Below are 72089 nucleotides of genomic sequence, written 5' to 3'. Positions count from 1 at the left end.
TGTAAACTTCTATGATTCTATGATTCTAAGAGAGTCCAAGATGGATATTTGTGGGACTCCCAAGGTGATGTTGTGGGGATGGGAAAAGAAGCCTTGGTGAGAAGAAAGGTGTGAGAGAGAAACCAGGAAATTATATTCCTTTACCCTATCACAGACCTTCCCTTTTGTTATTTCCTCCCCTCCCCTCCCTTCCCACCACCCTCCTTTCCCTGGCCCTGTACTTGCTTGAAAACTTTAAATCTTTTAACATCTTCTAGTTCTGATGAAAGGTCTTCGACCTGAAACATTAACTCTGTTTCTTTCTCCACAGATGCTGCCTCAATTGCTGAGCTTCTCCAACATTTTCTGTTTTTATTTCAGATTTCCAGCATCCGCAGTATTTTGCTTTTGAAATTATAGACCTGTTAGTCCAACATCTGTTGTGGGGATGTTATTGGAATTTATAATTAAGGACAGTGACTGAGGACATAGAGAAATTTGAGTTGATTAGACAGAGTCAACATGGATTTGTAAAGGGTAGGTCATGTCTAACGAACCTAGTTGAATTTTTGGAGGAAGTAACTAAAGTAGTAGACAGGGGATGTAGTTTATATGGACTTCCAGAAGGTATTTGATAAGGTTCCACATAAGAGACTGCTAGCTAAAATTAATGCTCATGGAATTGAAGACAAATTATTGACCTGGTTAGGAGATTGGTTAGGTGGTGGAAGACAGAGAGTGGGGATAATGGTTATGTTCCTGAATTGGAAGAGAGTGACTAGTGGTGTCCCACAAGGATCTATGCTGGAGCCTCAACTGTTCACTATATTTATTAATGACTTAGATAACACAATAAAGAGCCACACATCCAAGTTTGCTGACGAAACAAAGATTGGTGACATAGTAAGTATTGTAGGCCGGCGCATAAAATTACGGAGACATTGATAGATTAAGTGAGTGGGCAAAACTGTGGCAGATGGATTTCAATGCAGGTAAATGCGAGGTCATCCATTTTGGACCAAAAAAGAATAGATTGGAGTATTTTTGTAAATGGTGAAAAGCTAGGAACAGTGGAGGTCCAAACAGATTTAGGGGTCCACGTACACAGATCACTAAAATGTAGCAGTCAGGTACAAAATAATCAAAAAGGCTAATGGAATGTTAGCCTTTATAACTAGAGGGCTAGAGTATAAAGGGGAGGAAGTTTTGCTACAGCTACACAAAGCCCAGGTTAGACCACATCTGGAGTACTGTATATAGTTCTGGGCACTGCGCCTTAGAAAGGATATATTGACCTTGGAAGGAATGCAGTGCAGATTCACCAGATTGTTACCAAGGCTCCAAGGGTTAAATTATGAGGAGAGGTTACATAAATTAGGCTTGTATTCCCTGGAATATAGAAGGTTAAAGGGTAATTTGATTGAGGTTTTTAGGATTTTGAAAGGAATTGATAGGGTAGATAGAGAGAAATTTTTTCCGTTGGTGGGGGAGTCGAGGACCAGGGGACCCAACCTTAAAATCAGAGCCAGGCCATTCAGGAGAGAAGTTAGGAATCACTTTTTCATGCAAAGGGTGGGAGAAGTGTGGAATTCTCTCCCACAGAAAGCAGTAGATGCTAGCTCAATTAATAATTTTAAACCTGAGATCAATAAATTTTTGCTAGCCAAGGGTATTAAGGGATATGGAGCCAAGGCGGGTGGATGAAGTTAGGATGTCGATCAGCCATGATCTCATTGAATGGCAGAACAGGCTTGAGGGGCTGAATCACCTGCTCCATTCTTATGTTCCTATTTTCCTAGAGAAGTTCTGGCATTGACCAGATAGGTAAGAGTGGAGTCCCCCAAGCTGGGCAAAAGGGGTGAGGTGTTGGAGGAGGATGGTGTAGTAGACTGTATCAAAGAGCAATCAAGGAAGATGAGGAGGGATAATGCATCATGGTCACAGTCACAGAGAATGTAGTTCAATACCTTGTGTGGGGGATATGCTGTAAAAAATAACAGGATTGATTTTCTCTTCTATCAGGCAGAAATGGAGCTGTAGCACAATAAAAATGGCAGTGCAGCATTCCCCGCCATTTTGGAGAAAGCCTTGAAATGTGTGGCCCAGGTCTCCAATAGAAACAGGCAGGAGACTGATTAGCCATGCAGATTGGGGTCCTTTAACATCAACGTGGCCCTGATGCAATTTTGAAGTACCAATGGGTGGAGTGTGCACATTGGTACTTGGTGTGAAATGGTCACTTTGTACAAGACCTTGGTCAGGCCTCAGTTGGAATACTGTGTCCAGTTTTGGTCTCCTCACATGGTGGGTGAAATTGAGGCTTTGGAAGGGGTGCAGAGGAGGGCTGTTAGACTAAATCCCAGATTAAAACATCTTTGTTATCAACTTAGGCTAAAAGAGCTGGGATGCTACACTTTAAAGATGCAGGGGGAAAAATTGGATAACTTAAAGGTGCACTACTTAAAGGTGCAGGCACATTTCTAATGGCAGATACACAGCCAAGGAGGAGAAGGGGGAATGGGCATCACGAGTAGCTGCACCAGCAAGAGAGCGGGCACCAAGATTATCAGATGATGCTCTGGAGGCCCTGGTGGAAGGGGTAGACCAGAGGAGGGCACACTCCACCCATTGGTACTTCAAAATTGCATCAGGGCCACGTTGATGTTATAGGACCCCAATCTGCATGGCTAATGAGTCTCCTGCCTGTTTCTATTGGGCAGCAGGGTGGCCGGAGACCGTCTAGACTACAGCTGTGAAGGCATTGGCAGGCCGTGGCACAGGAGGTGAATGTGAGGAGCATTGCACCACACACGTGGGTGCAGTGCCGCAAGAAATTTAATGACTTGAAACGAGTGGTCAAGTTGAGTGAATGCAAATGTCAGGTGGCACATCCTACCAACTGCACCAATACTCCATGCACGACACCTCCGCCACCCACCCACCCACAACAAACACTGCCATCCATACGCAATGCTGCATCTCACCTGCACATAATACCACACATGCAGGCCACACAACCACCACTCAAGTCACACAAACTGGCAGCTATTCGACTATGACATGGACATCACCCACACACCTTGCAGGACACTCACTGACACACTGTCCTCTGTCTTGTAGGAGGGACCTGAGGCTGGACGGGCACGTTTACACGTCCTCACCCCCCTAGAGGAGACGGTGCTCAGGATCATTGGGTGGGCTGTCGCTGCAGCCGTTACAACGTGCCGCGCTGGAGGTCCTGGTCAAGGGGGTCCCTGCATATCTAATGATCCTTCTCCTTTTCCACATCTCCCTCCTCCCATAATCTTTTCTGACTCACGTGCTGCACATGCTGCCAGCATGCACCTCTTACTTGCTCCTCTCCCCATTCCACAACTCAACCTGTTTCCCTTTGTCATTGCAGATACCCAAGAACACATGGTGGCTCCGTCCGAGGAGGAGGAGGTGGAGGAGTGGGAGGAGGACGACACTGAAACCACACCATCACTCGATCTGACACTTGCTTCCACCAGCTCAGAGACTGACACTGCGCGTCCTTTAGAGGTTAGGTTAGAGGAGGGATCTGCACGTGGTGAGACACCGAGCACAAGTGCGCAGGAGCCGGGGCGGAAGGAACGGATACCACAGGAGCCAACTCGCCGGAGGGTGAGACCGCTTGCTAGTTCTGCTGCAGAGGAGTCAGATGAGGACTTCGATGGGCCAAGCTATAGAACACGGCTGATGGGCGTACACCAACAAAAGCTTAGGGCACTGGAAAGCCTGCGCATAATGAGAAGGGGCGTGGAGGAGTCCAGCTCCAACTTGGCGCAGGGCTTTGCGCAGAGCTTGGAGCCCATCCTTTCCATCATGGAACGGGTGGTCACTTCCATCAGCGTACCTGTGGAACCCACCATGATGCAGCGTCTGATGACTGATATCATAGCATCCATCTTCAGCCAGAAGTGCCGAGTGGATGATCCATCTCGGCCTCCTCCCGATATCCCCACCATCACAGAAGCCAGTCTCCAGCCAATTCGATTCACTCCACGTGATATCAAGAAACGGCAGAGTGCACTGGATACAGCAAAAGCTATGGGCCCCGACAACATCCCAGCTGTAGTACTGAAGACTTGTGCTCCAGAACTAGCTGCCCCTCTAGCCAAGCTGTTCCAGTACAGCTACAACACTGGCATCTACCCGACAATGTGGAAAATTGCCCAGGTATGTCCTGTCCACAAAAAGCAGGACAAATCCAATCCGGCCAATTACCGCCCCATCAGTCTACTCTCAATCATCAGCAAAGTGATGGAAGGTGTCGCCGACAGTGCTATCAAGCGGCACTTACTCACCAATAACCTGCTCACCGATGCTCAGTTTGGGTTCCGCCAGGACCACTCAGCTCCAGACCTCATTACAGCCTTGGTCCAAACATGGACAAAAGAGCTGAATTCCAGAGGTGAGGTGAGAGTGACTGCCCTTGACTTCAAGGCAGCATTTGACTGAGTGTGGCACCAAGGAGCCCTAATAAAATTGCAGTCAATGGGAATCAGGGGGAAAACTCTCCAGTGGCTGGAGTCATACCGAGCACAAAGGAAGATGGTAGTGGTTGTTGGAGGCCAATCATCTCAGCCCCAGGACATTGCTGCAGGAGTTCCTCAGGGCAGTGTCCCAGGCCCAACCATCTTCAGCTGCTTCATCAATGACCTTCCCTCCATCATAAGATCAGAAATGGGGATGTTCGCTGATGATTGCACAGTGTTCAGTTCCATTTGCAACCCCTCAAATAATGAAGCAGTCCGAGCCCACATGCAGCAAGACCTGGACAACATCCAGGCTTGGGCTCATAAGTGGCAAGTAACATTCGCGCCAGACAAGTGCCAGGCAATGACCATCTTCAACAAGAGAGAGTCTAACCACCTCCCCTTGACATTCAGCGGCATTACCATTGCCGAATCCCTCACCATCAACATCCTGGGGGTCACCATTGACCAGAAACTTAACTGGACCAGCCATATAAATACTGTGGCTACAAGAGCAGGTCAGAGGCTGGGTATTCTGCAGTGAGTGACTCACCTCCTGACTCCCCAAAGCCTTTCCACCATCTACAAGGCACAAGTCAGGAGTGTGATGGAATACTCTCCACTTGCTTGGATGAGTGCAGCTCCAACAACACTCAAGAAGCTCGACACCATCCAGGACAAAGCAGCCCTCTTGATTGGCACCCATCCACCACCTGAAACATTCACTCCCTTCACCACCGGCGCACTGTGGCTGCAGTGTGTACCATCCACTGGATGCAATGCCGCAACTCGCCAAGGCTTCTTCGACAGCACCTCCCAAACCCGCGACCTCTACCATCTAGAAGGACAAGAACAGCAGGCACATGGGAACAACACCACCTGCACGTTCCCCTCCAAGTCACACACCATCCCGACTTGGAAATATATCGCCGTTCCTTCATCGTCGCTGGGTCAAAATCCTGGAACTCCCTTCCTAACAGCACTGTGGGAGAACCGTCACCCTACGGACTGCAGTGGTTCAAGAAGGCGACTCACCACCACCTTCTCAAGGGCAATTAGGGATGGGCAATAAAAGCCGGCCTCGCCAGCGACGCCCACATCCCATGAACAAATAAAAAAAATCAATTGCAGCACAAACATCTGCCTTCCAACGTCTGTCTGCTGCATTTGCAGCTCAGACTGCTGCTATCGTGGATCTGGGGACCACTGTGGAACGGGCCTTCCAGGGTATCACAGCACTCCAGCAATCTGTTCTCCAGCCAATCACCAGGAGTGCTGAGGCGCCGTCCCAGGAGAGTGGCAGTGGTGCCATGGCAGTCGGATCTGCTGTCCTCTCTCAGGACGACAGCATTCCTACTCCCATCCCTGCCACTCCGCCAGTACCCCTGTTGTTGCCTGTCGGCCAGACTACTGCAGCCCATGCTGAGATGGTGCAGTCTGAAGCCGGGCCCTCCAGGCCCAGAGTTGCTCGAGGTTGTCCTCCAAGGTCATCTGGACGTTCCTCCATTGAAAGCCAGCAGCCTTCCACCACCCATGCTCCAGCCATTGGGGAAGTACCTCGTAGGAGCACTAGGATAGGTAAAGGCACACGGACAACAGGCACTAAGGGAATGCACAAGGGTGAATAGTTCTGTTATGTTTGCATATTTTCATTTATTAATCCATAAATGAGAGTTTGATTTTGCATTTGGTGGTGGTTTTTATTCATGCAATGAGCTGAGAGGGACACCAATGTGTAATGTGACGGAGGGCAATTTGATTGTCTTCTGGGAGGGGAAAGGTGGGGAGTGTAGGACTGTGGGTGAGTTGGGGGATGTAGTTCAAATTATTGATAGCGGGCACCGATCAGGCGAGCACGCAGAGCCCTTGCAGACAAGGTGTGTGGTTCCTGCTGCACCCTTGCGTCTTCCTCCACTTCGTCTTCTGGCTCCACCCCTCCTCCTGCTCCTCCTCAGCCTCTTCCTCTTCCTGCTCCTCCGCCTCTTCCTCGTCAGCCTCCTCCTCCTCCACCTCTGGCTCAGGATCTTCTGCAGTCATTGGTGGCAAAGGCTGGTCCCTCACGATGGCGAGGTTGTGCAGCATGCAGCAGACCACCACGAATCTGCCCATCCGCTCAGGAGAGTACTGCAGGGCTCCTCCAGACAGGTCTAGGCAGCGGAAGCGTTGTTTGTGGAGGCCTATTTTATGCTCCACGATGTTGCGTGTGGCAGCACGGGTCTCATTATAGGCCTGCTGTGTACGTGTGCGTGGATTCCTGACCGGTGCCATGAGCCACGTCGTGAGGAGATAGCCCTTGTTGCCCACTAGCCAGCCTTTGACTTGCCGAGTCGGATGAAAGATAGCTGGCATGTTGGACTGCTGCATGACGAAGGCGTCGTGACTTCTCCCAGGGTAGCAGGCATCGACCTCCAAGATGCGATGCTTGAGGTCGCACATCAGCTGCACGTTGTGGGAGCGGAAGCCCTTTCGGTTGACGAAGACAGCCGAGTTGATGTGCGGGGCATGCAGGGCAATACGTGTGCAGTCCATGGCACCCTGCACCATGGGGAAGCCAGCAATGCGGGCGAACCCCCGTGCTCGCTCGTTCTGATTGTCTCTGTCGAGAGGAAAGGTGATTAACCTGTTCATCATCTGGTACAGTGCATCGGTGACCTCCCTTATGCAGCAGTGCACTGCATACTGTGAGATGTTGCACATGTCATCAGCAGAGGCCTGAAATGCTGCTGAGCTGTAGAAATTCAGCGCCACGGTGACTTTCACTGCCATAGGCAATGCTGTCCTCGCCCTGCTCTGAGGCTGCAGTTGTGACCGCACCAGTTGACACATCTTGGTGACGGCTTCCTTGGTGAACCTCAGGCGTCGGATGTAATCCTCCTCGGTCATGTTGAGGTAAGAGAATTGATCCCTGAAGGCCCTCATTGGGTTGGGCCTCCTGCTCAGTGCCCTGCGCCTCCTTGTCCTCCGTCTCCCCACAGCTTGACCTGATGGGCATGGCCTCTCTGCATGCTCCCAGTCATGCTCAATGCCCAACGGGAGCCCTAGCAGACCGCCCATGGTTGCCAGGAATGTTGTTCCACCAGGGTTGTAATTTCCTGACCCATAAGGCAATACCTGCCAAAGCACTCTCAAAAGTAGTGTAGGAACTCTCAATAAGAATAGGGAGCTTCAAAAAACACTTCCTACTCCTCCAGCAGCCAGAAGCAACAATCCAGCAACTAATCTGCAACACCTGCATGGCCCTTTAAATAGCGCCGGTGGGGGGTCCTTCAGGCACTGTTAGAAATGTTTCGATGGTCGGGGATAAGACTGTGCGTCGAGTTGAGCGTTAAGGTCCAAAATTGTGTGTATCACTTTAAATCAGCATTGCACACTGATTGCAGCCATTTTCTCCCTCCTTTACCTGCTTCCAGTGTTCGGGGTTAGCGCATTGACTAATTCCTATACCAAGATGGCATCTGGCGCACGTCACGCAGGAAACATGCGTGCGCATCCAGGACGCCATCTTGGATGTCGGAGGGTCCGTGTAGCGCCGAAACAACGGGCGCTACACGGCCCAATTTAGCGCCCGCATAGACTTAGGGGTGATCTGATCGAGGATTATAAGATTACGACGCGAATAAATTGTGTTTGAGTTGACAGCTTTTTCCAATTAAATAGATTAGGGAGGACTAGGGGTCACAATTTTAAGTTGTACAAGATCAGATCTAGTTTCGATGTCAGGAGGTGATTCTTTTCCCAAAGACTGGCGGACTTCAGGAACAGGTTGCACCTTGTGCGGTGGATGCTGATTCACTGAAAGACTTGCATTTATATAGCACCTTTCATGACCTCAAGACGTCCCAAAGCACTTTCCAGCCAATTAAGTACTTTTTTTGAAGTGTAGCCATTGTTGGATTGTAGGAAACACAGCAGCCAATTTGCGCACAGCAAGCTCCCACAAAAAGCAATGTGATAACGACCAGATAATCTGTTTTAGTGATGTTGGCTGAGGGATAAATATTGTCCAGGACACCGGTGAGAATTCCCCTGCCCTTCTTCGAAATAGTGCCAGGGGATCTTTTACGTCCAGCTGAGAGGGCAGACGGGGCCTCGGTCTAACGTCTCATCTGAAAGACGGCACCTCCGACAGTGCAGCACTCCACTGGAGTATCAGCCTGGATTTTGTGCTCAAGTCCCTGGGGTGGGACTTCAACCCACAACCTTCTGACTCAGAGGCAAGAGTGCTACACACTGAGCCAAGCGAGAGCTGGACCTGCTTCTGGCTGGGGCGGTGATCACTTCTTACAAAAGGTAGATACTGCAAGGAATTATCAGGGCCAGATTGACATAGAAACATAGAAACATAGAAAATAGGAACAAGAGTTGGCCATTCGGCCCTTCAGGCCTGCTCTGCCATTCAAAATGATCATGGCTGATCGTCTAACTCAGTACCCTGTTCCCGCTTTTTCCCCATATCCCTTGATCTGTTTAGCATTAAGAAATATATCTATCTCCTTCTTGAATACATGTGATGACTTGGCCTCCACTGCCTTCTGTTGTAGAGAATTCCACAGGTTCACCACCCTCTGAGTGAAGAAATTTCTCCTCATCTTGGTTCTAAATGGCATACCCCGTATCCTGAGAATGTGACCCATGGTTCTGGACTCCCCAGCCATCGGGAACATCCTCCCTACATCTAGTCTGTCTAGTCCTGTTGGCATTTTATATGTTTTGATGAGATCACCTCTTATTCTTCTAAACTCTAGTGAATATAGGCCTAGTCGACCCAATTTCTCCTCATACGTCAGTCCTGCCATCCCAGGAATCAGTCTGGTAAACCTTCGTTGCACTCCCTCCATGGCAAGGACATCCTTCCTGACGTCCTGGACTAGTTTTGATCACCTAGAGGAGTCGGAAAAGAATTTCCTAGATTTTTTCCCCTCAATTGACCTAAGTTTGTGTCTGTTTTTTTGCCTTTCCCGGGAGATCGCATGGTTTTAGGTGGGACAGACTGAATGGACCAGAGGGTCTTTTCCTGCACATTATTGTTCGTATATTTGTAAGTGGCCTGACCAGTCGTTCTTAAAGGGACTGCTACAGGCCGCTCAAAAAAGGTTTTAACAAAATGACCCCCCAATGCATGACTCTCCATTGCCCTTCCTCAGGATCGCCTCCCCACCTTTAACTTACTTGCACAGGGAGCAGGTCATCAATGGAATGCTATAATGAGTCCCGACCATGAAAATGATTAGGCCTTCAACCGCTTCCATCGGGTAGGTGCCACGGCTCACTCCACACACACCGACCCAACGGAAGCAATCACTTGAAAATCGACCCAACATGTCTTAATCAAGATGGAGACCTTTGGAGACCATTGAATGTTCCTCAGTACAGCAGGACACAATTCTGCTCATTCAGTAATGAATGGCTAGCTCTTGGCCTAGATGTTGCTCTAAGTATGTTGAATGGCAGCATGTGGTGTTGTTTGCTGTTAACTTCAGTGCTTTAAAAATCATATTTTGGCTGCTATTAATCTTTTACCTGAATTGTTTTTCAGTTGTTTTTATGTTTTACATTAAAGCAGAATTACTTATTAACTCTTTGGTAAGGGCCAACTTGTGTTTCTTAACTATCTGCATGGGACTTGGAATCAGAAGAGTGTCACTTCACCACTGAAAGCTGGGTTTCCATTTCATTTTCTAGCAAGGAGATGTCAGCTGCCTTTTTAAAAAGGCTATTAGTCCTACATGAATAAAGTTGGAGAGTTTCAATTGACTTTCCGGTGAAGGTAATTCTGTAGGGTAAAGCTGATTTTGCATTTCATCATAACTGGTATTGGCCCCTTCACCCCCTAAGACTTTCATTAAAAAAAGCACACTTTAAGAGAACTTACGTATAATATGCCATCCGGCTGCAAATGACAGACTACCAGTGATTTAAGTACAAAATCAATCTTTACTATCTAATAGAAGCAATCTAGGTAATGATTTTGCCAAGTAATCATTGCAATGTCTCTTACTTTAACTATATCATTTCCAGGGCTGTAAAACCGTGGAACATCTTATTCCCTGAGTCCCTCATTTTCTGCTTCCTCCTACAATCTACGGGCTGTTAATACTCAAACTTGGCATTACCTCACCACTTCTTGATTTATTCCATCCTCTCTCCAACTCTTTCCAATCTTGCTGGTGTCCTGCAATGTGGTCCTTGTTCTTCACCAAGGTCGCAGAAACAAAAATTAAGCTGTGATGTTATCGCAGGCCTAGACCAAACGAGAATCTGTCCCTCACTCCAAATGGCCAAATACACAGGCGCTAAAAATAACAGATGTGGGGTTAGGAAGAGAAGCCAGCACCAGGTACGACGAGCTAGGTAGGAATGGAGCCCACCAAGCTGGACAACAGTTGTGATCACCCTGCTCAACATGTTGGATAATTAAAACCATCTGCCCCATGGCTATCACTGTTTATATTTATTTGTTTTCCCCTTCAAGACTGCTTTATTGGGAATATGTGATGCTGATTAGTGATGTGTTTATGTTCATGTGTCAAGGACAAGAAAAGTCCGTCAGGCCCAAAAATGTTCATCCCATCCTTTGGCTGATTTCATAACAATGAGCCAATCCTGCCTTCTCCCTCCTCCTGACTGAGGCAAAAAACCACAGACCTGTGGCTAATGTAGGAGTCCTCTGTCAAAAGATCCTCTCTGACCCCTCTTGGGTGATCAGGTAAACCCAGAAGATCCCAAACCCATTATTATCTCGAAAAACTAAATGACTTGTGTTTTCATTTCTAGCAGATGGCTAACTGGTTAAGATTACATCAGACATGGTGAGAATCCTGGGGACTCTGAACTGCTGATCTCAGATTTGCTGTTGTGGAGAGATGCCAAGCAGAGACCACATGCCATCCCAAAGTGGGAAGAGAGGAAAATTTGAGGGAGAATCTTTCTTGAGTAGCTGTCACATGCCTTGAAATAGCTTGAGCTGAGACCTGCCGGCCTACTTAGGAATAGGCGGTGCCTGGCTTCAGAGATCGCACTGTGGAGGAAATAAAGAAACTTAATATCCTCGCAGAAATGAAAATATATTGCACGTTTAATTGTGTCAGCCAACTAAGCAATCTTGGAATTGCTTGATGAAATACACTGTGGTTTTGAATTAGAGCTTAATAACTGTAATGCAATTAGATGTTGTCAGGTTACAGATTTATACCTCGAGAGCAAATCTCCTAACTAATTCATCACGTTGTCATTTACTGCAATTATCTGATGATATTTTGGATCATTAAATGAATTCAATTAAAGTAGTGCCATCCTATTATGAGGCAGCCAGCACAAGTATTCAGAGTGAACATTGTGAACTAATGGGACGAGGGAGCCAATGGGAAATGTATCTTCTTATGGGTGACCATAATCTGGATCAGACATTAAAATACCAATATAAAAGTGATATATAATCTTTAAAGTCATAATTATTATCTTATGAATTAATTTAATCCTTTGAAAGAATTTAATGTGAGAATAATTTTTACTGTCAACAGTGACAAGAATATTGAGTAGATGGTGTACAGTTATAGATCTCTCAGCTACTCAAATTTACAACAGACTTGACAGATGACATTTTTTCTCACACTAAACCTATCCTATATTAAACTTTGTTGGCAATATTGTCTTATCATTGGTGTGTGAGGTGCAAACTATTATGATCACTTATAGTATTTTTGGAATAAGAGAAAATATCTAGAGATATGAAATAAGCAGATTGTTCCATCAAGCTCGACATCTATGCTACCAAAAAGCTTTATTTTAAGTAATAAAGAATCATCATCATGGATTTCAAAAGGGAAGGTCATGCTTGACCAACCTTATTGAATTCTTTGAAGAAGTAATAGAAAGAGTAGACAAGGGTAATGTAGTAGATGTAATATATTTGGAATTTCAAAAGGCCTTTGATAAGGAACCGCATGGTAGACTCATGATGAAGGTCAGAGCATATGGAGTCAGAGGACAAGTAGCAGAATGGATAGCAAGCTGGCTCCAAAAGCAGAAAACAGAGAGTAGAGGTTAAAGGTAGTTACTCAGACTGGCGGAAGGTGGGAAGTGGTATGCCACAGGGATCGGTGCCGGGACCACTGTGTTCCCCATTTACGAAACAATTTGGACTTGGGAATCAGAAGTACAATTTCAAAATTTGTGGATGACACCAAATTGGGGTGCAGTTAATACTGAGGAAGCCTGCAACAAAATACAAGAAGACGTGAATAAACTTGCAGAATGGGTGTGTAAATGACAAATGAATTTCAATATAGATAAGTGTGAGGTGATGCATTTTGGTAGGAGGAATAAGGAGGCCAAATACTCCCTGCAAAATAAGAGTCTAAATGGGGTAGGGGAGTAAAGAGATCTAGGGGTACACATTCAAAAATCATTAAAAGTAGCAATGCAAGTTAACAAGGCCATAAAAAATGTAAACTAAGCACTGGGGTTCAAATCTAGACGAATAGAATTGAAAAACAGGGAAGTTATGTTAAATTTGTATAGAACCTTGGTTAGACCACACTTGAAGTACTGTGAACAGTTCTGGTCTCCATATCACAAAAAGGATACAGAGGCACTGGAGAAGCTGCAGAAAAGATTCACCAGGATGATACCAGAATTGCGAGGTTATAACTATCAGGAAAGACTGAACAGGCTCGGGCTCTTTTCTCTAGGTGGCCTACTAGAGGTCTTTAAAATTACGAATGGGTTTGATAGGGTAGATGTAGAGAAGATGTTTCCACTTGTGGGGAAATCCAAAACTAGAGGTCATAAATATAAGATAGTCACTAATAAATCCAATAAGGAATTCAGGAGAAACTTCTTTACCCAGAGAGTGGTTAGAATTTGGAACTTGCTACCACAAGGAGTATTGAGGCAACTAGCATAGATGCATTTAACGGGAAGCTAGATAAACACATGACGGAGAAAGGAATAGAAGGAAATGCTGATAAGGTTAGATGAAATAAAGTTGGAGCAGGCTCGTGTGGAGCATAAACACCGGCACAGACTAGTTGGGCCGAATGGCCTGTTTCTGTGCTGTAAGCTCTGTGCAATTCTATGTACAAATTCACAACTTTTACTCAGAACTCCCATCCTTACTTCAATAATAGTACACTCCTTCCAGAATTTCCCTCCTTTAATCAACCCTCTGCTCTTTTTGATTTTGGGTTCTTTCTCAGATGCATATCAGTAAAAGATATTCAACTGCCTTCAACCTCTGAACGCATTACAAAATAAACAACAATGGCAAAAATCCAAGTACAAAGTTTCACTTGTTACACTGGCAAGAACAAGGCAGGAGCCCTGGCAGCAAGTTCTCGAGATGGCAGCCATTTTGAAGAAGAGCAGGGGAGTCCTCCCCAGTTTCATGGGCCAATATTTATTCCTCAACCAACAACACTAAAAAAAAAGATGACCTGATCATTATCACATTGCCGTTTGTGGGATCTTGCTGTGCACAAATTAGCTGCTGCGTTTCCTACAGTGACGCCACTTCAAAAATACTTCATTGGCTGTAAAGCGCTTTGAGACATCCTGAGGCCGTGAAAGGCGCTATATAAATGTTACAAAATAAACAACAATGGCAAATATCCAAGTATAAAGCTTCACTTGTTACACTGGCCAGAACAAGACAGGAGCCCTGGCAGTAAGTTCTCGTGATGGCAGCCGTTTCGAAAAAGAGCATAGAAATGTTCTTAGAAATGTTATTTGTGTTTGCACCAGCAGTGCTTTGTCCCAGAAGCAGCGAATAAAACTGCCTTGTGAGGAAAATGATTTTGTACCCGTGAAGATACCAGTATCACTCATTTATTTAAAACAGCACCTCTATAATATAAAAAGGTCGTAAGGCTGTTACGATACTTTCAAGTGGAACAATAGTGGTTTTGAAACTTAATTTTTTATATAAATCTAAGGAATTACATACTATGCCTTGTTTCTCTTAAGAACAGAAGGTGAGAACGAACAAATTTTAGCTGTCACTCTGCTTTAGCCTGTCGACAAGCATGGGCCAAGTGGGAATTAGGCTTCCATATCACTGCTCATACTATTTATTTTACAAGTCACTTTAGAAGTCAACAGAGTGCTACCTTAATCACACAGGCTTGTCACAATGTCACATAAAATTAGATTTATTTGAAACCTTACACAATGACTCCCTGTGAATTTTTTCCCCCTTTAATGGACATTAGACACCAGGATGCAATTAACTAGTAGTTTCTGAAGTAGATTAGCTAATCAGTGAGGATCAGATCTGCTCATTAAATCAGGGATTTTAAAGTCTGATTTAAGGAGGAAAATCTGTAAGGTCACACTTCACATTCTCAATGAGCTGCATGTGGCTGTGAATCTTGAAGAAAAATCTGTTCCAATTAATGAGGATGTTTCTTAGTTTTTTATCTGTCTAATTTTCTCTCCTCCTCTCCTGAAGGTACTGGTTCATGCTGGGGTACAATGCCACAAGTGCCACCTCTCTCTGGCACCCCACTTAAACAGATGTTCTCCCTGTGTGAGCTTAGAGAGTGGTGTTGACAGGCCAGGTTGACAGCAGGTCATGGCTGGCATCACAGCCAAACATGGTCTTGTCCCCACCTGATATCACATGCATGTACTTTCTTGCAGGAGTCACTGGATAATAATCAGAACAGGAACACTGGATGATTTTACATCTCTCTGGCCCAGGGGTGTAGAGGCCAATGGTGGTGCCCCTACTTCTGCCCTGGCTGGCATCAATTAGCTCAATATGACAAATGAAACATTGTGCATTGAAGTTTTGCTATTGTTTAAAGCTTATATACAGTATGGATTGCTGAAAAAGAACTCAACAGAGGAACATAGGAACAGAAGTAGGCCATTTAGCCCCTCGAGCCTGTTGCGTCATTCAATGAGATTATGGCTGATTTCAAAAACAATGGCTGGATTCTTCTCGGGTAGAAATGTGTCAGAAAATGAGGGAACATTCAGTGATGAGACCTATCGCTGCCTCACCATCCTGATCGGAATTTCCCATCTTCTGTCCCTACCGAGGTTGCCATTGGCTGCTCCTTCCCTTCCTACTGCATGCAATTGGGGGTGTGGGGGTGTGGGGGTGGGGGTGGGGGAGGGGGTTTGGGGGCGGTCCGGGTTCCCAGTGGATTTCCCTTCCATCTGCCCCACATTCTGCTCTCCCGGGGCCACACAGTAGGCCCTGGGAACCAGTGGCAAGGAAACAAAAGTCCTCCAGTAGAGGGAGAGGCCTTGTGGAGACCTCCTCTCCTTCCATTTCAGGCCAGGTAGCTACCTGTTGAAGGCCTTAGTCTCAGTGGGAGCTGTCTTCAGAGTGCTTCTGCCGCTTTATGATCCTTTGCTGCTTTTTCTGGAACTGCAGCGCTATCTCTTCTGCAGCACCATCAGGATTCTCACATTGGTGGGCTTCCTATTGATAAAGGGAAACCCGCCAGAAGCCCACACTGCATCAGAAGTGACTCCTGACCCAGGGAGATAGGTTGGGGTTGGGGCAGATTCGGAGGGGGAGAGGGAAGTCCCAGCCCCCCGAAGAGGAGAATCCCAGCCAATGTTTTGTTGAGAATGCCTCGTGGTCCAGCAAATAAAGAGTTAATAAAAGAGCAGGCGATTCTGGTCTTAATCAACTGCACCAGTCTTAAAGCTTGGAATGAGATTCTGCATAAAAGTTCTGAATTTAAATGTATTTGTTCAAGCAGAACCTTTTCACAATACTTCATTCTGTTACAGTAACATTCAGAAGATAAGAAAAGACGCAAATTAATCTAATCTCTTGAGTTTTGTATTTTGTGGCCCTCGCTATAAGATATTGAACCTGAATGGATGAGACAGTCTGTCCATTTAATATTCCAGCTGCTGTATTCAGTCTCTCAAAAACATTTTAAAAAGCAATGTATTTTTGTGTTGTATATCTGAGATTTTCGGCATCTTGAGAAAATGCCTATATTTTGAACAAAAAGTTTGTCCATCTGACTGTCTAGCTGACAGTTTTGGCCCGGCCTCGATGAAATCACCTGCGGCTGAATGATTCCCATGCCTGAATATGTGTGTGTGTGTGTGTACAAAAGAGAGAAGCCAAACTACTACTGCGACAGCCTGCATATATATAACACTTTTAACTAACAAATGTCCAAATGCACTTTACTGACAAGAAAAAATAAATTAAAAAAACAGGCAATGAGGAAGAATTAGGAGCAGAGACTGAAAGGTTCATTAAAAAGATGGGTTTTAAAGGTGGAGGAAGAAGTACGGAGGCGGAAGGGTTTAGAGAAGGAATTCCAGAGAGTAAGGCTGAGGTAGCTGAAGGCTTTGCCAGCAATGGTGGGACAAAGGGATGGGGGTGTGTGGAATGTCAGAGTTGGAGGACTGAAGAGTCCATCAAGGTCCTTAAGGCTGGAAACAAACACTGCAGGTTTCAAGGTCAAGAGTTTATTATCATTAGAACTCCATCTTCTTGTTAGATGTTACTCATACGTAAAGCAACCTTTTTGCCAAGATTGCAATTGACCATTGCTTAAGTACACCTATCCATCTTCGATAGTATGCCAATTGGCACCCATTTGACTTTTACACAGATGTTTCTGCACTTTGTTCTGTGTGTATTCGTAACACATGGAAGCTTTTACTGCTGTTTTGCGGGCTGTGGGAAAAAAAGGAGGTAAGTCACTTTTTCTCTAAAAGTGACACTTGACAGTAGTAATATTTCTTTTTTATGGTGTGTAAAGTGTATACAGTTCAAAACCTTGCTTCAGACCACTTAGAGTTCAGTGTATTTAACTGCTATGGTTTGATATAGAAAATGTGAGGAAGGGAACAAAAGATGAAAATCAATGGATGATAATAAAGCCCGAGATGCTCGGATTTGGAGTAAATGCCATCTGCATGCAAACTAAAGATACCGACAAGGTCTAATTCATTAGGGGGAGACTGCAGAGAATTTTTACTGAAGAATGATTATCCAAGATTGAAGGAGATTGCATAACTCATGAGATACAAAACTATGAGTTGCACAGGTCTCATTTATTAGTGGAATAAATGTGATGTTCAGTCATTTCAACTGTGCTGAGAGGCTCAGATAATAAAAATGTAAGCAGGCTATTTGACATGGACTGTGAGCACAGAAATAGAAGTCACAGATCTAAGATGAAAAGTCCTCAAGCAAGACTAGAGGTTAGAAGAAACAAATAGAGCAGAGTCCCAGCAAAAACAGCTGAGGTTCAAGTAACCCATATACGAAGAAGCTAGGCAAATATCTGGTTAGCAATAAGATTGGTAGTGAGAGGGCTAGGCTTTGACTGCGATTGACAAAAAATATTCTATGGAGTATAATGGGACAGGAAAAAAAAAGAAAGACTTGCATTTATATAGCGCCTTTCACAAACTCAGGATGTCCCAAAGTGCTTTACTGCCAATGAAGTACTTTTGAAATGTAGTCACTGTTGTAATGTAGGAAACGCACAGCAAGGTCCCGCATTCAGCAATGTGATAATGACCAGATAATCTGCTTTAGTGACATTGATTGAACAATAAATATTGGCCAAGACACCAAGGTGAACCCTTTTCTTCAAAATAGTACCATGAGATATTTTACATCCACCTGAGAGAGCAGACGGGGCCTAGTATCATCCGAAAGACAGCAGCTCCGACAGTGCAGCACTCCCTCAGTACTGCACTGGAGTGCCAGCCGAGATTTTGTGTTCAAGTCTCTGGAATGGGGCTTGAACCCACAACCTTCTGATTCAGAGGCAAGAGTTCTACCGCTGAGCCCCGGCTGACAAAGGGAATGTGTTGTATGAAGGACAGCAGTTGAATTGGGAAGGTTTGAGTATTGCTGAATATTTACAGTTCTGCTTGATTACCTTTGGAGTTCGAGGAGTTTATATGCAGAACTTTTATTTGAGATTAAATGGGCGGAGTAGAGTTCACGATAGATTTTGTGTTAAAGATAGTACATTATGCCGGTTAGAAAAACCACCCAAGGGTCATAGTGGATAAATCTATAAAACTGTCAGCACAATGCTGAGCTGTAGTAAAAAGTGACAAATAATAAAGGAATACAGCACAAAGCAATAAAGGTTGTATTATTTCTGCAAAAATCATTGTCCAGACCCCATTCTAGAGTACTGTGTACAATTCTCATTAACTTAATTATTCTCTTGCTCTTGAAATGGCACAGAGAAAAGCAATTGAGATTATTCTGGGTATCACGACTAAGAAGCAAAGGCAGATGGAACTTTCTCACTAAGAATTGTGGTATAAGCTACCTGGGAAGGCTACTCACGCGGACAGTAGGGCCTAAATTTTTACTCGGAGCCAGGAGGGGGGTAGGGGGACACTTCCTGATGGGAAACCCGGAAGTACAAGCCCCAAGTTCGTATCAAGGAATCCCAGCCCCCAAGAATTAAAAACAAAAAAGCTGCCAAAATGGAGGCCCGCAGCCTCCTTGAATGCGTTTCGTGACTGACCCAACTCCTGAGAGCGGGTTGGTCGCCCACCCTTCGTCCCACTTCCGTTAAAATCGGAAATAAGCAGGTTGAAGGCGGATTGGGAGCGGGTTTTAGATTTTTAAAAAGTATTACTGCCACCCCCCCACCCCGCCCCAACGAGTTAAAATTTAGACCCACAACTGGCTTCAAGAGACAATTAGATCCATTTCTGGAATGAGGTGGGATTGAAGGATACAGCAATGAGTTGGATTTGATCTCTGCAAACAGAACAGGCTTTTTGGGCATAATAGTCTTTTTTATCCCTCAGAATACTTATATCCTTATAACTGTACATGTTATGGGAAAAAAGCAGACTTCATTGGATGAATAACTGACTCATTCCATGTTTTCTAATGTTCTGTGTCCGCCCCGGATAAACTCTCCCGCAAGTCACTTACAACGGCACTTTCAAATTCCCAACTGTCTAGCCTTTGGCCCTCCATTCACCACAACATTTCTGCAGCTACCGATCTGCTCAATCACACCCTCACCTCCACCAATGATGCTCTTGTCCCCATTAAAACCATTACCGTCTCTCACCCTGGTCATTCCCCCTGGTACAGGCCCTCATCTTCGCTCCCTTAAGTCCAACGGACGCAGACTTGACCGTTTATGGCGGACAACTGGTTTAGCCATTCATCGCCAGATCTGGCTGGACACATAAAGCACTATCGGGTCCTACTCTCCTCTGCCAAAACTGCTCACTATTCCAGGATCATCCTGAAATGCAAAGAAAACCCCCGTCTCCGCCCCGCCTCAGATCATCTGCTGCTGAAACCCTCATCCATGTCTTAGTTACCGCTAGACTTGACTATTCCAATGCTCTCCTAGCTGGCCTCCCATCTTCCACCCTCCATAAACTCTGCTGCCCATTTCCCAACTCACAAGAAGTCCCATTCTCCCATCACCGCTATGCTCGCTGACCTACATTGGCTCCTGGTCTGGGAATGCCTCAATTTTAAAATCGTCATCCTTGTTTTCAAATCCCTCCATGGCCTCGCCCCTCCCTATCTCTGTAACCTCCTCCAGCCCCACAACCCTCCGAGATCTCTGTGCTCCTCCAATTCTTGCCTCTTGCACATCCCCAATTTTAATCACTCCACCATTGGTGGCTGTGCCTTCAGCTACCTAGGCTTTAAGCTCTGGAATTCCCTCCCTAAACCTCTCTGCCTCTCTACCTCTCTCCCCTCCTTTAAGATGCTCTTTGACCAAACTTTTGGTCACCTGTCCTAATATCTCCTTATGTGGCCCGGTGTCAAATTTTGTTTGATAATCGCTCCTGTGAAGCACCTTGGGACATTTTACTACTTTAAAGGTGCTATATAAATGCAAGTTGTTGTTGTTTTTCTTCTTCATATAATCAATATTTGGCTAATATCACATGTATGATTATGTTAAAAGTTTAGAATAAACGTACCTGTTATGATGTTTTCCTCTTGCCTGAGCAATAATCACTGCAGAATGCCTAGGGGCAATCCTCATTGAACCACTTGTGTTAGTTCAGCTCACTGAAGAGGATGTAGTGAAGGAATATAACTGTGTGCTCGTTAGCAGCATATGACTTGGTAGTGAAGTTTGTTTTGTTCTATTTTATTGAGCTGCCACTTGTTTGTTGTTGACAGCATAATTATTTTGTGGGTAAGTTGTACAGCAGATATATTTTGTACTGTAGATGATACAGAATGTTCAATAATAGTGAAGGGGTTGCTATGGTTACAACCACTGCTTGCTGACACTTACAACGACACACCGTCTAGCCTTTGGCCCTTCATTCGCCATTATACTTCTGCAGCTACCGATCTGTTCAATCACACCCTCACTTCCAGCTTTGATGTCCCTGTCCCCACTGAAATACTTACTCTCACCCACCAGGTAGTTCCCCCTGGTACAGCCCACTTCTTCGCTCCCTAAAGTCCAAGGGATGCAGATTTGAACATTTATGGCGGACAACTGGTTTAATCATTCATTGCCAGATCTAGCTGGACCACATCAAGCACTATCAGGCCCTACTCTCCTCTGCCAAAAACTGCTCGTTACTCCAGGATCACCCTGGAATGCAAAGCTAACCCCCGGCTATGTTATAGTTAGATTTGAATTGCTGATGTTCACAGATCCACATTCAGAACATGAGTGAGTAACCAGAGCTTGATTTAATCCATATTGTTTTAAATCTACAGCAGTCGTAGGTTCAGATACAACTAGTCCAATGTCAACAATTGTTGATTCCCCAGCCCAACTGAATCCCTTGCCCCTACTCTTCTGGTTCACAGACAATCACAAGCATATCAAAGTTTGCCGATGACACAAAGATTGGTGGCATAGTCAGTAGTGTAGATGGGAGCATAAGACTACAAAGAGACATTGGACCCGATGTTACCAGGGTGGCAGGTTCGCGGCGGGCGGTAGATTGGGCACGTGGGTAACGCGCCCGGTGAAATCAGTCTGCCCTGCATGCAATCGCAGGCTGATTGGATCCACTTACCTGGTCTTCCGGGTTCCCCGCTGCTGAGCTGCGCGTCGGGCGGACTGCGCATGCGCAGTAAGGTCTGTCAGCTGGAGGAGCTCTATTTAAAGGGGCAGTCCTCCACTGACTGATGCTGCAACAAATAGGAAAAATTACAGCATGGAGCAGCCTAGGGGGAAGGCTGCTCCCAGGTTTAATGATGGGGTGAGGAGGAGGGGGAGGACAGAGATCATCCCCCCGGCGGGTGGGAGGAAGCGGTCTGCCTCTGCCATCAAGAAGGCTTGGCTCAAGGTGGCAGAGGTCACCTGCACCACCAACATATCGCCCACCTGCATACAGTGCAGGAGGCGCTGCAATGACCTAAGTAGGTCAGCCAAAGTGAGTATACTTACTCATTCCCCTACACTCCATCTGCCACATCACCGCCCCCATCCCACATCTCCTTCTGCACTGCCAACACTACTCTGTCACATCACCCCTCACACCCACTCAAACCTCATCCTCATCTTACCTGCACTTACTCACCTCGCCAGTACTCATCCCGCCACTACCACTCAACCCAATCCTCATACAGACTCATGGCTCTATCTCATACTCACCCTCTCATGCATCTCTTTCACGGTCAGCCGCACTCAACCTGCCACTACCTGTGCTGCAGCCACAGGGCATGCGTCACATATGTGCAGTAGGCAGCGTAAGGCAAACGTGTCGTGAGCATGAAGGGTGTTTGAGGGTTTGTCATGGCTTTTATTGTTATTGATTTCTGACCAACTCACATTACATATTATATTGGCACCACTACTGCCATGTCTTTGTGAATCTTGTCTGGTTTGTGCAATAATGCCCTTTCCTGAGGATCACAATGAAGACCCACACCTGATGCCACCCATTGTGTCACTGCAAAGTGGGTGTAGGTGCATTTGCAGGGCTCTTTTGTGCAGACGACTGAGAGACGTCGGCGATGTCCCCGGTGGCACCCTGGAAGGATGCGGAGGAGAAGTTGTTGAGGGCAGTGGTGACTTTGACAGCGACAGGTAAGAAGATGGTGCTCGGGCCAGCCAGGAGCAGCTCGGCTGAAGGAGGCTGCAGATGTCCACGACTACATGTCGCGTGACTCTGAGCCTCCGTGTCACTGCTCCTCAGAGAGGTCCAGAAGGCTGAGCCTCAGTCTGTGGACCCTGTGGCGAGGGTAGTGCCCCCTGCGACGCATCTCTCTCTGCAGTTGCCCTCCCTCCTGCTGTGCAGGTGGATGTGTCACAGCACTGTGTTGTGGGGCTCCACGTGTCAGAGGTGGTCGGCTTGGCCGGCGAGGCTGGTGATGCTGTTCGCCCTCTGAGGAGGTCATGACTGCAGCTACGGCGGCCCCCATCCGGAAGATGTACATCTGAGGTGGTCCGCAAGGTAGGTACATGTCTCTGGACCCCGGGGTAAGTGTGCAAGTTGGCGAATTTGATTGTCAGGAGGAGGGTGGTGGAGGCCAAACTTTGTCCCAAGTGACAGAGTGGCCTCCTGCAATGAGTGAGGGTCTCCCCCCGCCCACCTGTCAAATGGACCTTTGCAGCTGCCACAGGCTGATAGCTGCAACACGTCCATTTCAACTGGGAGTGTTTCCCCCAGTACGGGAAACAGTCCCAGTTGTTTCTAAAATCCCACCCCTCCTGACATATTCCCTTAATCAGGTCTGTTAATGACCTGAAATAGCTAGATAAATATTGATAAGTGGCACCCCGCTGGCTTTAATTGCCTGCGGGAGTCCCACATGCGGGGGCTGCGCGCGCACGTCAGTGCGTCTGTGGGGAACCCGGAAGTGGGCGGGTTGGAGCCGGGCTCCCGACCCGCTCCGGGATTTCCCGATTTTGGGAGCCCCTCCGCCAGGAACGCACCCGATAGCGGGTGCTAAAATGGAGCCCAATGTCTTCTAGTGGTCAGTTCAACATGGCATAACTAGAGACCTGGGAGGAGATAGCCCATTCATCTTCCATGGGGCAAGTTAATGTGGCATAGGTTGAAATAAAGGGAGTGAGAGAAAACGAAATGGGGCTGATTTTTATCCTCTCCACTGATGTCCAGACCACTGCCATTTTGGTGGGTCCTTCATATGGGTGACCCAGACGACAAACCGACAGGTGATATGACGGACATAGGACCCTGATGCAATTTTTGGGCTTCCGTTGAGTGGTATGCGCACTGCACAAACCCGGTGCAGTGGAGCTGTATGTTGGGTAGCCTAAACTGTGGGCCTTAAAGGGACCACTGGAGGCCATTCAAAAAATGGAAAAGGTAAGTTTTTTGAAGCATGAATGATCCTCCTGTCCCGCCCGCTGCTGGTCCTTCCCCCCGCCCCCCCCCCACACAACCCCAACTATCCCATCCCGTTAACATCAACGATTGCCCCACTGCCACTTTCACAGGTGGCAGGTGCATTTTAATATGCAAATAGGGGTCCTATGACATACATAGGGCCCTGACTGCCGTTTGAGGTTAGAATTGGTTGGAGCCTGTGCCGTGCACTCTCCAACCAGTTTCAATGGCGATAGAGCCGAAGAGGCCCTGGAGAGGTAAGTTTTACACTATTCCCGTGGGGCCAGGGGGAGCTGGAGTCTGGGCCGCAAAATGGCTCTGGCCTCTTCGTCCCTGTAACTGGTGCACTATGAGCATGCTCGATCGGTCGGCCATCCAAAAGTTAAAATCGACTCCTCTGTGTGCCTATCTCTGTTTAAGTCTGGCAGCTATTAGCAATTAGAATGTTTACATTTTCTAACTGTCAACATAACACAGGTGATAATCGTGTAAGGTAATTAGAGGCTGTCTGCTTCATAATTCAACTTTTCTGAAAAATGAGTTAAATTACACTGAGGACTCTCTCCTTCACTGAGCCTTAATGTACTTTCTGAAGTTTATATAACATAAAACAAAAGCCACAGTAGATGTGTAATCTGTAGTCCATAATTTTTCTCTCACACACATGTACGCACGCACACTCACAGAATCTCGATTTTTAAAATAAACACTCAATGTAAATTTTATGTGCATAAAGATTTTGAAATTTGTCCTCTAGCTTTTCTTTCAAACTTTTGAAGGAAAACTTTTGAGCAGAAGCTGCTAGAAATCAATACAGGTGATTGAATGGTACTGATGCATCCTGTGAAACTAGGTACACAGTATATGCTCAGGCTGCATAATCCATATTCAGCTCATAGAGTTACAGCTCTCATTCATTAACATTGTTAGAAATCAACATGTGCAAGGTGGGAATGTTGAACCCAATTTACCAGTTGAACATAACTCATACAGTGATGCTGGCTGACTCTTATGATCCTGCTGTTGTTGGGAGCTGTGCAGCTCACTGAATATATGCACTTTGGCAAATAAGACAATTTAAATACATTGGTACTCCATTCAAATATTAACGTGGAAAGTGTTGGGAAATTGATTTTAAAGAGATTGAATTGTGAAAATGTATTACTGATGCCTGAAAATTCTACCTTTTTCTGTGTGTGACCCTCGGGTCACCTTGTGTGTATGTGTGTACACGTATATGTGTACACTTATGCACGTGCAGGTGCAGGCATATATATCTCGGTTTCCACACTCGTACTAAATACCTTTCAAAATTCCTTGGCCTGGAAACTCTGGTGGGAGACCGGTTGAGTCCCCAAAGATAATGGTATAAATGGAATTTTATGGCCTTTATCTTGTTTATGGAGGGGCAGATGCGTAGCATGCTTGATGATATAAGTACACCAAAATTGCCTGATATTGATTTTGCTTAAGTCTTAAAAGGCAACCGCTTCCTCAATGGTCCAGTGGGCAAATCCATCTCATAAAACGGTACTGAGACTCGGAAAGTATGAGGATCGATCCCAATCTTTGCTGAGTTAGCTAATCTGAACTGGGGTGGCGGTGGGCTAAATGCGAGTTTGAAGACATTGAGAAAGGACAGGATTGGCATGAAAATGCCGAACATGTTGGGGCTCTCACAGTATAAGCTCCCAATCTCAATCATGCTTTTGCAGGGGGGCATAGAGCAGAAGTGCCCCCTTTGCACAAGTAAAAGTCTTCCTACTCAACATTTTCTGGGTAAATAAATAACATAAATAGCGTCCTGGAAAGCCACATGAACAGTGTGGAATGTATTTTACTCACAGCACATGGCTCCCTTGTCTTTATAGGTCAGTGTTGGAAGTCTGCACGTTGGTTATTGACCTGGCACTTTGCGACCCCTGCTGTGAGCTGGGGTGCTTCATCCAGGCTTCCCGATACGGCAATATGATTGTGGGGGGAATATGGTCTTGGGACATTTGCGCTGGCTTGCACATGCTCAGGAGGGACTTGAGTTCAGACCGAAAGCCTTCGTCGAGCCAGCAATAGATGAAAGGATTGTCGCAGGTGGCGAGCCAGTGGAAAGTGAAGTAAATAGCATCATTGGCCCTTATGGCCAGGCTGGAGATGAGCACCACATAGCAGTTCAGCGGAAACCAACAGATGGCGAACACCACCACCACCAGCACCAGCATTTTGATCGTCTTTTTCTTATTCTTCCTGTGGGTGACGTACTGCTCCGAGGTGACGCCACCAATGGCCTTTTGCAGCCACAGTTTCTTCGCCACTTTGGAATAAGCAAAGGTGATGATTAGCAGTGATAGGACATAGAGAAGCACAAAAATGGCCAAGTCCAGGTACTTCCAGAACATCTCCAAGGGTTCTGGGAAACCAGGGATACACAGGCTGCGAACCTATGCCATCCCACTACACCAATGTTGAACATTTTCGGAATGGCTCCACATAGTGGTGAGTTATGGCTACCCAGCTATGAGTTCCCTGTCATCTTCTTGTTTTCAGTTTCCACCCCCCCCCACCACCCACCATATGGTGCTGACTCGAGGGCCTAGAAATTCGATCGCTCTGCACCTGTTTTACAGGCATAAAATGGGCACCTAAGAGTCCAAATGGCGGGCACATGCTTGCGCTCATTCCTCATTGGAAGTGCGCCGCCAGCCATATTGGATTGGGTTCATCCATAGGCATCCAGGAAACATGCCGGAATTATTAAAAACGCTCATTATAATATTAAATAATGGTGCTACATTGTTGTAGGACCCTTTTGTAAAATTGGTCTGCACCATCGCATGATATACTCGCTCAGCAACCCGTGGCGCTAACAAGCAGGAAGTACCCTTCAGCAGTGCTATTTAAAGGATTCATCTACTCCATACAGGTTAGTTGCTGTTTGTCCTTTTAGGCTGGTTAACTTCTGGGCATTTTTGCATATTTTCTCCCTGCTACAGCTGCTAACAACTTACTGCTGGTACCGAACTGCTTTTGTCTGCTTTCAAAACAGTTTTATTGCAGTCGTGGGTGGTCTGGTAGGTATGCCTTTGAGGCTGGAGGGTAAGCAGCCAAGAAGACAGGAGAGCAGAAGCAGCTGGGAGAAGAGGGAGGAGGAGCGGGTCTTTAGGGAGCACTTCTACCATCTTAACGTCACTGAGGAGCAATGTGTCAGGCACCTTCACATTGATACATCACCTTCCCTCATGGTCTCCCAGCTCACGTATTACTCCATTACAATAACTGCCTCCATGTCTTCAAACCAGGAGGTACAGGTTGAATGCAAATGGTACATGATTATAATCATTGTCCACTGCCAAGTCTGATGACCAGCTCAAGCAATATTGCCTCTCCCTTTCCACAGCCAAATACTCCCATTATTTTAGGATCATCCTGGAGGATAAGGACAATTCCATGGTCCTTTTCTCCACCACAAATTACTTCCTTTCACCTCCTACCCTACCTGCTCTATCCTCACTTCTAAAGCCAGGTGCAAGGAACCCGTGGATTAGTTTGCGCCTTCTTACTGCCTCTTCTATTCCCCTCCCCCCCCCGCCTCGCAGCCCCAATCCAACACTATAGTTTATTCCCCACCACCCCCAGTTCTCATCAGACTCATCTCTCCACAAGATCAATCAACGACTATACCAATGTGCATTCATATAGCGCCTTTAATGTAGAAAAACTTTTCCAAGTGCTTCACAGAGGCATAACCAAAAAAAAAAATCAGCTGCTCTCTCGATTTGTTCTGATCCAGCTCCTGACCATTTAACTACCTCTCCATGGCTCACTGCTCAGTCTTGTTAACTGCTCCTTTTCTGATTCTTTATTACACATTCAATAAAAATGTTGCCCTACCATGACATTCAATTAAAGAAGTCATAAGCTAATAGACCACAAAAAATAAATATTGTTATTTTTTAAATCATGGTTTAGTGCACAATATATCACGGTTCACAATTGTCGCTAGGCAACCATAATTCTGTTTTCCATGATTTACACAAGAAATGCTCCCGTCTGCATTTATCAATGCTTGAATTTAAAAATTGTTCCCTAAAGATAAAGAGACTTGATCAAAGCTTCTGCTTCAAAGGACATGGTAATGAAATTTTTAAAATGTTGATTACAGAAAGTCAAAAAACACAAAACCTTCAAAAACTGAGAACACACACAGTTTGAAATAAAGTCCTTTAGAATTCCTAACCTATTTCAATTTTTATTGCTGCTTTGAAGATTATTGAAGCATTTTTTCTTCTTTTGTGCTATGTCAGAGGTACAGCAAGGTATTAAACGATTCTGCTCACATGACTAAGAATGTTCCCCATTTAAGGTCATGAGTCTGTGATGGATCAGTGAAACTCCGTCCTTTTGGCAGTCTTTGTGGGTTTCTCATTGAGAGTCGATTGACGCACCCACAGACTACCACTGTACCAGGCCGGCAGCCAACTTATATGTTCATTTTAAAGTATAGAAAGAAAGAAGGAAAGAACTTGCATTTCTATAGCAGCTTTCACATCCTCAAGACGTCTCCAAGTGCTTCACAGCCAAAGAACTACTTTTGAAGTGTAGTCACTGTTGTAATGTAGGGAAACATAGCAGCCAATTTGCACACAACAAACAGCAATGAGATAAATGACCAGATAATCTGTTTTTGATGGTGTTGGTTGGGGAATAAATTTTGGACAACTCCCATGCTCTTCTTCGAATAGTGCCATGGGATCTTTTACGTCCACCTGAGAGAGGAGACAGGACCTCGATTTTATGGGCTAGAAATTGCTCACCTCCGGACGCCGTTCCATAATGGCGTCCTCTCTCTCCGCCGTCGAATCCAGGAAGCAAGTTCACTAAAACCTGGAAATCATGAACATGCTCCCATTGGTTCGCTGGGCGGTTTGACAGCTGCGAATTAAAGGGGCATGTTACGCTTCAGTCACTGAAATCATTAAAAAAGGTAAACTTACCCACCTGCCCAGCTGGAACGAAAATACTTATGCCACCAAAAGATATGCTGAAAAATACCAGCTCTACACTACTTTTTAAAAACGCGATGACTCCTAGTGACTGCGAAAAAACAAAAAATTAAATTTTAAAAATGTGGAATGTCGTCATATTGCTCTTATTTTAATAATTTTGATCATTAAAAAAAATTTTAAACATTAAAAATTATAAAAACATTTTTACTTTTAGCTTCTATCTGTTCTATTAAATTAAATCATTTGCTTGGGTTTTTATAAGATATGTTAAATTTTTATTTACACTGACAAATAGAAGTTTACTTTATATGAATGATTTCTACTTGCCTGCCTGTGGGCGTGACTTCCATTCCCACAGACATTTCCCCTGCAAATCACCCCACGCTGTTCAGAGGCTGGGCTGATGTTGCGATATTTTTCAAAGCTTCAAAATCACGCAAGTCTATGCCACGGATCTGCAATAAGTGAATTTATACATTTTATTCACAGTAGCTACTGTGAATGTTGCCACGCCCATGTGAGCAATTTCTGGCCCAATATCCTATCTGAAAGAAGGTACCTCCGTGAATGCAAACTTAAGAATCACTTTTTTGCTGCTACACAGATTGTGATATTTTTAGCCACAATGAAACTGCATCCAACCCCTGCCCTTCATTATAGTAAATTGTTTGGGAGGCAGCTTCAAGATCTTTGACTGTTATAATGAAGTATCAAGTATGCGCCATCTTCGAGTGCCATTTCGCCATGATGATTCCTTGTACAAATCATGCCATTGTGAAGTTGAATGTGATTACACCCTATCGTTTGTATTTGTAAACCAATAAAGAGGGTTTCACGTACTTTCTTAAAGAAAATGATGGACAAAATGGTTGTTGAGGGACACTAGAACAGAGGGAAGCATGTCGTGAGAAAGGGCCGTTCTTTCCATCAAACTTCTTTGCACAGATCATGTAGTCTACCCTACAGATTATGTACAATATAACCTATTAAAAACTCATCACCCATTTATTTCTAGATGGAAAGTTCTGCATAAGTATTCCCAGATTATCAATGGTAATCAAACAAAATTCCAGAATACTCTTCCATTTTCACATTTCCACCAGTTAATCCTGGCCTGTTGTCTTATTTTTGAAAATGACAGGATGAGATGTGCCTCAGCCTAATACACTATAGACTGTAAGTAATCCCATAATATAAACCATCTCAACCCTTCAGTGTGTCAGAGCCTTGTAACACATTGAAGACTGTGCATTATCCCTTATATAAAGTATGTCAACCCCTCGATGTATTATTGGTTTGTAACACGCTGTGGGCATGTTTGTTATCCTATAAATATTCAGGCTGAAAATATTAGATAAAGCAATAATTGTGATTCTTATCCATAACTCCCTCTTCTGCCAGTGAGTAGATGAGGCTTTTGACTTGAAATTATTTTTACTATGGGAGATAATAGGGGTGAATTTCCTCAGGGATTCTCCCGCTCGGCCGCTTGAACTTCGGCGGAAGTGCTTTGGAATCCCCGGAAAAACGAGATGAATGGAATTCACCCTCAATATTTCATTTGCTGTCCATCTCGAACTCCATTCTCAGCAAAGTGTTGAGTGCCAATAAAGATAATTTTTTTTTATCCTCCGTTTTCTTTTATTTTTATCTCTCTTCCAATTTGATACCCAGGCTATTCAAAACCCCACCATGAAATCCAGAAACAACTTGCAAGTTGAGAGCTTTGGGGCAAATTTTGCTGACCACAGTTTCATAGCTCACAAAGGGAAGATTTAACAGATACTCTGCTGCGATGATCAACGCAATAGCACATGAAAAAAACAACTGACTCAGACTTTATTAAATCCAAATCAATTGCTTTCTCAAGTACCTTGCCCTTTGCTGTCTGTCCTTATGTGACAAAGTGGCTTTGAATCCTACTCAAAGGAGCAAATGAGGGAAAGGTAGCAGTGACAATGTTGCAGCCTTAGTTAAATTCCAGCATTTGCAATCAAGCACAGACACTTGGGAGTAAAACTAGAATTTAGATGAAGAGGGCATAGATATATCAACAGAGTATGGATTTCAATGCTTGTGATCATAGCTCAGAAACTTTTAGCAAGTTATTTTTTTAAAGTAAATTCTGCACCCTGGTGGCTAAGTTGGTAAATACAATACCCAATATGGATCGGAGCCAAACGGATTAGAAAGGCCCCAGGTTTGGGCCGCGATCTTTGTTGAGTTAGCTGATCTCAGCCAAATTAGCAGTTGGGATGCTAGAACTAGTCTCAGTATTCCCGGGCTCCCCTCATGTAACACCATGAAGCCTGGCTGTTGGGGCATCTTGCATGGCAGTCAGTAAGGTCCTTTAGATAGATATTTGTTGAGAAATTTTTCCATCGTTTTTCTAAGTTCTCTGGCCCCAAAATTCCTCGGTCACAATCCCGCTGGTTATTCCAGCATTGTGCCCAACGGTGCCATCCAGTGGAAACCTCTTCGGAGTTTGTGGAGTCAGTGGGAGGGCACCTCATTTATATGGGATGGATGGACACAACCTTTTTCACAATCTTACCCTAAATCAGGTGCAATTCTGGTGTAAATTATGGAAATTCTGGGGCAGCAGCTTTGGCCATCATAATCTTGTCATTTGCACACACTTCTGGGGAACAGACGCATCTTCTGCCACCAGCCAGTTCTACTAAATTTTAGCATGTAATTTAGAATGGGTGCAATTCTGGCGTATCTGACTTCTACCCCAAATTCTGGTTCATTACACCACTTTTCCTCCAAAAATAAATTTGGGATCCCTGGTCCTGAGATTCTTCAAGTGCATCAGAGCAAAACCGATGCCCATGAGTTGCTCATAGACTCCATCTCAAATCCTGGGTGGGCGCATCAACATGCCTGCCCCAACAGAGGCCCAGAAAGTCGGAGTGGCGCCATGCTGTTCTGACACAGCACAGGGCTCCTGGAAAGAGTCTCAACTTAGGAAGACCACAGTTGGAGTACGGTGTTCAGTTTTGAGCTCCATACTGTAGGAAGGCAGTTGAGGCAATAAAGAGGCCACAGCACAGATTCATTAGGATGCTGCCTGTTAGGGGGAAATATAAATATGAAAAGAGACTTGAAAAATTGGGGTTGTTTTCATTAAAGCAGAGCAGATTAAGCGGTGATTTGATAGAGGCGTTTAAATTTATGAAGGAATGGGTCAATGTAGATAGAAACAGGCTGTTTTCAGAGTTTGGGTGGTCTAGAATGAGCGCACACAGATATAAAGTTAAATTAAGAGATTAGGATTAGGAGAAACTTTTTCACACAGAGGGTTGTGAAACCCTGGAATGCATTACTTGAATCAGAGATCATGTCAACATTAGTTATGAATAGGTTGTAAAGTGCTTTGGGATGTCCTGAGCTCATGAAAGGCGCTGTATAAATGCAAGTCTTTCTTTTTCCTTTTTTGGTTCCAAGTCAAATGTCATAGATTCTGTCCGTGGTGCAGTACAGTGTCTGCATATAATATTCCCCATTAAAGTCCAGGTAGCTAGCATGTACATTGTACTTACACCGCATTGGGTAGTAATGAGTCCTAAAGGTCTGCCTCCTATGCCATTACATCTACTGAGCTATCAGCTCCTCTGGTTCCTGCACCTCCACTTCCAAAGTGTCTAGCTCAAATAGATTTGTTTCTATATTCATTCTCTTATGTTCTATTACAAGATATCTATTTGACTAATTCTCTCTCCTGTTCTGATCACCCCATAAACTCTGCCAGCTCCCCTGGTGCTTTTATGCCAGCTTTAATTGCATGAAATGAACACAACAACAACAACAACAACAACAACAACTTGCATTTATACAGCGCCTTTAATGTAGTAAAACATCCCAAGGCGCTTATAACACAACATGCCGATCAAGTAAATTGTGATAAAATTTGCATGTGTCCTTTAAATTGTTGCTTTACAAACAATTAATGATGTAATTAATGTACATTGTAGGGCCTACTTTCCGACTGCAACTACCAGCAGGAAGCGTCACCCACCTACTGTGTATATCCAGAAATCAAGGGCTCACTTCTTTAGTGCTGTCAGAGAAAGGAGTATGTTTGGACAAAGAGCCTGACACCTTAATGTTCAGCTGGAGCTTTAGAGATGTTGATAGAAGAAATGCAGCAAGAAGGGTTACCCTCTTCGATATCCCAGAGCACCCTCCCCCCAGAACAGATGTCAAGTCTGCCTAGTAGAGGTGGTTACCAAAGTGAATACAACGACAAACATCCATAAGGGATGAGAGCTTACAAGGAAAATAAGGTCAATAGTCTTAGGTGACCTGTCAAGATAAGGTTAGCCAACATTGCACCACATCAAGCAGGCTGGCAAAGTATGCAGGCCCCAAACAATTTCCTCTCACCCTGTTATACCCTGACTGAGGTTGCAAGCTACGCCCACAGAAAACAGCTGTTTCAAAGCTTCAGGTGTACGCCCATATTTTGTTCCGGCCACTTCAATCTGGAACTGTTGTTGTACGACCATTTGGAAAAGTGATCTCACAAACCAAGCTTACCATACAAGTACCCTGAATGATGCATGTTCATTTACTCACATATAAGCTGTGATGCAGGATGGACACTTGGCTGTCACTCACTTAATTGTTCGCCAAAGTTCTAACATCTCACCACCATTTCCCTGCTTGCAGGACAAAACAATGCAGAACAGGAGTGAGCTGACCCAAGAGGAGGCCCCCCCACCCTCATTATGGACCCCGTTGACTTGACCATGACCTGGGAGCACTGGGATGAGAGGGTTGTCCTATGAAGAGAGGTTGAGAAGAATGGGCCTATACTCTCTGGAGTTTAAAAGAATGAGAGGTGATCTTATTGAAACATGTAAGATTATGAGGGGCCTTGACAGGGTAGATGCTGAAAGATTGTTTCTCCTGGCAAGAGAGTCTAGAACTAGGGGGCATAATTGCAGGATACAGCGTTGGCCATTCAAGACTGAGATGAGGAGGAATTTCTTCACGCAGAGGGTTGTGAACCTTTGGAATTCTCTACCCCAGAGGGCTGTGGATGCCTGGTCGTTGAATATATTCAAGGCTGAGATGGATAGATTCTTGGATTCTAGGGGAATCAAGGGATATGGGGATCGGGCTGGAAAGTGGAGTTGAGGTCGAAGATCGACCATGATCTGATTGAATGGAGGAGCAGGCTCGAGGGGCCATATGGCCTACTCCTGCTCCTATTTCTATGTTCTTATGTTCTTAGCACTGCGGTGCACTAAACTAATTGTTAATATGGTAAACCATTGCTGCCGTATCACTGGATCACAGGCTTCTGTTCGCCCTTTGTGTTGGGGTTAACAACCAGTGCTTACCTGTAGTTAAATCAGAACAGTTTCTGGTAGATTGCGTGGGGAAGGGAGAAGCAAGAAGCCATTATCCATATGACTGAAATGCTGAGGATTCCTTTAGGGAAAGACAACCTTGGTTTCAAAGGGTTCATAATGACCTGTCATTCAACAAAAAGCAGAATCAATATTATGACTAGTTCCCAGCACAGCAGGGTGTTAGCCGCACATTGTCAATTCATGCCTTTTAACAGACACTTGCTCTAATTTTTTGCTGAGGTTTGCCAAGGTGAGAGATGACAGAGTTGAAGAATAACACATGTTACTGTACTTTGCAATCACTGCCGGCAGCAATCATTTCTCTGTCCACAGCAGGATGAAAATCCATAAATACACCACATGCTCAATGCTTTATCTCTCAAGTATGTAATTGTTGCAGTTGTTACTCAGGCAGGCATTTTGAATGTTTAATTTTTATACAGCTTTATTATAAAATATAATCACAGTATAAGATGTATTTTGGTAAATTTACTTGCGTAATTTGCTGAGTTGTTGATGTGATTTGGTGGGTCAGCTGGGGTGCATGGTGTGTTTTGGTAAGTCTACCACAGTGTTTTGGTTTGATTTCTGGTGCGTGTTATGTGTGTGGAAGTGGGTTTGAAGAGAAATCACTCCATCACATCAATGTTAATTGCAATCATTATTCGGCAACCATGATCTTACTCCATTCCAATAAGAAGCTGACTAAATAAGCTAGAACATTTTCTCCAGGTCTTGGCTCCATCTGCTAGACACATAGGTAGTTTACATAACAAAGTATTAAACTCTACATCCCTCCTTTCTTTCAAAAAATTACAAACCATAACTACCAACCATACCAACTTGTGAATTATACTCCAGTCATGATGTCATATTATGTTAGGCAGTCTAACTTTTTAATCATTTAGGTCACCACACAGTCCTTCAGGTGTGCTGGATGTCTCCTATTCTTCGACCGGTTCTGGAGAGTTCAAATAGAGTCTGACTGTTCTTTTGGATCTACATTCATTGGTTCCTCATTGTCGCCTTACTTGACCTCAATTCTTCATCTTCGGGATCATTTATACCAATCGTAACCAACCAGGAAAAATTTGCAGGGCTATGGGGAAAGACCAGGGGAGTGGGACTAATTGGATAGCTCTTTCAAAGAGCCGGCACAGGCACGGTGGGCTGAATGGCCTTCCTTCTGTGCTGTAAGATTCTATAATTCTATGAAAAGGGATTTCAGTACAATGGTAATTAGTCTCACTGTAATATATTATACAATATATAATATTACAAAGAAAAAACAAGAAAACAGCAGTCAAGAGATATAAACTATCAAATCACGTCCATCCTAATCACTCAATACACTGTGAACTTCAGTTTTACAAAAGATGAGTTTTACAAAACATGTTCTACCACAAGTGCACGTTAATAAAATTATATATTAACAGGTGAAATGTATATCCCAAGAAAGTAGAAATTAAATTTAAAGAAACAAAACGTGAAAATAAAGTTCTAAGAAACAAATTTCAGGGAATAAAGTTCCAGTAACAAGGAACCATGTGAACACTGAATTATACAAGGTGCTACTGCACAGCTTTCTTTAATGGTGCAAAATATTTCTGGGATAAATTAGCCTAATTTTTTTTCTGAAAGCAAATCAATTGAAGGAACACTCATGAGATGGCCATGCTTTGAGCAGTGAGGAGCTCATTAAATACATGCAGGTGAGTACTTTGTATCTGTTTTCACAATGGAAGAACAGGACAAAATGCTAGCAGTACAAGGGAACCTAAAATTAAGTCAAGGGAAGGAAGTTAGTGGATTTAATATTAGTAAAAAAAAATGGTAATAGAGAAAATAATAGAATTTAAGATAGACAAATCTCCAGAATCTGATTGTTTCCACTCCAGGGTATTAAAAGAAATAGGTGAGGAAATTGCAGATGCATTAGCCCTAATTTTCCATAACTCTCTAGATTCAGTAATTGTGTCTTTGGATTGGAAAATTGCCATCATTTAAGAAGGGAGAAACCAGATTACAGACCTGTCAGTTTAACATCAGTTGTGGGGAAGTTACTAGAATCTATCATCAGAGACAGAGGCCTGGACAGAGCCGGGGAGTGAGCGGGGGCGTTGATGTTGGCGGGTCGGAATTTGCGATCACAATTCAATTGAATGATAAAATTTTTACTTCCGGGTTTCGTGCCCGGCAGCCAGCCAGACTGACAGGTTGGCTGCGTTTTGAGTGGGAAAGCAACCGGGGAGAGATCAGAGTTCTTGGTGTTTGTATGGGGGAGGTCAGGGAGAGATCGGGATCTTTGGGAGTTGGGTGGGGGGGGGGGCGCAGGATGTGATTGGGACATCGGTGGGGGGTGGGTATCTCAGCCATAGGGAGGGGGTCAGCCGATCGCAGGGTCCGATCGTGGCAGGTGAGTTTGTTGGGCCTGGAGGAAACACTCCTGCTCCTCCTGGCCCACAAGCAAGTGCAATAAAGGCACTTACCTCATGATCCGGCCCTTATCGCCCCCTTTTCACTGGTGAGATTTACGAGCCCCGGGAAACCCATGCTGGAGGGGTTAAATTTAAATTTAATTCAAATTCAATTTAAAAAGATCTACTTAACGTCTCACAAGGACATTAATTGATGCTATAAATACCCGCCCGCCTGAATTAATTAAAGTCCTGACTGCGGCAAGTAGGTTACTTGCACGCATCCAAATGCGCCTCTGTTTAACTCGGGAGTGGGCGCGTTGGAGCCGGGTTGCAGTCGCGCTCCAAAAATCAAATATTTTAAATACCCACCAGCCCCCCAACCCATCTGTTTTTAGGGGTTAAAATTCCCCCCAGAGTGCCTGAATACTTGGACAAGTATCAGCTGATCAAAGAGTATCAGCGTGGATTTGTGAAGGGTAGGTCATGTCTGACTAATCTTGTCGAATTTTTGAGGAGGTCATTAGCATGGTGGATAGGGGAGTGTCTATGGATGTTGTCTATATGGACTTCCAGAAGGCATTTGATAAAGTTACGCACAAGAGGACATTAGCAAAATATGAGATTGAACAGAATTGAAGGTAACCTTGTGACATGGGTTGGTAATTGGTTGGGAGGGAGGAGACAGAAAGTAAGGATAAAAAATTTGTTCTCTGATTGGCAGGATATGACAAGTGGTGTTCACCAGGGATCTGCACTGGGTCCTCAGGTTTTCACCATATATATTAATGACTTAGATGAAGGAATAGGGAGTTGTATAAGCAAGTTTGCAGATAACACTAAGTTAGAAGCTCCTGTAAGTTTTGGGGACGGGAGCAGGAACTTGCAAAGGGACATAGACAGACTAAGTGAAAGGGCAAAACTATGGCAGATGGACTTCAATGTAGGGAAGTGTGAGGTCATCTACTTTGGATCTGAGAAAGACAAATCGGAATATTTTCTTAATGGTGAGAGACTAGGAGCTCTGGCGGAGCAAAGGGATTTAGGTGTCCATGTACATAAATCACTATACCCTAATCACTAGGGTACGGTAGCATAGTGGTTATGTTACTGGACTAGTAATCCAGAGGCCTGGACTAAAAATCCAGAGTCATGAGTTCAAATCCTGCCACGGCAGCTGGCGAATTTAAATTCAATTAATTAAACTCAATTAAATAAAAATCTGGAATTAAGATACTAGTATCAGTAATGAAACTACCGGATTGTCGTAAAAACCCATCTGGTTCACTAATGCCCTTTAGGGAAGGAAACCTGCCGTCCTTACCCGGTCTGGCCTAAATGTGACTCCAGACCCACAGCAATGTGGTTGATTCTGAAATGGCCTAGCAAGCCACACAGTTGTAAAATCTCACTACGAAAAGTCATAATAAGAATAAAACCAGATGGACCACTAGGCACCGGACACGACAACGGCAAACCAAGCCCAGTTGACCCTGCAAAGTCCTCCTCACTAACATCTGGGGACTTGTGCCAAAATTCCCACAGACGAGTCAAGCAACAGCCTGACATAACCATACTCACAGAATCATACCTTTCAGCCAATGTCCCAGACTCTTCCATCACCATCCCTGGTTATGTCCTGTCCCACCGGCAGGACAGACCCACCAGAGGTGGCGGTACAGTGATATACAGTCAGGAGGGAGTGACCCTGGGAGTACTCAACATTGACTCTGGACCCCATGAAATCTCATGGCATCAGGTCAAACATGGGCAAGGAAACCTCCTGCTGATTACCTCCCACAGCTGATGAATCAGTCCTCCTCCATGTTGAGCACCAGTTGGAGGAAGCACTGAGGCTAGCAAGGGCACAAAATGTACTCTGGGTGGGGGACTTCAATGTCCATCACCAAGAGTGGCTCTGGTAGCACCACTACTGACCGAGCTGGCAGAATCCTGAAGGACATAGCTGCTGGACTGGGCCTGCGACAGGTGGTGAGCGAACCAACACGAGGGAAAAACCAACTTGACCTCGTCCTCACCAATCTACCTGCCGCAAATGCATCTGTCCATGACAGTATTGGTAGGAGTGACCACCGCACAGTCCTCGTGGAGACGATGTCCCATATTTGCACTGAGGACACCATCCAACGTGTTGTGTGGCACTACTACCGTGCTAAATGGGATAGAATCAAAACAGATCTAGCAGCTCAAAACTGGGCATCCATGAGGCACTGTGGGCCATCAGCAGCAGCAGAATTGTATTCCAGCACAATCTGTAACCTCATGGCCCGGCATATTCCTTACTCGACCATTACCAACAAGCCAGTGGATCAACCCTGGTTCAATGAGGAGTGTAGAAGAGCATGCCAGGAGCTGCGCCAGGCGTACCTAAAAATGAGGTGCCAACCTGGTGAAGCTACAACTCAGGACTACATGCACGCTAAACAGCGGAAGCAACATGCTATAGACAGAGCTAAGCGATTCCACAACCAATGGATCAGATCAAAGCTCTGCAGTCCTGCCACATCCAGTCGTGAATGGTGGTGGACAATTAAACAACTAACGGGAGGAGGAGGCTCTGCAAACATCCTCATCCTCAATGATGGCGGAGTCCAGCATGTGAGTGCAAAAGACAAGGCTGAAGCGTTTGCTACCATCTTCAGCCAGAAGTGCCGAGTGGATGATCCATCTCGGCCTCCTCCCGAAATCCCCACCATCACAGAAGCCAGTCTTCAGCCAATTCGATTCACTCCACGTGATATCAAGAAATGGCTGAGTGCACTGGATACAGCAAAGGCTTTGGGCCCCGACAACATCCCAGCTGCAGTGCTGAAGACTTGTGCTCCAGAACTAGCTGCCCCTCTAGCCAAGCTGTTCCAGGACAGCTACAACACTGGCATCTACCCGACAATGTGGAAAATTGCCCAGGTATGTCCTGTCCACAAAGAGCAGGACAAATCCAATCCGGCCAATTTTACCGCCCTATCAGTCTACTCTCAATCATCAGCAAAGTGATGGAAGGTGTCGTCAACAGTGCCATCAAGCGGCACTTACTCACCAATAACCTGCTCACCGACGCTCAGTTTGGGTTCCACCAGGACCACTCGGCTCCAGACCTCATTACAGCCTTGATCCAATCATGGACAAAAGAGCTGAATTCCAGAGGTGAGGTGAGAGTGACTGCCCTTGACATCAAGGCAGCATTTGACCGAGTGTGGCACCAAGGAGCCCTAGTAAAATTGAAGTCAATGGGAATCGGGGGAAAACTCACCAGTGGCTGGAGTCATACCTAGCACAAAGGAAGATGGTAGTGGTTGTTGGAGGCCAATCATCTCAGCCCCAGGACATTGCTGCAGGAGTTACTCAGGGTAGTGTCCTAGGCCCAACCATCTTCAGCTGCTTCATCAATAACCTTCCCTCCATCATAAGGTCACAAATGGGGATGTTCGCTGATGATTGCACAGTGTTCAGTTCCATTCGCAACCCTTCAAATAATGAAGCAGTCCGAGCCCGCATGCAGCAAGACCTGGACAACATCCAGGCTTGGGCTCAGAAGTGGCAAGTAACATTCGTGCCAGATAAGTGCCGGGCAATGACCATCTCCAACAAGAGAGAGTCTAACCACCTCCCCTTGACATTCAATGGCATTACCATCGCTGAATCCCCCACCATCAACATCCTGGGGGTCACCATTGACCAGAAACTTAACTGGACCAGCCAGATAAATACTGTGGCTACAAGAGCAGGTCAGAGGCTGGGTATTCTGCGGCGAGTGACTCACCTCCTGACTCCCCAAAGCCTTTCCACCATCTACAAGGCACAAGTCAGGAGTGTGATGGAATTCTCTCCACTTGCTTGGATGAGTGCAGCTCCAACAAGACTCAAGAAGCTCGACACCATCCAAGATAAAGCAGCCCGCTTGATTGGCACCCCATCCACCACCCTAAACATTCACTCCCTTCACCACCGGCGCACTGTAGCTGCAGTGTGTACCATCCACAGGATGCACTGCAGCAACTCGCTAAGGCTTCTTTGACAGCACCTCCCAAACCCACGACCTCTACCACCTAGAAGAACAAGAGCAGCAGGCACATGGGAACAACACCACCTGCACATTCCCCTCCAAGTCACACACCATCCCGACTTGGAAATATATTGCTGTTCCTTCATCATCGCTGGGTCAAAATCCTGGAACTCCCTTCCTAACAGCACAGTGGGAGAACCGTCACCACACGGACTGCAGCGGTTCAAGAAGGCGGCTCACCACCACCTTCTCAAGGGCAATTAGGGATGGGCAATAAATGCCGGCCTCGCCAGCGATGCCCACATCCCATGAACGAATAAAAAAAAAAGCTAGTGCACAGGTACAAAAAGTAATTAAAAAGGCTAATGGAATGTTGGTCTTTATCTCAATGGGGTTGGAATTCAAAAGTGAGGAAATGCTGATATATTGGTTTTAGAAGAAGTGCAGCTCAGATTCACCAGAATGATATCAGGGCTTAAAGGGTTAAATTATGAGGTCAGGTTACATAAACTTGGTTTTCATTCCCCTGAGTTTAGAATGTTGAGAGGTGATCTAATCTGGGTGTTTAAAATGATAATGAGATTCGATAGGGTAGATACAGAGAAACTATTTCCTTTGGTGAGGGAATCCAGAACCAGGGGGCATAATATTAAAATCAGAGCTAGGCCATTTAAGAGTGAAATTAGGAAGCACCTTTTTACACAAAGTGTGGAGGATATCTGGAACGCTCTCCCCCAAATGGCTGTGGATGCTGGATCATTTGAAATTTCCAAGTCTGAGATTAATCGATTTTTGTTAGGTATGAGTATCAAGGGACATGGAAAAAAGATGGGTTAATTGATGGCATATATCATGAGCAATTGCTTGGAAGGACCCTATGGCACAGAAATAGAGATCCATGTTTTATTTCAGGCTTCCTGAAAGTGCTGTATAGATTTTTGATCATGCCTGGAAGTCTTCAATGAGGCAATGGCACAGGCTTTGTCGCAGCATCCTCAGCCTCCGAACTCAATCCCAGATAACTGTGTCTGATACACGAGACCCGATACATTGCATATTGGCAGGATCTAACCGCACACCTTGTGTGTCATTTTACATCAAGGGCTGATCTTTCCTATCTTTGTTGGTCTGCCTCAGCCAATTACAGTGCAAGTAGTGCACTGAATCCAATACCCAAATGCTCTTAAGTTGTAATTCTGATCATCTCTCAATTAAGCAAAGCAGGCTGAGCCTATGCTGTAACGTTGGTTTCAAATGAAGGCTGGGAATGCATTGCTACACATAGCAACAGCCCTGTAAGTGTTGCAAGTGGATTTCAAGATCAATTATGCCAACATTATTGAGTTTAGCAAGGTTAATGCTTCAATTTTGTGCTATAGCAACTGTCAATAATTCTGTAATGTGCAATAATAATGGGTTAAACATGTGCTGTTCTGCAGTCTTTAAATTGCTACTGCCTAACACACAAATGGTGCAGATTAGTTGGATAGAAAAGTTGGCAGAAAAAAAACAACTAAATGGCAATGGGAAACTATTGAAGTTTGAGATGAGTAGGATACATACCAAAAGTACTTTGATCAGAAGGGGTCACGTCAGAGGCCAGAATTTCATGGATGAATAAGGAGATTAGGTCAAAAGTAAAGTCTGAGGATAAAAATAAGGCTGGTAATACTGAAGAAACCCAGGAGAAATGTGAAAAGCATATAAGTGATGTAAAATGGGACATTAGGATAAAGCATTAAAAAGACAAAAACTTTTATAAGCGCTACAAAAACAAAAGGATGGTCAAAGAAGGGGTGGAGCACTAAGAAATGAAGAAGGCAATTTAAAGTTGGTAATAATAGAAGAAATACTTGAGAAATATTTTACCTCTGTCTTTGCAGGGATAGAAGTGCTAGAGATGGATGTGGAACAGCAAATAATAGATATAAATATAAAAAAGGAAATATCATTAAAAAGGTTACTGGGAGCTTAAAAGTGCCAAGTCACTAGCCTCAAACCTTATCACTCCAGAATACTGAGAGCTATTAGTGATGAAGTAGCAAAGACACCAACCAGAATTTTCAAAAATTCCTTGGAAACGGGAATTTTACCAAAGGGCTGACTATTGTAACAACACTGCGGCACCTCCAACAGTGCAATGCTCCCTTGAACGGCACTGAAGTGTCAGCCTGGATTATGTGCTCAAGTCTCTGGAGTGGGACTTGAACCCACAATCTTCTGACTCAGAGACAAGTGTACAACTGAGCGAAGGCTGACATGTAGTGAATAAATGTCCAGTGAATATATGTTCTCCAGGCAAACTGAATGGATAATCTCCCTAATATGTCCTCTGTGTATTGCTGCATAGTTACCCTGTAACATGTGTGTGATACTTATACCAGTGTCGGTTTTTGTCCTGTCTGTAGTACAGTGCAAGTCTAATATTTTTTCAGCTGGGCAGCACTAGTTGTAACTTGTGTGGCACCTCTGACCTACAGAGAGGCAAAAATCAGCAGAGTTCTCACTTCTGACCACTGTCTAATGACTTGTGCTAGAAAATGCCTGTTCTGTGAGGAAACATCTGAGCTTGACTGTGATGCTCGCAGCACTTGAGTAGCCTGCCAGTGCTAGACTCACATATGAAAATGGCCACTTAGGCAAGTTACTGTAAGGATGCTGGCTGCAACTGTACTCCAGGAACATAGGACAAGAGTAGCCCATTGAGCCCCTTGAGCCTGTTTCACCATTCAATTAGATCATGGCTGATCTGTATCTTAACTCCACCTATCCACTTTGGTTCCGTAACCCTTAATACCCTTGCCTAACAAAAATATATCAATCTCAGTTTTGAAATTTTCAACTGACCCCTATCCTCAACAGCTTTTTGGGAGAGGGAGTTCCAGATTTCCACTACCCTTTGTGTGATGAGCCAGCACCTTTGAGAGGGGAGTTTCTATTATTTAGTGTTTGAATGTGGTCTTACCTGGAGCCTGTCCAGTGCTATAGCTGTCAGTGTCAAGTTGGAGACATGCAGAGAGCAGTACTGCACAAACTTGCTGACGTGGCACATGGCCTTCCCAAACACCCAGGAGCTGTTGACAAAACCAACCTGTGATGTAACAGTAATATTATCAGTGATGAGTTAATTTTAGGCAACAATACAGCTGCCTAATAACTCTGTGTGGTAACAAGCTCCACCTGTTATGGTGCAAAGCCTGGGACCCAAATTCTACCTCAGCTTTATGGTAAGTTAGTTGATCTCAGGAATGGTGTTGAACTAAGGAACCGGCCAACAGCTTGCGGTATTTAACACAGCCTAAGAAGCCTCCAAGAACAAAGCTGTCAATAAATATCTTGCCCAAGCGGCCATTCCTCGTGTTTGAGCCTCAACGTTAAAAAGTGTTGACAAGTTATTTGACTGTTTGGAAGACCTCTCAGCCAAGCCTAATTCTGAATCCACACACATTTGCTTCCCAGCAGAGGTTACTACAATACGATCAGGAGTGTGAACCATAGAATATACAGCACATTTGGCCCATCGTGCTTGTGCTAGCTTTCTGAAAGAGCTATCCATTTAGTCCCATTTCCTTACCTTTCCACCATATAATTTTTATAATTTAATTTTTCAAATATTTACCCCTTTTTCTTTTAAAATCAGTTATGGTTTCTGCTTACACCACTTGACCAATTTTCCTCCTTCCTAGTGTGGGGATGCTGGAGCCAGTTGTGCTGTCTGGGTCATTAGCCTGGCCGAGATCAGAAATCTCAGCACAGATCAGCAAACAAACCTAGGACCTAGTGGGTTGCATAGTTCAGTTCCACAATGGGGGGTGGGAGCCATTTACCGATGGAACCATGGCGCGTGCAACATTTTCTATTCATCCACTGAGTTCGGGCCATAAGATTGGCAGCATCCTTGGAGCTAAAGAACATGATCCATGAATGCCTAAAAATAGCTACGGTTCTGCCACAGCCAAATAACATTCCAATACTCACTGCCTTGTCTCACACGTGAAACACAGCCATGTGGGTGAGGCACTAGAGGGGTGCCAAAAATGTGGAGCTGTACTTTAGCAAGAGCCGTGCCTTTAAGAGAAGAAAGGGGAAAACCAGGAGGGGAAAGACGAGCACTATCAGAAAAAAAAACGATTGAAGGGAGTATCTCATCAGGCACTGACTCTCTCCTGCTTCCCTCTGGAAGCTATGACCTATGTCTCTGTTTAAATGATGGAATGGTTTAATTATAAAAATAGATTCATGAGGAATATTTTGTTATCAGAGTTTATCTTTAAAGTTTGCACTGGATTTATGATATCAAAAGAACCATGGGAAAATTTAAGGCTTAACTAAACAAGACACAATCCTAAATTCAGTCTCAGAATTGCTAATATTAAAAACATGCACATTCTCATTCAATGTGTAACTGGTTTTCAACGGCTTCTGTGCAATTATTTGTATATGCTTTAGGAATCGACAGAAGATCAGCTGTAGCACCTAAATTAACTACTTCAATTGAAAATTTGGGGTTTTGAGTTTATTATAACAGAACCAATATTAGCTGCTCAAAAATCTTGTATTACATTTACACTGGGGGGAATTTTAACCCCCGAGGATCAGCAGGAGAGGTGGGGGACGGGATTAAAATATCAAAAATCGGAAACTCAATCCCAACCCGCCTCCAGCGCGCCCACAGAAACAGGTTGGGGGGCGGACAAATAACCTGCTCTCAAAAGGCGGGTCTGTAATTGAAATATTTTAGTAAGTCTGCATGCCTCAAATTTTAGCAGGCTTTTAGATTTAAGGCCTCCAGGCCGGGTTTCCCAGGACTCGGGAAACCTGCAGCTGAAGGGAGGGGAGAATGGCTGGATCCACCAGGTTAAGTGCCTTTCCAGCATTGCTTGTAGGCCAGAAGGAGCAGGAGTACTTCTCTCCAGCCCCCCAACCAAACCTGCTCCCACCCCGCAATCGGCCAAACCCCACCGTGATCTGATCTCCCCCTGGCCTTTCTGATCTCCCCAAGGCCTTTCCGGTCTCCCCCTCCAGCCTTTCTGATCTCCCCATGACCAGCACGATCTACCCCTCCCCCCATCACCGGCTTCCACGATTTCTCCCTCCCTCCCTCCTCTCCGCTCCCCGGCCGTGGCCTACCAATCAATCAATCCCTCTCAATCTGACTGGCTGCCGGACTTGAAATGGAGACAAAATATTTAAATAAGGTCCTGCCGTTAAATTCAGCAGGACCTCCTGGTTAACCGCAATTCCGGGATTCCCGGCCCCCATGACCCGCACCCCCCCCCCCCACTCCCTCCCCGCAAATATCAGGGCCACTGTGTCAGTGAGGTGCAACAATTAAAATGGATGAACTTTCCATGAGGAAGTACTTTGTACTTATAATTGAAAAGTGCTCTTTCATGTCTCCTACATAAGGCTTTAACAAATCTTATACCTGTCAGAGGAATCATAATTTGTCATGGGGATGGGCCCCTGGATGAAACATTAGAGAGGAGAAACAAGGTGCACAGAGGAATGGGAGAGACAAATAGCACCAGAGTAAAGAATAGTTCAGAAATAGGAGGGATCAGACATGGGAAAATGCGAAGTATGTGAAATGTAGCATGGTAAATAAGGTTGGTGAGCTGCAGGGACAATTCGCCACATAGGACTATGATATATTGGCAATATAAGAGTCCTGGCTCAAAGAAGGGGAGGAATGGGTACTTAATATTCCTGGAATGAAAGGGAAGGAAAGAAGGGGTGGGGGAGGTGGCAGTATTGATCAAAGAAACTATTATAGCACTGGAAAGGGATGATGTAGTTGAGGGGTCAAAGACAGAATCTATTTGGTTACAATTAAGGAACAATAGAGGAGCTATTAGTCTTCTGGGTGTATACTATAGGCCACCAAATAGTGGGAAGGAGATAGAGGAGCAAATTTGCAGGCAAATTACAGAAAGATGCACAAACTATAGAGTTGTGATAATGTGGGACTTCAATTATCTCAATAATGACTAGGACAGAAATAGTACAAAGGAAAGAGGGAGAGAGATTCCTGAAATGTGTACAAGAGAACTTTCTCGAACAGTATGTTTCCAGCCCAACGAGGAAGGAAGCAGTGCTAGATCTAGTTCTAGGGACTGAAATGGGGCAAGTGGAGCATGTTTCAGTGGGGGAACAGAGATCATAATATCATTAGGTTTAGAATAGTTATGGAAAAGGACAAGGAAAAATCAAATGTGAAAATACTTAACTGGAGGAGGGCTAATTTCAGTGAGTTAAAAAGGGATCTTGCCCAGGTGGATTGGAATCAAAAATTGGTAGGCAACACAGTAATTGAACAATGGGAGGCCTTCAAGGAGTAGTTGGTACAGAGTAGATGCATTCCCATGAGAGGGAAAGGAAGGGCATCCAAAAGATAGAGCTCCCTGGATGGCTAAAGATATAGAGATTAAAATGAATCAGAAAAAGGAGGCTTATGACAAATATAAGATTCATAATACAGTGGAGAACCAAGCTGAATACAGAAAGTACACAGGTGATCTAAAAAAGGGAATAAAAGGGGCAAAGAGAGAATATGAGAATAGACATATAAATAGTAAAAGTAATTAGTAAACGTATAAATAGTAAAAGGGTAGTCAAAGGAAGGGTGCGACCAATTAGGGACAAAAAAGGAGATCTTCTTCTAGAGGCAGAGGGCATGGCTGAAGCACTAAATGACTACTTTGCATCGGTCTTCACTTTGCAGTACTCAAAGTAGAAAAGTCACCTAGTCGAGATGGGATGCATCCTAGGTTACTGAGGGAAGTAAGATTGGAAATTGCAGAGGCTCTGGCCATCATCTTCCAATCCTCCTTAGATATGGGACTGGTGCCAGAGGACTGGAGGATTGCAAATGTTACACCTCTGTTCAAAAAGAGAAGGGATAAACCTGGCAATTACAGACCAGTCAGTAGTGGGGAAACTTTTAGAGACAATAATCTGGGACAAAATTAATTGCCACTTGGAAATGAGCAAACAATCAATGCCAGTCATACAGTCTACACATGGGCATACAATCAATGCCAGTTATACACTCTACACATGGGCATACAATCAATGCCAGTCATACACTCTACACATGGGCATACAATCAATGCCAGTCATACACTCTACACATGGGCATACAATCAATGCCAGTCATACACTCTACACATGGGCATACAATCAATGCCAGTCATACACTCTATACATGGGCATACAATCAATGCCAGTCATACACTCTATACATGGGCATACAATCAATGCCAGTCATACACTTTACACATGGGCATACAATCAATGCCAGTCATACACTCTACACAATGGCATACAATCAATGCCAGTCATACACTTTACACATGGCCATACAATCAATGCCAGGCATACACTCAACATGTGGGCATACAATCAACGCCAGTCATACACTCTACACATGGGCATACAATCAACGCCAGTCATACACTCTGCACAATGGCATACAATCAATGCCAGGCATACACTCTACACAATGGCATACAATCAATGCCAGTCATACACTCTACACATGGGCATACAATCAATGCCAGTCATACACTCTACACATGGGCATACAATCAATGCCAGTCATACACTCAACATGTGGGCATACAATCAATGCTAGTCATACACTCAACACATGGCCATTCAATCAATGCCAGTTGTACACTTTACACATGGCCATACCGCTATCACAGGGGGATACAATTAACACTTAACAAGGGCTACAGACATAACGAGGCAATTGCACAGGACACAAGGTGAGCATTTAATCCGGTACTCGGGAAATACTCTTACGTGAAGAAAAACCAGTAACAGATACGGTAAAGTTTGTCAATCGTCAGCGCTACCGCTTTGACATGAGCTGGAGGGGTGCTGACACCCGCCCTCTGCCCCGGGTTGTGGGTGCTGCGACTTACCAAAATAAACGGGGTGTTGAGGAGAGCGATCGTGAGGGTCAGCCACGGCCAGGTTGGTTATGAAGGGGTTGGTGGGTGACAGACGAGCGCGGTGCCGAAGAGGGAGACTCCGCCTGGTAGTGGGGCCAAGACGGCGAATCTCTCCCACTCGCTGATGTGGAAAGCGGTCCAGCTGAAGGAGGACGGCGGCGGGGTCCCGTTGGGTGTCGGGCACCGGACCAGTAACATTTCCAATGGAGGCTGGGAGAGTTGGAGAGGATGGGGAGCGATTCCAGTTACGGATTGTGCATGATGTGGGGATTTTTTTAAAAAAAGTTCAAACAATTTTGAGTTCAGCCCACAACGTTTCTTCAACTTTTTTTTTGTTGTTGAATTTTGAGATTTCCAATAAAAGGCCGGTTCTGTTCACATTTTCATTTTGGGGTCACATAAAACTGCACAAAGAGCATTTTATTATTAATCTTTTCTTTCCTCGGTTAGAGGCTTGGAGAAGTGATGAATGGAGGCAGTTGGTGCTCATTCATAAACATTCAAATGTAAACAATCTTACAACACCAGGTTATAGTCCAACAATTTTATTTGAAAATCACAAGCTTTCGGAGGCTTTCTCCTTCGTCAGGTGAATGTCAGGAAATCCTTGAACGTTTTGCATTTATATTCAGAGAACAATACCCGGTGATTACAGATAATCATTCCAACTTGTGATTTTCAAATAAAATTGTTGGACTATAACCTGGTGTTGTAAGATTGTTTACATTTGTCAACCCCAGTCCATCACCGGCATCGCCACATCATAAACATTCGAGGGGAATCCATCACCACATTTGTCAGTCTTTTGTTTTGAGTGAGTGGTTTCAAGTCACCAGCGATCAGCTAGACGTGAGGTTTGCTCCCGAATACTTGGAGCAGAGGCTGCAGAGTTAGTGGAACGACCCTTTTCTCCCGACTCAAAAGGGAAAGGATTTTTCCCCCTTCAGAAAGTTCGCGCCTGAACTTTGGTGTTATTTGAGTTTAATATATGGACATTCGTGAGAAAACCTGGTGTTGGTAAAAGGGTTAAATATTTAAAATAAAAACAGAAAATGCTGGAAAACACTCAGCAGGTCAGGCAGCATCTGTGGAGAGAGAAACAGAGTTAATGTTTCAGATCGATGACCTTTCATCAGAACTGGACGATGTGATGAGATGAACAGCTTTTAAGCAAATACGGAATCAGGGAAAGTGGGTGGGGCAGGGAAAGAACACGTGTCGAGTGTATACCTGACATTGATTGTATCCCCAAGTGTGGAATGTGTGACTGGCATTGATTGTATGGCCATGTGCAGAGTGTATGCCTGGTATTGATTGTATGGCCATGTGTAGAGTGTATGCCTGGTATTGATTGTATGGCCATGTGCAGAGTGTATGCCCGGTATTGATTGTATGGCCATGTGTAGAGTGTATGCCTGGTATTGATTGTATGGCCATGTGTATAGTGTGTGCCTGGTATTGATTGACCGTGTGCAGAGTGTATGCCTGGTATTGATTGTATGGCCATGTGTAGAGTGTATGCCTGGTATTGATTGTATGGCCATGTGCAGAGTGTATGCCCGGTATTGATTGTCTGACCGTGTGCAGAGTGTATGCCTGGTATTGATTGTATGGCCATGTGCAGAGTGTATGCCTGGTATTGATTGACCATGTGCAGAGTGTATGCCCGGTATTGATTGTATGGCCATGTGCAGAGTGTATGCCCGGTATTGATTGTCTGACCGTGTGCAGAGTGTATGCCTGGTATTGATTGTATGGCCATGTGCAGAGTGTATGCCTGGTATTGATTGACCATGTGCAGAGTGTATGCCTGGTATTGATTGTATGGCCATGTGCAGAGTGTATGCCTGGTATTGATTGACCATGTGCAGAGTGTATCCCTGGTATTGATTGTATGGCCATGTGCAGAGTGTATGCCTGGTATTGATTGACCATGTGCAGAGTGTATCCCTGGTATTGATTGTATGGCCATGTGTAGAGTGTATGCCTGGTATTGATTGTCTGACCGTGTGCAGAGTGTATGCCCGGTGTATTGATTGTATGCTCATGTTGACCTTTTGCTCCATGTTAACTCTCTGTGCAAATGCTCTGTTTGTATTTTGTGTCAAATGCGCTAAAGATGTTCAGCGTAAATCGAAAGATACGCCAAAAATTTATGCCGGGGTTCTAGGCTGATCTTGCCAACCAGTTCTTACGCCCAAAATCTTCCTGCCAATCTCATTAACATATGTCGGAATGTAAAAAACCGTCATAAACAAGAGGAAATCAGCATAAACAACCCTGTGATAGGATGGAGGGCTAGGTGAAAAGTCAGATGATAGGAATTACAGCACACAGGAAGCCAGGAAAAGCTGGCCAAGGAGAACCGGCTGCAACAGGCGAACAGCCTAGGAGAAGAAAAAAGCAGGTTGACAGCAAGGGTGCAAACTGTCTTGCCAACACTGTGTTCCTACACCAGGCACCAAAATGCTGACAAATCTGATCAGGTCAGATGAAGTAGGGTGGGAGGAGTCTTGTATGGAGCATAAACACCGGCATAGACCAATTGGGCCGAATGTCTGTTTCTGTGCTGTAATTTCTATGTAATGTAAACTCATTTCACATTGCCAGGATCTCCTGCTCTCGCATAAGTGGAAGCTAAAGTTAAGGTTATTACAGTCAGTGTTCAGGTCAGAGAGCTTCAAAGTGTCTAATTGAGCTTTTCCTAGAGCTTGCATTGAGTTTCACTGGAATAAGTCATTGAGTTCCATTAAAACAATGTAGAAGGACAAAGACAGAGGAGTCAGAATGGGAGTGAGATGAGGAATTAAAGTGGCAAGCGGTAGGGAACTCTGGGTCGGACTTGCGGACAGAGCGAAGGTGTTTGGCAAAACAGCCGCCTAATTTGTGTTTGGCCTCCCCTTTGTAGAGGAGGTTGCACTGTGTGTGGTAGATGCCACTCCCCTCACTCACTCTAATCTATCTCCCGCTGAATTTGCAGCACTATGCTCTCTCAGGCCCTTTTAAAATGCTGTTCATGTGTACTGTTTTCCAGTTCTGTTGTAGGGTATACTCCTGAAACGTTTACATGTCTGTTCTCTCCATAGATACTGACTGGCCTGCTGAGTGTTTCCAGCATTTTCTCCATTCATTGAAAAATGACCTCAAGTTCCTGTCCCAAATTGATATTCTGTGATTCCTGTGTGCAAAATTGTGCATCTGTGGATATCATGTGAGGACATGTTCAGCTCTGATTACCCTCACTGTTGAATAGCCTGCCCTGGTTCACTGATAAAGGAAGGTCACTGTTTATTTATAATTACACAAAATAATAATTAGGCTTTGCTTAGTTTGTGGGGAATGACTCATATATTTTTTGATTTGGGGTATTTTTTCAAAATATACAATCTTTTGATTTCCCCTCGCTCAATTTTCTGCTCTTATGGTCTATCTGGGGCATACACTTCTTGCAGCTGAGGGGGCAGAAAAGTTGACTGCTCCCAAGACTGTACCTATGGCGCTCTTGAGCTAGTTTGTTGAGTCAGCAGTAAAGAATCATGCTTTCATTTTCCCTATTTGTGGGAGGTTGCAAACTAACTAATCACATTTCACCCATAGTGGCAAAGTTGAGATCAGAAACATAACAGAATCAGATGTCAAACGCGTGTCAGCTACAGCCATGAAGCCATGCATGTTATCCAAGGGGGCATAGTCTCAGAATAAGGGGTCGCCCGTTTAAGACGGAAATGAGGAGGAATTTCTTCTCCCAGAGGGTCGTGATTCTTTAGAATTCTTTACCCCAAAAAGCTTTGGAGGCTGAGTCATTGAATACATTCAAGGCTGAGTTGGACAAATTTTTGATCAGCAAGGGAGTCAAAGGATATGGGGAAAAGGCGGGAAAGTGGAGTTGAGGTAAAAACCAGATCAGCCATGATCTCATTGAATGGCGGAGCAGGCTCGAGAGGCCGAATGGCCTACTCCTACTCCTATCTTTTATGGTCTTATGGTCCAATGTGCTGCATCACATCTCTGCCTTTAGCATCATTACCTGTCTTGGAAGTTGACATCTTGTTTTGCATTGGATCTTGAGCTCATAATCTAAGCTGACACTAGTGAAGTATTGAGGGAATGCTGCATTGTCAAATGAAGTGTTAAGCTGAGGTCCTGTCTGCATGCTCTGATTGTTCAGTTATACATTAAAAATAGAATCATACAGCACAGAAGGAGGCCATAATACCCATCGTGCCTGTGCCGGCTCTCTGAAAGAGCTACCAATTGGGTCCCCTCCTCTGCTCTTTCCCCATAGCCCTGCTAATTTTTCCTTTTTAAGTATATATCCAATTCTCTTTCTCTTTTACTGCTTCCACTGTCCTTTCAGGCAGTGCATTCCAGATCATAACAACTCGCTGAGTAAAAAAAAATTCTCCTCATTCCTCCCCTGGCTTTTTTGCCAATTATCTTAAATCTATATCCTTTGGTTACCGACCCTTCCGCCAATGGAAACAATTTCTCCCTATCTACTCTATCAAAACCCTCATAATTTTGAACACTCATTAAACTATTCAAATAAAAGCACAATGTCCACTAGGTATCCTAGGCAATATTTCTCCCTCAACTAGTACCACCAAAAACTGATTTCCTGGTTTATCATCTCATTTATGGCTGTTTGTGGGATTTTGCCAGGCAGAAAATGAGCTTCCACATTTACCTACATAACATCAATCACTGAACTTCAAAATAATTATTGTATGTGAAGCACTTTGAGACATTTCTGAGAGATGTGATAAGGCACTATACAGAAAATGTTTGATCTCTAAAGCTAATGGAACAGGAGTGGAACAGACAATGGGGGACTGGAAAATCTGGCTAAGATCTATAGGGTAGAAATTTTGCATCTGCACTCGCCATCCCATTACTTTCCAACCATTAAAGTGAATGGGGAAAAATTATGCTGGCAAACACAGAATCCGAATTTCTACTCCCATGTATCCAGATCTGCAACACTTAGTGCATTTTTTGATATAATGGAAAATCCGCCCTAATAAGCCGTGTTTACAAGTGTTTTTTTGTGTAAAGGTGTACAATATGCTGATTCATCGTTCATTTCCCACTGAGTGTATCCTGTTTAGTAGCATAGTTCCTGTGGCTTGAATTGATTAAAAACATAAAATATATGAAACATATAAGGTCATTTAACCCACCAAGTTCCGTCCTTTCACAGATCACATTTAGTTTGTCCTATTTTGGTCTACCCCTAATTTTCTTAAAGGGAAATCTAGCCACAGATAAAACTTTTAAGATAGAACTGCAAAATTTCTTCCTGGCTCCCGTGTAATCTAACTCCAAGAAAGCTGGACTACTTTAGGAAGCCAGCAAGAAATTGTTCAAGGACGAAGGGAGAGGAAAGGATGCAGAGGGTTATTAGGACATGGAATGTTCTACCAGAAAACAGTGGCGGAAACAGAATCCATAATAGCTTTTAAAAGAAAATTTCAGTCAGCCAGCACAGACACGATGGGCCGAATGGTCTCCCTCAGTGCTGCAAAATTCGATGATTCTATGAACTCTTGATTAGTTGCATACCACAGATGACACCAATATCCAAGAATCAAAAGGACCATTCTGTTCCTTCTAGCATTTAATCATCTGTCTCTAATTATTGTTTTAAGCCTTGATCCCATTTTTAACTGGATATTGATCCAGATATATTCATTAAAGGATTTAATCCATGCAGCATAAACTATTTTTTTTCTGGCTGTCTAGTCCACATGTCTGCTACTCTTTGGGGAACAATAAAATTATAATCTTGAGGTGGATCGGGAACTGCTTATTTGCTAGCCCCTTGATACTGCTGGGTTGCTTTCCTCGAATGGAAATTGATGATTAACTCTCAGTGTTCGCAATATGATGTGGGACAGACTGGTTGAATCTAGAGGGTCTTTTCCTGTCTGTCATTGTGCGTATGTTCATATATTAGTTGCTTTCAATTGGACTAAATTTTAGTGTATCTTTAACAAAAGTTGCTGGTGACTATTCCTTTGGCCTGCAAGAAACAGAAAGGTCTTGCCAATATTTATTTATTTTTGATAATTTCCACAGGCAACAGCTCCCATTTAAAAAAAAAGCATATGGGTTCCTGGGCTTCATAAATAGAGGCATAGAGTACAAAAGCAAGGGAATTTTGCTAAACTTCTATAAATCACTGTTTAGGCCTCAGCTGGAGGACCACTAAAATTATTAAAGAACTAGAACTAAATTAAGAACTAAGGACTGAAGACTAAAAACTAGGACTGAGTTTTAGTGGGTATGCTATTTTTAATAAATGATCCTATCCTTTTTTGTTAAAAGCTCTGGTTACAATGAAGAACTTTTAAGACCAAATGCATATAAGGCCTTCAAATTACAACATGGGATACTGGCATATTCATGCTTAATGCATTCATTTCAAGCCCTTCTCTGCTATCTTAGTTTGTTTAAAGTAAATGGGTTAAATCTCTTCTAAATTAGCAGGGAGAAAGAATTTCAGATGAACGGGTTATGTGTATGTACACTGGTATCCCACGGCATATGTTTGGGACCCTAGATCTTTTGAATGGTTTTAATGTAATGCTCCAACCTAATCCAAATGCTAATACTTTGGACTTTTGTGTATTCTGTGAAAGTTGTGCATCATGGGTCAAATCAAAGACCCAGTACAAAGAATAGATTTTCAATGACTTGCTAAACATCTCAGAACAACAGCGTTTCAAATGTCAATTATGTAGCAGAGTTATAGTTATAAAAAGCTTTTTATTCTGACCTGTAGGTTCAGCTACTCAATGTTACTTTGCTTTCTAATACAATGATTGAAATAAAAAGCTTGTAAATGACAATAGATGATGCTAGCCTTTCAGGGCTAGTAACCCACCACAGTGATGCAGATCTCTCTAGAACTCATTTTTATTGCACCAACCTATTTCCCACCCACCCCCCCGCCCCACCGTTTCCTCCCCCTCTGCTGAGGTATGGTTTCACAAACTCAAGCAGCCCTCCAGTACCTTGTACAAGTGGCTCTTACAATTTGAAGGATTTGAACATTTACCTGAGGAAGGAGGAAGTCTCCGAAAGCTTGTGAATTTAAAATAAAATTGCTGGACTATAACTTGGTGTTGTAAAATTGTTTACAATTTGAAGGATGGTATGTGTTCCTTATCGGACCATTCATTGCTTGTATGTGAGATGTACACTATGGGACTGCTGTACATGTAAGAATGTAGACAGAGAGTATTGGCGGCCTATTCAATTGGTGAAGAGGGAAAGTTTCACAGCCTAACTGAATCTTGCCCCTACCAGACATCCATATGCGTGGACTTCCCAGAATGGATATCAATCAAGAGCAGGTACCCTCTCTGATTGTTTTCCTTTCCTAGCCTAGGGCTGTTGAGGACAAATATCACTGCCTAATCCAAGATTAGTTAACCCAGCACAGACTGGCATCAAACCTGGTCCAGACTTGGGGCTCGATATTAGCAGGGCGGCGGGTCGACTGGGCGCGTGGGTAACGCGCCCGGTGAAATCAGTGTGCTCCGCACGGAATTACAGGCTAATTGGAGCCACTTACCTTTGCTTCCGGGTTTCCCGCTGGTAAGCTGCACACGGACGGACTGCGCACGCGCAGTAAGGTCTGACAGCTGGAGGAGCCCTATTTAAAGGGGCAGTCCACCAATGCTCCTCCTGCAGCAAACAACTAATGCTGAACCATGGAGCAGGCCAGTGGGAAGGCTGCCCCAAGATTTTCAGACTCCTCACTCCAGCTGCTGCTGGATGGGATGAGGAGGAGGAGGGAAATATTTTTCCCGTCTGATGGGAGGAAGTGCCCTCCCTCCACCACGAAGAAGGCCTGGTTGGAGGTGGCCGAGGAGGTCACCAGCTGTGGCAATGTGCCACGAACATGGGTCCAGTGCAGAAAGAGATTTAATGATCTAACCAGGTCAGGCAAAGTAAGTATACTTACGCATTCTCCCACACTCCGTCTTCCACATCACCTCCACCACCACACAACCCCTTCTGCACTGCCACCACAATGCTCTCGCATCACTCCTCACATCCACTCAACTATCATCCTCACCTTGCCTGCACGTACTCACCGCCCCGTTCCCATTCGAACACGAACACGCAACCCAATCCTCATACAATCTCATGGCTATGTTGCACACGCACCCTCCCATGCATCTCCCTCACGCTCAACCCCACGCACACCAATGCATGCAGCGGCTCACCATGCAACCATCACTCAATCATGCCTCTGTGCTTTGCCTTGATAGGAGAAGAGATGCCAGAACGCCCAGGAGAGGGCAAGGACCGGAGGGGACCTGCCACACCAGGTGGTCCTAACAGACACGGAGCAGCAGGCATTGGACATCAGCCGCACACTGGAGTGCCTGTCCGTGGCGGATGCCAAGGCTGGGATTGCACAAGCGGCTGGTGACAGAAAGCTAACACTCAGCACTCATGATAGCGAATGATCTTAGCATCACTTGGCATCTGCAGCACCTCACCATCTGTCCACATGCCTAATATTGCTTTCTGTTCTCTTGCAGGGCCATCTGTGAGTGCCGTGACTGTGGAGGGCGATTCCTCAGAGGACCTGCTGGCCTCTGAGGGTCCATCGTCACATCTGAGCCATGCATTCACCAGTGCAGATAATACACCTCGTGGGTCCCCGTCCTCACTTAGTTGGGCTTGCACATGGTGAGTCACCACGCACATGGAGACCCTGGTGGCAGGGGCAGCCGTGGACAGTCCGCGTCGGTGGGAGCATTCTTCTCCAGGCTCTGCTCAGCTGGACCCAGATGCTGAACCTTGGGGGCCAGCCGTTAAAAGGAGAGTCGTCGAGGGGCAGCAGCACATTGCCGAGGCGCTGGAACAGGTGCCACGCGCACTCTCCACAATCACGCAGAGGATGGAGGAGTCCAACTCCTGCATGAGGGGAATGGTGGCACAGGTACAGGAGGGTATCTCCGAGATAGTGTCGCAGGGACGTGAAGGCATCTTTGAGATAGTGTCGCGGGTAGGTGTGGGAATGTCTGCGATGGAGGAAAGGCTAGCCTCCATCGAGTGTCAAGCACGGCTCAACAATGAGTCCATTCAAGCCCTGACGACGGCCGTTCGGATTCAGGGTGAGCAACATTCTGCCGCCTTGAACAGGCTGTCAGATACTTTACAAGTGGCCTTCCAAGGCCTCACACAAGTCCTCCAAACTGCCGTCCAGCAGAGTGGAAGGAGTGATGTGGGCCTGGGCCACGAGAGGGATGATGGTGAAAGGGGACATGGAAGTGGGGACGCCACTCAAAGCACTCCCACGTCTCACCCGTTGCCCCCCTCTCAACCAGTACCCGCAATGCTGCCCCCTCTCCAGGTGGCCGAGTCTTCCCCTGCACAGGTGTAGGTGGAGCAGTCTTTGGAGGGGCCCTCATGGGCACTCAAACCCAGAGGGCATCGGCCCAAAGCATCTCATCGGTCAGGGCATGGACAAGAGCAACCTGCCACTACCTCCACTGAAGCCACAGGGGTAGCACCATGTAGGGGTTCCCGGAAACGCAAGGCAAAGGTTTTGTGAGCACAAAGGGAATGCACAAGGGTGTCTGACGATTTGACATGTTTTTAATTTATATTTGTTTTATTTCACATGCATAATAAATCACCACTACTGCCATGTCTTGCCCATTCTTGACTGGCTTGTGGAATAGGTCCCTTTCATGGGGTTCACCATGAACACGCACACTTGATGCCACCCATTGTGTCATTGCAGAGTGGGTGTAGGTGTATTTGCAGGGCTCTTTTGTGCAGACGACTGAGAGATGTTGGTGATGTCCCCGGTGGCACCCTGGAAGGATGCGGAGGAGAAGTTGTTGAGGGCAGTGGTGACTTTGACCGTGACAGGTAAGAAGATGGTGCTCGGGCCAGCCAGGAGCAGCTCGGCATGAAAGAGGCTGCAGATGTCCATGACTACATGTTGAGTGACTCTGAGCCTCCATGTGCACTGCTGCTCAGAGAGGTCCAGGAAGCTGAGCCTCGGTCTGTGGACCCTATGGCGAGGGTAGTGCCCTCTGCGACGCATCTCTCTCTGCGGTTGCCCTCCCTCCTGCTGTGCAGGTGGATGTGTCACAGCACTGTGTTGCAGAGCTCCACGTGTCAGACCCGCCCCGGGAATCCCGGATTTTCGCAGCCCCCCCCGCCACAAACGCACCCGATCGCGGGTGAGAAAATTGAGCCCTTGGTCTCTGTGGCTCAGTTCTACACCAGGAAGTGCATTTCCTAACTGAGCAACTAAAACAGCAGGCAATGTCTTTTATTTTAATTCCAAGAATTTCTATTATGGTGTGTTACAAATAACAAAGACCATTGACAGCAGCAAAAGATCTCAAAATATACAGCCTTGTTTTTCTACTTAAATTGCCTTTTGACACATTTCTCAAGCTTCATCAGTCATCAGACAGAACTGCCACTGTTTCCACACACACAGGCTGCAAGGGAGGCTTTTTAGAAATTCTTATTCTTAATATCTGAAATCTTTGCACCGCTTCACTCTCAGTATGGAGGATGATATGTGTTCCTTTGAAGAGTTTTCCAATTTTTGCACAGCAGTTGTACGTTATAGGATTACTGTACATGTCAGAGATGGAAGAAGAATGAATATCTGCTGTGAAATCAAAAATGCTGGTTGTCTTGCTCTTAATTATTGACTTGTATGATATAGCTGGTATTGAGATTTGCATTTAACGTGTGTCATCAGGCACAATGGAACTGTTACCTTTAATCCATGTGCCCTGTAACCTGCCATACAGTAGTGGACACGTGTGGTCCATTTTTATACTGTAACCTGCCATACAGTACTAGACATGTGTGGTCTATTTGTATATTGTACACTGACCATACAGTACCAGGCGTGTGTTTTATTTGAATGCTGTAATCTGCCATACAGTACCAAACAGTACCATAAGGGAAAGAATCACTGCCTTTTAAACTCTGTCCATTATGAGTATGGTGTCAGTTGATAGTTGATTGTTTCCCTGTATCTGTGTATCATACAATACTATACAAAGGTGAATTATTACCATTTATGTATTTTACAGTGTTGTACAGTGTCGTATATGAATGAATCCTTGGTTTTTTCATGGTATCTGGGGCTCTAAAATAAACTGTATTTTATATGTAGAAATCTGAGTTTTGGAATATGTCCAATAAAAATGCCAACTTTTAACTGGACTCAAAGGAGAAGCACTTGGCCCCACTCAACATGTCCCCTTGACAACAGCTGAGAACAAAAACTCACCATGATTTGAGGGGGTTGGCTTGTGGTCATGAGTCTGAATCTTACATCACTGTAGCCCCTGTCCAAGCAGCAAAAACACTCCTTTCAAACCCCAATGGTCCCCTCGATGGCCAATCTAGTAGAGGTAAGTGCCTTGCTGTAGCGTTCGTATGTTACCATTTGGGCTGCTCTTACTGGGGCCATTATCCATGAAAACAGTCTCCGTTACACACAAGTCAAGTATGCTCCAGATCGTTTGTCATGCATACTTGTAGCATGTTGTGCCCTTCAGAATTTTGCCATTGGGAAAGGACTGGGCTTTGAAGTTGCTGGTGAGGAGAGATTCACAATAACCTGCACTCAGCGAACGCCTCGGTAACTGCTGCCAGGAGCATCAGTGCACATCTCATCACTAAAATCTTCGCTTCTGTGTAACACAGTCTACCTTTGACACCAGAGCCTTACCTCCTTCTTCCTCACCTTCATATAGAAAGACATACTCATGGCAGAACACAACAACACGTCAGCCCTCTTTGCCTCTACATGGCTGTGCTAATGATCATCACTTGAATGAATAAGTTCACCCTTTCCTGTATGACTCTTACCTCCATGAATAACAAAGTGCACATTTTATTTTATTACAATTAAGTCCAAAGTAAACATAAGCCAACCTACTCTTTCCTAACATCATGCTTCCCCTGGGTGGCTACACGTGTTTTTCTTTCCCCTATTCTAGTGCTTCTCCTAACTGTAACCTGAGGGCCAATATTGCCAGAGGTGGTTGGCTGCTTGTGCCCTACAAAAGGGTCATGGGACTGAAGTGGCCCTCCTCCCATGGCAACTAACACCTGGCAGGTAGCTGCTGCTGGCATCATCTCTGGAGCTTATTGCTGGGCAGCCTGGTACTGCCTCCCACACTCCACTGGTATGGTGCTCTGGGAAAGAAGGCCAGAGGCCTGGCATGTATTGCCTTCCTGAGCCATATGCAGCCTTCTCCTCAGCCTCCATTGGGAAGGTGGCACATGCTCACCCATCTCCCACTCCTCCGGCTCTGTCTGTTGTTCCTCATCCTCATCATCATCATCGTCTTCTTCCTCCTGTGTCTCCACTGCCATGGTAGATAGAATCATAGAATGGTTACAGCACAGCAGGAGGCCATTTGGCCCATCAAGCCCATGCCAGGTCTTTGTAAGAGCATTCCCCTGCTCTTCCCCCGTAGCCCTGTAAATTTTTTCCCTTCAAGTATTTATCTAATTCCTTTTTGAAAGCCACGATTGAAGCTGCTTCCACCACCCCCTCGGGCAGCGCATTCCAGATCATAACTACTCGCTGTGTAAAACGTATTTCCTCATGTCGCTTTTGGATCTTTTGCCAATCACCTTAAATTTGTGTCCTCTGGTTCACGAACCTTCCGCCAATGGGAACAGTTTTTCTTTATTTACTTTATCTAAACCCGTCATGATTTTGAATACTTCTATCAAATCTCCTCTTAACCTTCTCTGCTCTAAGGAGAACAACCCCAGATTCTCCAGTCTATCCACGGAACTGAAGTCCCTCATCCCTGGAACCATTCTAGTAAATCTTTTCTGCACCCTCTTTAAGGCCTTCACATCCTTCCTAAAGTGGAGTGCCCAGAACTGGACATAATATTCCAGCTGTGGCCGAACCAGTGTTTTATAAAGGTTCAACATTACTTCCTTACTTTTGTACTCTAAGCCTGGATCTGCAGGAAAGGAGAATAGAAGCCAAAAATGGATGAGCATTACACTCTTGGAACTGAACTTCTTGCGGCATTGGTCTGCAGTCCTGCAGGTGAGAGTTAGCTTTTAATGCCAGAGCGATTTCCCTCCAGCTGTCACAGAAACCTGGTAGTTTATATCTCCTTATTTCAATTTTCTCAAAGAGGGCTTGTAGACCAGAGTCTGTGACATTGTGGCATCTTCTTCTGTGTCTGTATTACATGCCCTTGTTTGGCTGAATGTGCCAGCTGCTTCTATAGTAGTCATTCTTGATAAGTATCAGAAAACAATTGATGAGTTATGCACTCAAGTAAGTCAGCTAAGCACAGCTCTTTCCTTACCTGCTTGTCCCCCAGTCTGCTGCTGCTATGTTCAGTCAGAAGTCTTCTTGACAGCTGCACTCTAATTTCCATGCGTTCCAGTAGTTTTACAGGGGATTTACGCCAGTCACGACTCCAATGGATATGAAAATAAACTAACCCAGGAAACTCTTGAGTCAATGCCTCTCCAGGTCACTAGTGGGCGCAAATCTTTTTCCATTGATGCAAAAGAGGTACAACTCAATGTATGGAAATTCACTGTCACTGTGTCACTGTCCATCAAATGGTTAAATGAGAATGGATGCCTCTGGCTGTCAGCATGTCAATGAAATGATTCCAGTGCCCAGGCTCATGGGAGTGGGAAGGTATAGGTTCTATCTCCAACCCTACTTGCTTCCCAGTCTCAGCCATGGAATCATGCTCGTTGAGTCTCCATGCAAAGGAAGGGAAGGAGAGGAAAAATTGTTAAGTCAGTCCAACCTTGGTGAGACTTTGTGCTTCCTAACGGCTGGCCAATGGGGACATTGGCAAAAATCTGCGTCCAGGCTATATCCCTTTCCCTTGTGGTAGCAAAAGGCACAAGTCCAGTTGCACAGAAGAAAGAAAAATAGAATCACCTTACATTACCTTGAAAATTACATTAAAATAAAATATGAAAGAAACACATTGAGGTAATACTTTTATTGTTCCTGGCCTGAAAATGTACTGTTTTTCTTTACATTGTATTAACACTCCATCTTCAAAACGTACATCCTGTATCCTTTATTCTGTCATTTGCTTTGTGATTAGTGAATAGTTAACAAAACGCTTTGTAATGCAAGCTGCAATTTGCCAAGCTATTCCACCCTCATCAAACTGAATGCCAAATGGAAAAGGCTGGATAATGATAATTGAACGACATTATAGTAATTTGATGAGTCACACTCTTTCTTATTTCTAAATGTGTATTTGCAGAAGCACATGTCCCTGGCATCTGTAATTTAGTGCAATGTTAAACACTTCATTACTGTAAATGATTCTGGTAGTCATTTAAGACCAGGTAGTTAGCTTTGACATTTTGCAATTGCTTGCCATCTGACAAACAATTGTTTTCTCACCTCTACTGACCTGTCTTTCTCTTCACTGGAACCTTTCTTCTTTCTCTCTCTCTCTCTCTATACTGTCTTTTCTATGTTTCTACCTCTCTATCTCTGTTTTTTTTTTTTGTAAACAATTTTACAACACCAAGTTATAGTCCAGCAATTTTATTTTAAATTCACAAGCTTTCGGAGATTTTCTCCTTCCTCAGGTAAATGTTTTTTCTCCTTCCTCAGGTAAATGTTTCTCCACATCATGTTTTTTTTTTGTTGTTGTTTTTTTTTTGGTGATTTGTATATTCTGTGAGACCTGGCAGGTAACACCTGTCTGTCTGCACACTGATTGCCTTGGCAACGGGCAGTTGAAAAAACTGTCTGTACTCACCAAGCATTGTTCTGTGAATTATAAATGCGATTTCATTTCGAGGATTTCATTTTCACATCGTTCACCGAAGGAGGAAGCCTCCGAAAGCTTGTGAATTTAAAATAAAATTGCTGGACTATAACTTGGTGTTGTAAAATTGTTTACAATCTATACATATATATATATATATAGATACAGATCATGAAGAACTCAGGTTCAATTCATAGTCTGTGCTGAGTTAACTGATCTAATTGAAAATGCCACACTGGCAGTTCCTTTAATGGTTCAGTTGCTAAATGCATCGTCCAGTGTGTGTCTCAACAAGTTGGCAATGGGGGTGTTGTGATTGGTGTCAGCATCCCTGAACTAAGGAGATGAAACTGAACCAGGATTCCTGCTCCTAGCAGCTACCCAGTGCCACATGTTGGAAAGTGCTCCCCCCACAATCGAATAGTCAATCAACATCTGCTGCCCAGGCTCATACAGAAGAATGTCCACTTGGGTAAGGTAGCTGAGGGTGAGCTAGCATCTCCAAGAGGGGATGGGGAAAGAGGGTCTAACAAGTAAATAAAGAAGTAGGCCTGGAAATTCCTGGGTCCCCGATGCGGCGGTGTAAGTGCGGCGTGATGGGACTCATGCCCACCAAAATCAGAGGAGACGGACCCTGTCTGAGCAGATGGGAAGGCGAAAGTCACAGTATTTAGGACAGGTGACATCATTCCATCTGTCACTGGAGGGGAGTGCGGGCACTTCTTCAACCCGCCCTGCAACTGAATGGAATTTATAATGGGGCATTTGTGCAGCAGGGTCTTGGTGCCCATCAGCCCCGTCAAAAATTCCTGGCCCCAAAAAGGCACAATTGCCGACTTATGCTCTCCCACAACCCATTCCAGAGGGAATGCTGGGGCCATCCTCTTTATGAAACATATGCAGAATATAAACTGAGTTAATTGATTTCACTGAAGACAGTCATAGGCCGAAATTTTAAGTCGGATAAACGGGTGGGTTGGGGGCGGGGGGGGCAGTAAAAATGTTAAAAATCCAAAACCAGCCCCCAACCCACCTCCAACCCGCCCATTTCCGGTTTCAATGGAGGCGGGATGAGGGGCAGGCAACCAACCCGCTCTTAGGTGGGTCGGTCACTAAAACCCTTCAAGGAGGCTATGGGCCTCCATTTTTATAACTTTTTTTGTTTTTAACTCCTGGGGGCCAGGATTCCCGGGCCTTCTACATCACGCTAGGTGAGAGGAGGCGAGAAGGCCCGAAACAGCAGGTGAGTGCCTTTATAGCACAGATTGTGGGCCCGAAGGAGCAGGAGTGCTTCCCTCAGAACCAACAAGCCTACCTGCAGCGACCTCCTCCCCCACGATCTCCGCCCCCTCCACAATCTCCGCCCCCCCCCCCATGATCTCTGACCCACCCGTGATCTATGACCCCCCATGATCTACGACTCCCCCCACGATCTACGACGCCCCTGATGACTCCCGACCCCCGACCCCCAACCCCCGATCCCCCCGATGACTCCCGACCCCGACTCCCCGATGACCCCCAACTCCGGATGACCTCTGACCCTGAACCTCAATGACTTTTGATGATCCCTGCCCCCCCCAGATGACCGACACCCCCTCCCCACTATGATCGACCGCCTCCCCCCACCCCGAAATCTAAGACTTACCTTCTTGCATTTGCTTCATGGCTCTTCTCCCATCTGGCTGAGGCCAGCCTGTCAACCAGGCTGTAATTCCGGGTTTCCCGTCAGGAATTCTCCACCCCCCCACCACCGTCATCTTCCCGGCTCCGTGTTAAAATTAGGCCATAGGGTTTCAAAGCTCCTGAGTCGGGCAGGGAAAATCATCAGGGTTCTTGTCCCTAATTGTTTTCCAGCAACCACTATTGGAATTGCATGAGTGTGGATGTCAGATGATGGCAGGATTGCGATCAACTGTGACGCTTTCTCCATCGTCAAACGGCCTGCAGGTACTCACTATAAAGGCTCACGCTTCAATAATGGCCACTTGGATGAGGTATTGGAAAGCGGCAGGGGCTGATGGGATCATACTCCAAAAAGGATTCAGCATCGTCAGGAGAGGGCAGAAAATTGGTGGGAAAAAAAGTGTTGCAGTAATCTGCAACCGTTGGATTGTCATTTGTGGTAACATCCAGTGCTAATGGGTTATTAGGCCCAATGTCACTCACTTAATATACGTTAAATTACCTTTGACTCCCAGCATGTGTTCTCTGCATTTAATAGAAAGAGGAAGAAAGAAAAAACTTGCATTTATATAGCATCTTTCACGACCTCAGGGTGTCCCAAAGTCACTGTTGTAATGTAGGGAAACAAAGCACCCAATTTGTGCACAGCAAGGTCCTACAAACAGCAATAAATAACCAGATAATCTGTATCAATGATGTTGATTGAGGGATAAATGTTGGCCAGGACACCTGAAAAACTCCACTGCTCTTCTTCGAATAGTGCTATGGGATCTTTTATATTCACCCATGAGGTCAAGCAGGGCTTTGGTTTAACATCTCATCCGAAAGACAGCATCTCTGACAATCCCTTAGTAACCCATGGGAGTGTTAGCCTAGATTATGTGCTCAAATCTCTGGAATGGGGCTTGAACCTGCTGACTCAGAGAGGACAGTGCGAAGGAGGACATCGAATAAAACAAGAAATTAAAGATAATAAAAAGTACAATAGTCTCCACAGCACAATCTCTGCACTTTAATTAGTGCTTGTGATATATTGTTCCTGTTAACAAACAATTATGCTAATAGTGCAGTTCTCATCAGTAAGACTCTTTGATCATTTAGTGCTCCTTCAGTGAACGTAATTCTCAGTCTCTGCTTCATATAGTAAGTGTCTTGTTATTATCTGACCAGGGTGAAAAGAAACCTTTTGGCAAGTTTTGCAAATGGGAAAACTTCATGGAAACAGACACCAAGTACATTTGACTAATAGTTACCTACAATCCTAAATCGATCAATGTTTTAAACATAAACTGTCTTTTTATTTCATCTTCACAAGCAGAGGGTAAAGGCACCACATGCTGTGGTCCTGAGCCACACAGACTGGGGAGTCTTAGGTCAGTACACACCAATCTCAAAAGCTGTCAAAAGCTGATATAATCCCAAAAGAACGAATAACCAAAAATAGCCCTGAATGTTACCATACAGGAAAATAACTTACCTTGAAAGTGAGTTCATTTACAGATATTATAATGAGCACCAGTGGGACTGCAGCCCCAGGTTTCCGGCTTTTACACTCGCAATGCATGAGGGTTCAGTTTGAATGAGAATTATAAGGGACAGCTGCTGTCAGGATCAGCTGAGGCAGGGCAGAAATGAGGGCTTTGTGAGCCTGAAGAATGTAGAGAGTTTCAATAGCAATAACTGCAGCCTGGAATGACTTTTCGCATAAATCTTTTTGGCATTCTGCCTTTGCAGACCTGCTACTCAGAATGTGACCCCATTCTCCACTCCCCCAACACCCACCCACAGTGAGGGCTTCTCAGAAGCAGGCATGGCATTCCCTATGGGTGTACCTTTGCATGCTCCTATCATGGAGGAGGAGCTCAACAGGGTGGAGCAAAGGAAAGTCACGCAGCACTTAAGGAGGATGGACCCCTCCAGACATAGCGCCCCCCCCCCACTCCCCGTCATAAAATATATAGGCAATATAGGGCATCTTAGTGAGGAGAAAAGGGTGCTTCATCAAAGAGGCAATGGGGCAACTCTGCCACTTATTGCATGAGGACCTAAAGCCATGGTCATCTGCCTGCACTGTTCTCCTGGTGAATGGTTACAACCTCATTCAACTTTTATGGTACAGGTTCATTTCAGGCAGCCGTGGGGGATCTTTTTTTTTATTCGTTCATGGGATGTGGGCATCGCTGGCAAGGCCAGCATTTATTGCCCATTCTTAATTGCCCTTGAGAAGGTGGTGGTGAGCCGCCTTCTTGAACCGCTGCAGTCTGTGTGGTGAAGGTTCTCCCATAGTGCTGTTAGGAAGTGAGTTCCAGGATTTTAACCCAGCGATGATCAAGGAACGGTGACACATTTCCAAGTCGGGATGGTGTGTGACTTGGAGGGGAACAGGAAGGTGGTGTTGTTCCCATGTGCCTGCTGCCTTTGTCCTTCTAGGTGGTAGAGGTTGTGGGTTTGGGAGGTGCAGTCGAAGAAGCCTTGGCGAGTTGCTGCAGTGCATCCTGTAGATGGTACACACTGCAGCCACGGTGCGCCAGTGGTGAAGGGAATGAGTGTTTAGGGTGGTCGATGAGGTGCCAATCAAGCGGGCTGCTTTGTCCTGGATGGTGTCAAGCTTCTTGAGTGTTGTTGGAGCTGCACTCATCCAGGCAAGTGGAGAGTATTCCATCACACTCCTGACTTGTGCCTTGTAGATGGTGGAAAGGTTTTGGGGAGTCAGGAGGTGAGTCACTCGCTGCAGAATATCCAGCCTCTGACCTGCTCTTGTAGCCACAGTATTTATCTGGCTGGTCCAGTTAAGTTTCTGGTCAATGGTGACCCCCAGGATGTTGATGGTTGGGGATTCGGTGATGGTAATGCCGTTGAATGTCAAGGGGAGGTGGTTAGACTCGCTCTTATTGGAGATGATCATTGCCTGGCACTTGCCTGGCGCAAATGTTATTTGCCACTTATGAGCCCAAACCTGAATGTTGTCCAGGTCTTGCTGCATGCGGGCACGGACTGCTTCATTATCTGAGGGGTTGTGAATGGAACTGAACACTGTGCAATCATCAGCAATCATCCCCATTTCTGACCTTATGATGGAGGGAAGGTCATTGATGAAGCAGCTGAAGATGGTTGGGCCTAGGACACTACCCTGAGGAACTCCTGCAGCAATGTCCTGGGGTTGAGATGATTGGCCTCCAACAACCACTACCATCTTCCTTTGTGCTAGGTATGACTCCAGCCACTGGAGAGTTTACCCCCTGATTCCCATTGACTTCAATTTTACTAGGGCTCCTTGGTGCCACACTCGGTCAAATGCTGCCTTGATGCCAAGAGCAGTCACTCTCACCTCACTTCTGGAATTCAGCTCTTTTGTCCATGTTTGGATCAAGGCTGTAATAAGGTCTGGAGCTGAGTGGTCCTGGTGGAACCCAAACTGAGCATCGGTGAGCAGGTTATTGGAGAGTAAGTGCCGCTTGATAGCACTGTCGACGACACCTTCCATCACTTTGCTGATGATTGAGACTAGGCTGAAGGTGCGGTAATTGGCCGGATTGGATTTGTCCTGCTTTTTGTGGACAGGACATACCTGGGCAATTTTCCACATTGTCGGGTAGATGCCAGTGTTGTAGCTGTACTGGAACAGTTTGGCTAGAGGCGCGGCCAGTTCTGGAGCACAAGTCTTCAGCACTACAGCCGGGATATTGTCGGGGCCCATAGTCTTTGCTGTATCCAGTGCACTCAGCCGTTTCTTGATATCACGTGGAGTGAATCAAATTGGCTGAAGACTGGCTTCTGTGATGGTGGGGTTATTGGGAGGAGGCCGAGATGGATTATCCACTTGGCACTTCTGGCTGAAGATGGTTGCAAACGCTTCAGCCTTGTCTTTTGCACTCACGTGCTGGACTCCGCCATCATTGAGAATGGGGATGTTTACAGAGCCTCCTCCTTCCGTTAGTTGTTTAATTGTCCACCACCATTCACGACTGGATGTAGCAGGACCGCAGAGCTTTCATCTGATCCGTTGGTTGTGGAATCGGTTAGCTCTGTCTATAACATGTTGCTTCCGCTGTTTAGCATGCATGTAGTCCTGAGTTGTAGCTTCACCAGGTTGGCACCTCATTTTTAGGTACGCCTGGTGCTGCTCTTGGCATGCTCTTCTGCACTCCTCATTGAACCAGGGTTGATCCCCTGGCTTGTTGGTAAAGGTAGAATGTATGCATGAGGTTACAGATTGTGCTGGAATCCAATTCTACTGCTGCTGATGGCCCACAGCACCTTATGGATACCCAGTTTTGAGCTGCTAGATCTGTTCTGAATCTATCCCATTTAGCACGGTGGTAGTGCCACACGAGAATCTCCACGAGAACTGTGCGGTGGTCACTCCTACCAACACTGCCATGGACAGATGCATCTGTGACAGATGGATTGGTGAGGACGAGCTCAAGTAGATTTTTCCCTCGTGTTGGTTCGCTCATCACCTGCCGCAGGCCCAGTCTGGCAGCTATGTCCTTCAGGACTCGGCCAGCTCGGTCAGTAGTGGTGCTACCGAGCCACTCTTGGTGATGGACATTGAAGTCCCCCACCCAGAGTACATTTTGTGCCCTTGCTACCCTCAGTGCTTTCTCCAAATGGTGCTCAACATGGAGGAAGACTGATTCATCAGCAGAGGGAGGATGGTAGGTGGTAATCAGCAAGAGGTTTCCTTGCCCATGTTTGACCTGATGCCATGAGATTTCATGGGGTCCAGAGCCCAATGTTGAGGACTCCCAGGGCCACTCCCTCCTGACTGTATTTCACTGTACCGCCACATCTGGTTCGTCTGTCTTGCCGGTGGGACAGTGAGGGATCTCTGCAATATCAGTCAGGATGCAGAATGGACATGCATTCATCAGATAACTTACACATTGTACAGGAGAGCTGGAGAATTCATCACCTTTGGCATCACACCAAGGCAGGAGTGAGGTAGGGTCATCCAAGATCCAGGTAGGGTCATCCAAGATCCAGGTAGGGTCATCCAAGATCCAAGGTGCAATAAATGGCACTGATGTTGCTTTGTGAGCTCCTACAGAAAACCCCTCAAGTTCCTGAAGAGGAAGGGCTTCCACTCCCTCAATGTACGGATTGTGTGTGACAACATGAAGAAGATCCTACATGTCAATGCGAGATGTGCTGGAAGTTGTCACAATGCAATCATCCTTCAAAATTCGAGCCTGACTGACCTCTTCAGGGAAGAAAATCATGTCAACAGATGGCTTGTGGGTGACAAAGCCTACCCACCAACAGTGGCCCAAACAGCAGTAGAGGAATGCTACTACAAGACATGTTCCTCTATTATTAGGGATGGGCAATAAATGCTGGCCTCGCCAGCGATGCCCACATCCCATGAACGAATAAAAAAAAGAGTGCTCATCGAGAAGACCATTGCGGTTTTAAAGGGGCGTCTTTGTTGCCTAGAATTTTCGGGAGGGGCTCTACAGTATGTCCCGGCTTGTGTGTCACACATAATTATGATGTGGAGATGCCGGTGATGGACTGGGGTGGACAAATGTAAGGACTTGCACAACACCTTCGTCTGACGAAGGAGGAAAGCTCCGAAAGCTTGTGATTTAAAATAAAACTGTTGGACTATAACCTGGTGTTGTGCAAGTCCTTACACATAATTATAGCCAACTTCACAAGACAAAAAGGCCTGGACTTGAACATTCCTGAGGAGGTGACCCTAGCTGCTTTGGAGGTAGAACATCATGATGAGCTGCACTCAGTGCTATTAGCAAGTTTCCTGCCATGGACACCCAGCACTCTGTCTCTCCTCTGTTCTTAATCATCCAGTAGGGTTTGTAGGTTGTACTCAGTGAAATTGTGGTCACCTTCTTCTCCACCTCTGTGCCATGCCCTGCTGCCCTCTTTGGTTGTCTCTGCCCGGTTCTCCTGTGTTAGACATTCACAGAAAACAGTCATTGAAACATCCAGTCAAGTTAGCTGACTGTCAGTCAACACACAGGACCAAACACTTTCCTTCTTGCTTGCAACTTTCCCAGCCTGCTGCTGCAATCTTCAGTCAAAACTGTATTTTTAAAGGCTGTACGCTAATTTCCATGCATCCCAGCACATTGCTCTCATTTTACACTGGATTTATGACAGTGACTGACTCAATGGATATGCAAATGAGCTGATCCACAAAATTCTGATGTAAATTGCTCTCCAGGGTGTCGACAGGCACAACTCAATTCCCATGGGTGTAAATGTGGCTCAACTCACCGTGGGGCATTTTAAGGCCAATGACAACACGTGTGTATATCAGGGGCTTTACCAGTGCAATGATTCCTTTAGAACAAAGTGCATTAAAGCTCGCTGAAGATGGGAGAAAAGGACTGTGCCCTGAAACTCCTTTAGTTCTTTAGAGTACTACAGGTGAAAGGGAGTTCCGTGGATCCAACACATCTTTGGGTTCAAACAACATTGATGAACATTCATTGCAGCATCTGAATCTTTTGAGAACACAATCTAACCTGTGTGGTTATCTGATGCTCCAATTATAAAGAACAGTGTAGGTCGGCAGCACTGTGTTGTACTGCTGGCTCTGCATATCTCTCTGGTCTGGGAATGTGGACACATGCACGCCTGTGTAAACCTCTGCTCATTGGCATCCAAATACCACAGGCATTCTCTTACACAACTATCCCCTCCCGTTTTCCTCAATTTTCTTCCTTCTTCTTTTGATGATGCTGACTCTCAGTGTTTTCACAACCAGTGCTTAGATAGCAGCAGGTGTCAGTAATCTATTCAACCATGGAATTAGCACTGCTGAACCCAATCCTACCTTCACCTCAAGTCCCCATCGATATGGGCTTTCTGGCATGGGGGTGAGGGAGGGGAATCAATGAATAGCGATCAGGAGCTGGTTTCACAGCTGATTTTTTCCTCTCCATACTCTAGGGCTATATGAAGCCAATTATACCACTATTGCCGCCTCAAATGAAATCAGCTAACTCGGCACAGGCTGGAAATTGGTCCTGGGATTTTCTATGTTTTATTACCAAATGACACATTTATCTATTGGGGTTGATGGTGGTGAAAATTTAAATATAATTTTAAAAGTTGATGGGACAAG

General features: G+C 45.1%; 1 pseudogene; it reads right to left on the bottom strand.

The window, feature by feature from the left end:
- Positions 1 to 25612: 25612 nt before the first annotated feature.
- On the bottom strand, positions 25613 to 60899 carry LOC137332814 (G-protein coupled receptor 83-like; annotated as a pseudogene).
- Positions 60900 to 72089: the final 11190 nt, after the last annotated feature.

The sequence above is a fragment of the Heptranchias perlo genome, chromosome 15 (genome assembly GCF_035084215.1).
Source record: "Heptranchias perlo isolate sHepPer1 chromosome 15, sHepPer1.hap1, whole genome shotgun sequence".
Taxonomy (NCBI): Eukaryota; Metazoa; Chordata; class Chondrichthyes; order Hexanchiformes; family Hexanchidae; genus Heptranchias; species Heptranchias perlo.
Note: the sequence above shows the minus strand (reverse complement) of the source record. Positions and strands in the feature narration are given on the sequence as shown.